Source organism: Sparus aurata, chromosome 14, assembly GCF_900880675.1.
Source record: "Sparus aurata chromosome 14, fSpaAur1.1, whole genome shotgun sequence".
NCBI classification, from domain to species: Eukaryota; Metazoa; Chordata; class Actinopteri; order Spariformes; family Sparidae; genus Sparus; species Sparus aurata.
Genome location: NC_044200.1, coordinates 23,627,870 through 23,688,817, shown reverse-complemented (window position 1 = coordinate 23,688,817; position 60,948 = coordinate 23,627,870). Strand labels below are relative to the sequence as shown.

At 41.9% G+C, this 60,948-nt stretch overlaps 1 protein-coding gene and 1 long non-coding RNA gene across 2 annotated transcripts; one reads left to right on the top strand and one right to left on the bottom strand.

Annotated features, from left to right (window-relative positions):
* Window positions 1-318: 318 nt before the first annotated feature.
* On the top strand, window positions 319-38,583 carry LOC115595771 (NACHT, LRR and PYD domains-containing protein 12-like; the record flags this gene model as incomplete). The annotated part of the gene is made up of 8 exons (XM_030440583.1): window positions 319-349; window positions 407-1,646; window positions 1,719-2,201; window positions 3,280-3,453; window positions 6,848-7,021; window positions 32,729-32,902; window positions 34,766-34,939; window positions 37,808-38,583. Coding segments are annotated over 8 exons (2,475 nt in total), but the record flags the coding sequence as incomplete, so codon positions are not given.
* Window positions 38,584-39,556: 973 nt separating this feature from the next.
* On the bottom strand, window positions 39,557-40,095 carry LOC115595838 (uncharacterized). The gene is made up of 2 exons (XR_003986803.1): window positions 40,022-40,095; window positions 39,557-39,932 (listed from the first exon to the last, which is right to left on the bottom strand). It is a non-coding gene; the product is annotated as an uncharacterized LOC115595838 (long non-coding RNA).
* Between the last annotated feature and the right edge of the window lie 20,853 nt (window positions 40,096-60,948).

The following is a 60,948-nucleotide window of genomic DNA, read 5'->3' as shown; positions in this document are numbered from 1 at the left end:
TGAGGGTGTTGAACCCTCTCACCGGGAAAAGTGTGGGTGTTGAAACACCGACACCTCCCACGGGTGCGAGTCGCACCGTGCAACGCCCCTGGCTACAGGTGAGCAGCAAGCTGAATGTCTTCTGTTCTTCTGTGAGCTTCTTAAACAACTTACTGACGCATTACCGCCCGAAGAGACTCAAACTTTATATATTCTGATACTGATGGATTGTTATTGATCATGAAAATAATCCCAGATTGTCAAATTCTCTCCAACATTTTTCTCTTTTCAGTGAATGTTGGTCTGCAGGAGGTTTTAGATGAACATAAGATCAGTCTGAGGAGGAGATGTGAACGTGTGACTGAAGGAAGTGATGGAACAGGAAGTGATGGAACAGGAAGTGATGGAACAGGAAGTGATGGAACAGGAAGTGATGGAACAGGAAGTGGAACCCTCCTCAGCAGGATCTACACTGAGCTCTACATCACAGAGGGACAGAGTGAAGAGGTTAATACCCAACATGAGGTGAGGCAGCTTGAGACGGCTTCCAAGAAGAAGACCTTCAGTGAAACTCCAATCAGGTGCTGCGACATCTTTAAAGCCTCACCTGACCAACAGAGACGCATCAGAGTCGTTCTGACCAACGGCGTCGCTGGAGTTGGAAAAACCTTCTCGGTGCAGAAGTTCACTCTGGACTGGGCAGAGGGCTCCGAAAACCAAGATGTCATTCTGCTGGTTCTGCTGTCGTTCAGGGAGCTGAACCTGATCAGAGATGAGCAGTACAGTCTTCTCAGGCTGCTCCATGTTTTCCATCCAACATTACAGAAGGTGACAGCAGAGAAGCTCGCTGTCTGTAAACTTCTCTTCATCTTTGACGGCCTGGATGAAAGCAGACTTTCACTGGATTTCAACAACCATGAGGTCGTGTCTGATGTCACACAGAAGTCATCAGTCAGCGTGCTGCTGACAAACCTCATCCAGGGGAAGCTGCTTCCCTCGGCTCTCGTCTGGATCACTTCCCGACCTGCAGCGGCCAATCAGATCCCTCCTTCATGTGTGGACAGGGTAACAGAAGTACGAGGCTTCACTGACGTCCAGAAGGAGGAGTACTTCAGGAGGAGGTTCAGTGATGAAGATCTGTCCAGCAGAATCATCTCACACATCAAGACCTCCAGGAGCCTCCACATCATGTGTCTGATCCCAGTCTTCTGCTGGATCACTGCTACAGTTCTGGACCACATGTTGACTACAGACCAGAGAGGAGAGCTGCCCAAGACCCTGACTGACATGTACTCACACTTCCTGCTGGTTCAGACAAAGAGGAAGAAGCAGAAGTACCATGAGGGACGTGAGACGAGTCCACAGGAGCTGACGGAGGCTGACAGGGAAGTTCTTCTGAAGCTGGGGAGGCTGGCGTTTGAACATCTGGAGACAGGAAACATCATGTTCTACCAAGAAGACCTGGAGCGCTGTGGTCTTAATGTCACAGAGGCCTCGGTGTACTCAGGAGTTTGTACAGAGATCTTCAGAAGAGAGAGTGTGATCTTCCAGAAAACAGTCTACTGCTTTGTTCATCTGAGCGTTCAGGAGTTTCTGGCTGCAGTCTACATGTTCCACTGTCACACCAACAGGAACACAAAGGTGGTGGAGAACTTCACAGGAAAAGAGTCCGAACGAAGGGACTCAAAACAAGAAACAAAGTCTTTTTTTGACAAGATGTCTATGTTTTTTGTTGGAAGCGTTGATCCCCGTTACTCATCCGTGGATGACTTCCTGAGGAGCGCCATGAAGAAATCCCTGAACAGTAAAAATGGCCACCTGGACCTGTTTGTTCGCTTCCTTCATGGCCTCTCTCTGAAGTCCAACCAGAGACTCTTAGCAGGCCTGCTGGGTCAGACAGACAACAGTCCAGAAATCATCCAGAGAGCCATCAACAACCTGAAGGAGATGAACAGTGATGAGATCTCTCCTGACAGAAGCATCAACATCTTCCACTGTCTGACGGAGATGAACGACCACTCAGTCCATCAGGAGATCCAAAAGTTCCTGAAGTCAGAGAACAGATCAGAGAAGAAACTCTCTGAGTTCGACTGCTCAGCTCTGGCCTACATGCTGCAGATGTCAGAGGTGGTTCTGGATGAGTTGGACCTGAAGAAGTACAACACATCAGAACAGGGACGACTGAGACTGATTCCAGCTGTGAGGAACTGTAGAAAGGCTGTGTAAGTCCAGATGTGTTAAACATTATGAAGTGAGGTAAAGCTGAAGCCTTCAGTATTAAAGATCAACACTTTACACACATGAATAATATAAAACCTCAACACTATACACGTTTACCAAAACAAGTATTAAACCTGCTGATTGAATAAATGATCATCACCAAGCTCAGAGTAGAAATGACATGAAGTCGTCTTGTTTCCAAAACATTACACTAAATTATTACCCATAAAATGATAATAACACAATGTTTAGTTGTAATTCTTGTGTTTGTGCAGTGGGAGGCATTAAATGAATGAAATGGGAGATGAAAAGCAGATGGAGCCACAGAATAAAATGCATCAAAGATTGAGAAAATACACACAAACACATAAGTGAGGTAAACACATACGAGTGCAGTTCCAACCTACAGTGACTTCACAGTTCACTGATCATCATGTGAACATGAAGCTGAACCAATATAAATCACAGCAGCCTGTAAACTAACATCTGACAAGTTTACGTCTCACTTATTTCAACACTTTTGTCCTAAACTGTCATTTCTGCTTCATTATTTCCCTCAAGGACACTTCAACATGTATTTCTGTTTATTTATATGGCACTTTAAAAGCTCTCACATCAGTTTGTTGGACACAAATAAAACAGCACAACAATGAAAGAGTCACAAGAAAAGTATTACAGGGACAATTACAAATATAAATATAAAGACAGCAGAATGAAGAAAACAGACAAACACAAATATGTCAAACCAAAATCAAACAAAGATGAAATCATCAGAATCAGCCGTTAAAAGGCGTTTTATACAGGTGTGTTTTGAGGGGGATTTAAAATGGGCCACTGATTCAGCCCAGCTGATCTCCTCAGGCAGGTCAAAGTCTGGAGGCTCATGTGGAGCCGAGGAGCTCAAGTTTCAAACTACAAACCTTGTGATCGCTGACTGAGCAGCTCAGGCCGAACAGCTGACCAGCTGAGCTACAGCTGCTCATGTTCATGTGCTTTGTGATGCAAAATGTATAGAGTCTGTTTTCATAGTAAAGTGTCAGATTTGATCTGATTTAAATGTTTTATTATCTGTATTCACAGACTGACTGACTGTAAACTCTCAGAGACTCACTGTGAAGTCGTCGCCTCAGCTCTGAAGTCCAACCCCTCACATCTGACACATCTGGACCTGAGTCAGAACGACCTGAATGATTCTGCAGTGAAGCGTCTGTGTTCTGGACTGGAGAGTCCAAACTGTCGACTGGAGACTCTGAAGTCAGTTCATGTGTTTTTTCTCTGTTTATTAAATCTAAATCTAGAACAGATGTTTAAGATTTCCTTCCGTTCACACACACACACACACACACACACACACAGCTCAGTCTGATCAGTGATGAAGATGATGGAGGATGAAGCTCTCAGTCAGTCAGCTGTGTGTTGATGGAGATGACAGTGGTGATGAAGATCTGTGCTTTGATTACAGCATGTGTGTGAGACAGAGCTGCTCGTTTGTGTTGAAGGTGAATCGATGGTGGAGAACTTTTCTGTTTGCTGGTTGAAGTCTGTCGTGTGATTAAAATGACGTCCCAGGCTGCTTAAATTCCGTACATCCGACTACAATTCCCACAATTCCTTGGGAACAATCCGATAATTCCTCTGCAGTTTCCTTCAGGTCATTTCCTCAGCCAGTAGGAATGAGATGGATCGGTGCTGGAACTGTGAAATAATTCTTTAGAGTAACTGTGGTCAGTTGTGCACCAGAGGCAGGTTCAGAGTTCACCTGGCTCTTATGCTCACTGTGCCTGCAGCGTACAGAAGCAGGATGTTGGATTCACTTCTGTTTGCAAATCCACTCAACTGGTTTTCTTTAAGAGCTGTTGGCTGGGATATTTGTAGAAAGAAGCTCAGTGGTACGACGTGTTGTCTGAACACATCTGGAGCTTAAAGTGTTCACAGCTGTTCCAAACAGCCAAAGGTGGAGTGAAGAGCTGCTGGAGACACAACAATGGTTTAAATATGGAGAAGACGTGTCACATGTTCAGACAGTCTCTGCTGAAGACGTTCATAGTGTTTCACTCAGCTGTTCATATGAACAGTGACAGAAATAGTTGTGTAACAAATGAACAAAGAGCTGAGAGAGAAGTTCAAACCCCGCCTCCTTTCTCACCTCCACTCAGGTGACCAATCACACAGTGAGGTGTGTGTTACTAGGCGAGTTCAAGATCACGCAGTGCTGCGCAGAGCTGCGCAGCGCTGCATAAATCGTGATGCATGCTAGGTAAAATGTGTCCACGATGACCTGGATGGGAGTGGTTTCTGCTCCGCATCTGATGTCACATGACCTTAAGTTATCGCGGGAGCGAGGCTGCTGCAGAGCATTCGCGCAGTTGCTCTCCACGTACTGCGCGACCCCAGACCCACCTTCATGACGTCAGGACTTTGCCCTAATTGGCTCTCATCTACGCTGATGTATATGACGTGTGTTTCATTGAATTTCCATATCCATTAGGCCTCTGCCTCTTTTCTACTCAAATATCAAATACTTTCAGATCAGTAGCAGCTGTGTGGCCGCACCTTTGGGATAGTCAACATGAATAAACCTATAAAATCCTTCATGTAACGCAACAACCCTGAAAGATGTCGTCAATAAACTGCTCAGTTCTGTCAGCTTAGTGTGATGATGGAGAAGTGGTTAACTGCTGTGTCCAGTGTTATCTGTACTATCCACTCTTATTAATCAACCCTTTCTGTTCCCGTCACATTAACAATACAAAGAATTATCCTGAGCTGTTCTGCGTGTGATGAGATGGCGCAGCGGGACAAGGCATCTGATTCAGTCATTTGTTCTGATTATTGTATTTCATTCATTCAGTGAAATGTATTTCATTCATTGTGAAAAATGTTGCTATGAGAAAATGCATCTTCTTATGTGTCAATAGTTTTGCTTATTTTTTAAATGTAGTCAGCAAATTCCCCTCAGCTGTGATATAATCATGCACCTCAGCACAGTTGTCATCATAATAATGAATAACTGTTGTAATTGTATTGTTATTGTGCAAGACTTAATATAATGTACCAGATAGACAAAGTTCAAATGTATTTAATGGTGACATTACAAGGAAAACAGAACATGATCATTTACAGTAAGACAACATTTAGGCTCTTCATCTACTCTTGATGAGCCACTGTGTGACCGTTTGAAGTGAAGCAGTTACAAAGTATCCAAATTTGAAGTTGTTATTGTGACAAAGCTGTCACATTCTGTTGTCTCTAAATATGAACTGTCAACTGCATGCAACACAGCCCAAATGTTTTGGTTGACTAATATTTTGAACATCTCAGATTGAATAATTTCTGAAGGAGATTAATATGAGAAAAAGGCCAGCAAAGTTCCCATAGCATCAGGTAAGAAAACTGATCGCAGTCGTTGTTGATTGTAATCAAACATTAATGGAATTTAAATTTCCTCCACTTTTTCGCCGACGAAGAAGGCAAACACCGCAACCTCAGCCAGGTCACGTCACGTCTACGGGAAGAGAGAGTGTCCGACTTCATAGCAGCGTTTGTAGCCCCGCCCCTGCTGTCACCAGCAGATCTCGCTAATGTGATCAGGCAGCAGGAGGTCAACTTGAACGCGCCCAATGTTGGATTGTTGGTTTTAAAGTGACAGACACTGTTGGACATAGACCGTCCTAATGTGACATCAGAAAGGTGTGGCCCCACTCACATTTAAATCTGTCAATAGAAAGTGTTGAATCTTTGAAAAAGGAGCTTTGATGATGTTAAAGTCACGCTGGACAAAAGACACATGGATGTAATTTAATGTCATCTCTGATTGAACACACTGCACGTGTTGACTGTCTGAAACTCTGAAGACAAACTTTACAACATTGAAGATATTACACTGCTGATGTCAGTTATAAATGTGACACCATTATTTCACACATGTTGTTTTCACATGTTTAAATCACATTTTAATATGTATTTGAAACCTTTGTTCACACTTTCACAACATTATTCAAACTCTGTGAATCTTAGTGTTCATGTCATCAGGTCTGAAGGGGATCTGACCTCATAGATTTGATGCTGATTGACTCTGAGCGTCTTGTTCTGCTTCATATTTGAAACAGATCTAATATAACATTAAACATTCATCACTGGTTGATTCTCTCTGAACCTCTTAATCATTTGATTCCTTCGTGCTTCTGTGAATAAAATCAGAAACCAGTGTTTTCTTCTCTGTCAGACGATAACAAACATGTTTGTTCAGAACCTTTATGATGACATGTGACGTTTATACTGACTGAAATATTTCAACTCAGGATGATTTTGATCTGAAACAGTAGAATCAAATCTTCAGTCAGTTTCTGTTGGTTTCTGTTTGGCTGCACAACATGAGTTTGTATAGATGGAGCCTCTGGTGGAGCTGCAGAGTTTAAGAGGTGGAGTCACTACGTCTTTATTGAAGCAGCAGCACGTTGTCATTAATATTAATGAGAGCTCTGTTTCACTTTGTGTATCTGACAGTTTTGGACCTGCAGCCTGTTGGGTTCAGGTGTTTGGAGCTTCATATTCTGAACTTGTTCAGCTCTGAATAGAAGTTTAAACACTGAATGATTTCAAGCAGGAACATTGTCTTCTAAACTCACTTCATTTATTCTTTATTCAGATTGGGTTGGTGCAGGTTGTCAAAGATCAGCTGTGATTCTCTGGCCTCAGCTCTGAAGTCCAACTACACCCATCTGAGAGAGCTGGACCTGAACTACAACTACCTGCAGGATTCAGGAGTGAAGCTGCTTTGTGATTTTCTGCAGAGTCCAAACTGTCGACTGGAGACTCTGAGGTGAGTTCACTGACTCTCTGTTACTGTTGGACATCTTAAATGTTTAATTAACAATTGAAGCTAATTTATGTTCAAACATTAATTTGTAAAGTCCTTTTGTTCATATTTTCGTGTTTTTTGATTTCATTTAGGAGTCATCACCTGGAAATCGCAATTTCTCTCGTTAAATCATGCATATTGGTGTTGGACCTCAGTTGAAACTTTTTGAAAGTGGCTCATTTTTTTTCGCTTTGGCTCTTTTTCCGAACAGGAATAGCGCACAATAGTGTGCATTCCTAAAGCACGAGATTTTGACTCTGCTCCTGTGGTGACGTTACCACAGGAGGCTACTTGCATATTAAGCATCAGCTCACAGCCGTCCTCAGCCAGACTTTCTGAGTGAGCACGCCGGATCTGCCTATTTCTCTGTCATTTTCACGCCATACATCGTGACCGCCAGCATTAAAACTCAGGTCTTACATGTAAAAGACGAGTGTGAAAACTAAGAAGGAAAAAAACTCTCTTCTTCTTCACTCTCCTGTTTTCCGTAAGGTTCGTCATTTAGTGTGTGCGCCATGACAGGGGGCTGTTTATGTTTTGGAGTCTGTGTGTGCATGCAGGTTCGCCCCCGATTCCGGCTCTGTCCTTCCTGTGGCCAATCAACGTACACCTCATTACATACTAATACAATGCACATCCGGACCGGTCAAAACCTCGCGCATAATATGCGTGAGAAAGTATGTATGAAAAAGTGTCAGAACAAGCTCTATGTTTGATTTTTTTTAAAAATATGTTCTAATAAGTTTTAAGAATTGATCCAAAGCGGTCCAAGGGGGACTGGATACGTAAAAAACCAGGTGATGACTCCTTTAAAGAAACTGTAGAAAATGTAAATTAATGTTTTACATTATTTGGGAACGGAAGATCCTGTGAACTCATGTTCGATTTAAAATCATCAAGTTCACTTCACTGTCTGATGTGTGTTGAAGAAAGAAAGTCTGAGTTTGTCATAAAACTAATAAAATATAAGACTGTGAAAATATGTGATTATAAAGACGACACAGCCAACAGTCGTTAAGTGACGTCTGGTTTAACGCTGACTGAAACCTTGTAGAGTCGTCCGGAATATCAGCAGCTCACAGAACTGACCAACTCTCCTTTCACATAACTGCAGCTGTCAGTATGACCACACCTTCTTCTGTGTGGAGGCGGCGGCCATGTTGGTGTTGGTGACGTATGCTGAGTGAGACGAAGTAGTTCACTGAGCGGTTTAACACAAAACTACATGAGATTTTACTTTATTTACCACAAACAGACACTTTCTAGACTGAAATCAGGTCCCATGAGGTCCACCTGAAGGGGCGGGGCTTCCCCTCCCTATTGAGAGTGAGGAGTTGTCGTCATGGTACAGAGCCCTCCCTCGATCTCGCGGGATCTTCCCCCTCTCCGCCATGATGGCAGGATGCCGGCGGCAAAACACGATTGTTTACGTGTGTTCTTAACTTGGTAGTAGAGGAGGTTTTTACAATTCCACACTGTTTTACCATGCCTGGTAGTCACTGCTGCGTTAAGAACTGCTCCAGTACCTCACATGATTCATATGGAAAACATAGGAACAATGGGGTACAGTTTTTTAGGTTGCCGAAATGGACACAGCATAAGGAGAGCAAGTCTCTGACCTGACGAGGAGACGCCGGATTGCTTGGTTGGCTGCAATAAGAAGAAAGGTTCTTACTTTCGATCGCACCCCTCAGTCGATGAGAGTGTGTTCTCTGCATTTTCACTCGGGTATGTTCTCTAAAAATGTCTTTTTGTCACTACAACGCTGTTTTCACCACCTGGAGGCTTGTAGATGGTCAAGTCCTGCACCCAGCCGCAGCAGAAAGTCTCGTACCTTTCCAAAGACTTGTGGCTTTTAAACTCCTGCATTGTGTAGTAACTTACACCAAAAACAAGGTAACTGACGATGTCCATGTATGTGCATGGATGTAAATGATCCAGGTCTCTGTGCCATTCCGCTGCAGGGGGCTCGTATGGGTCGATATTTTGGGTGTCCGAGTGCTTCTCTAAATACCGCTGTTTTGCGCTTGGTGTGAGCTTGTTCCTGTACGGTCCCTTTTCTTTCGCCTTATCTTTTTGCATTGCTTTACTGTCTTCATTTTCTTTCTCGTATTCGTAGATCCGTCTCTGTCCCAACGAAATAATAAATGTGCAGAAATTAAAGAGCTCTGGACTGTTTAGTCGCGCCTCTGTGAAGTTCTGCAGGCGTTGCCCCTGACAACCGATAGCGTCTCCTACCATCATGGCCGACCGGCTCAGACCCCGCCCAAATCAGCACGTGACTCCTCAATCTCAATAGAGAGGTGTAGTCTGTAGTCCTAACACCAGAAATCTGTTAGCATGTTAGCATGTTAGCACATCCTGTTCCCTCGTCTCAAAGTCTGTGAGTGTGTTGAATGTGTTTTCAGTTAAATGTGTGAAATAAGGTGTGTGGTTACCACAGGCTGAACATATTTACACGTTTTGTTCTCCAACATAAAATCCATCATTAAATGTCCCACAGTTTAATTCTGAAGCTCTTCATGTGTTAACAACAGTTAGCGGTTGCTAACAAGTGTCTGAATGAGACTACAGAGGTTGTCGGGGACATTAAACGTCCTCACAGCGAACACGGAGACTCATCTACTCACTAGTCCGTCTTTACAGGCCCACTTTAGTTACACACTATTCTAACTGGTGGGAATTAAACAGTTGTGGATTCAAATATCAATGTATGATAGAGAAGATGTCAGGATGTGAGAGGAGGGGAGATTCCCCTTCACCTGAGGTGTGGGGAGGTGTCAGGGATAGAACAGGTGAGGAGTTCATATGAGGATGATAACAGAAGGCAGCTAGGATGACACTTATTGTCCAGTCAAACATCAGAGGGTCACTGCCTTGGGGAAGGCATGGGTAACACCTGTCATAAAGTATGTAACCACTGTTCTGCTGTATACAAGTCAAGACAATGTGGAAGACTGCAGAGAACACTGTGGCTCTTCTCTCCATGCTGCATGTATTAAAGAGAAACTGTCTCCTGTGTTTATCTGATCGGCTCTTCTGATTGGCCCTTTTAGAGACCACCCATCAAACTATTCAGAACCAATATCGTCTGATCACAATTGGAGCACCTTAATTAGGACACAGTGATGTTGAGCTGCACATTTAAACCTGAACACATCTGATTGGATTATACATCAATTTTTATCTTCATCATTTATACTTTATTCAGATTGCAGTGGTGCGGTTTGTCAGAGATCGGCTGTGATTCCCTGGCCTCAGCTCTGAAGTCCAACCCCTTCCATCTGAGAGAGCTGGACCTGAGATACAACTACCTGCAGGATTCAGACGACTGTTGTTGTTGTGTTCATGTCTACAGGAAGTAAAGCTGGATTACAGCTGACAGCATCACAGGATGTGTAGAGACAGTCGTCCTCATTCATCACATGTGATCTCTCTGAAACACTAAAGAACTGATCAGCTGATCTGTGTCACAGCTCTCAGGTCTACGGTGGCCCTGAAGGTCAAAACACAACAACATTTCACAAAACATCAAACTGTGGACAGGGACTCGGGTTCTGTCCAATTACAAACAAGAACGCTGTCCCACCTTTTCTGTAATCTGAGATGTTGATGTGTTTTGACCTTCAGGGCCACCGTACAGATCAGTCTGACTGAAGCCTGCAAATCACTGCTCTGATTTCAGAGAAGCATCATTACATTTAGTTACCATGTGGTGTTTGTACAGAGCAGAAGCTGTGCTGAAGTCCAGTAACCACAGCTGATGTTTGACTGTCAGTCTGTGTATGAACATGTAGGAGCCTTAACATCATATATTCATCTGTCCATCTGTCTTTTGTTTGCTCCACATGTTTTACAACAGACTCCATATTTACATATTTGTAATGTTTCAAAGCAGATGAAATATTCAGGTGTGACTGAGACTCTGGTTTTTAACAGCTGTCAATCATCATTAAAGTGTTTCTGCAGCCATGATGCGTTCAGTGACTCTCTGCAGTTTATTTCACTGTGTACTTGAGTGAAACCTGCAGAGTAAACCTGTGAGCTTCACTCCAACACGTTAACATGAAGCTGAAAGGAAGCTGGCTACGCTACACAGCCGCTCCACTTGTGGTCTGAACAGGACTGAAGTCCTGCTGGTCTTTATATCACTGACTGACAGCTGATGGAGGGAGTCTCTGGAAACACTCATGTATCACTTCTGCTCTCTCTCATTCTCTCATCAGCTGGTAGTGATGAAAGGTGGAGGTGTTGAGAGGATCAGCTGTGTCCTGATGATCCAGAGAGGTTGAAGCAGCACCATCAGCTGGTGGGTGGAGAGGCTCTGACTGGGCCGTGTTACTGGGAGGTGGAGTGGAGAGGAGAGCTTCATCCAGCAGTGACTGACGGACCAATCACAACAAGTGGAGATGACTGTCAGTGCTGCAGTCTGAACTGCTCTGAGATCAGCTCCACTGTCACCAAGTCCACCATCCAGCTCCATGTGTTGGGGCCACTAACTGCCCTCCCTACTGCCCCCTGGATTTAACAACAACACAAACAAATCCATCCAGTCCAAACACACATTTACAACTACAACATGTTTATACTTTAATTATTTTTGTAATCAACTATTTTCACACATTAAGTTACAGCTCAGTATCTGTGTGTCACTTGTGCAGCCTGACGTTGAACTTGAGGGGAACGTTTTAGATGTGACACCAGTTTGATCATCATATTTCCTGCAGCATCAGTGAACTCCAGTTTAACGTGCGACCCTGCTGGTTTACACATCACGTGATCAACACACACATGAAGTCAACCTGTGGAGCTTTTTCCCTCTGAGGTCAGTGTTGAAGCCGTTCTTATCACCAGCGTTCATGTTCTGGAGCTGCTTTCTGCCAGCAGATGTCACCGTTTCCATTGTGTCGCCTCACTGAGGTTTAACTGAACCATGATGTGAAGGATTTCTCTCTGACTGCATTTGCTATCAAATTAAATGGAATCAGAAATGAATTCAACTTGATTTAAAGATGTAATATGTAACATTTCTGCATTAAAATGTGTAAAAACGACTCAACCTTTGTTCTGTATGTTGTTGAGTTGTGTTCTTACATCACAACAATGTTCAAACCAGAGAAATCCACAAGTTTACTGGAGGTGATGGTGTGTTTTTAAGACACGTGAGTGCTTTATAGTTAAACTGTGGGACATTTACTGATGTATTTTATGTGGTAGAGCAGAACGTGTATATATCTTCAGCCTGTGGTAACCACACACCTTATTTCAGGCTTTAAACTGAAAACCAACTCAACAACTCATCAACTTTTAGACGAGGGAAGCAGATGTAGTCCAACATTCATAAACTGCTGAACTTAGTACTTCCTAGACTACTTACATGAAAAATGTTAAGTACTTTTACCGTGTACTTTTCGAGTAATACTTTGTCAAAATCCTCAAATAATGATATTGAAAACTTTGTAATTTACTTTATTTTAGACTAATGAATAATTTATTAATGTTTGTGAGTTTGCTTAATTAAAGAAAAAACCTCCTGCTCGTATTAAAAACACCAAAACTATTGCTGCCAAAATGTTCCATTGTGAGCGACAGGAGATTCTGAATGAACTAATGTGGATCGGGAACGATGGAGGAACGACAGCGAGTTCAGAAAACTGGTTCTGTTTGTTCTCCTGCAGACATTAAGTTTGGAAGTGAACACGGAGCTTCTGATGGTCGGTGGAGCTCTTGTGCCTGAAGTCTATACAGCCGAGAGTGTGAGTCTGTTTGAGCAGCACAACAGTTCCTACTGATCTGATAGAAAACATTTGACAACAACACCAGGCTTGTAGAATCAGTTTGACTCATTTAATGCTTCATCACAGACGGACAGAAACCAAAGCAGTCTATGTTGTTGAGGATGTTCAGGAGTCTCACAGCCTGAGGACAGAAGCTACGTCAGCGGTTCCTTCTGGTTCTGTTAGTCTTTTCAGTATTCTTTGAGCTCTGAGCAGACACCTCACCTCTCCTCTGTCACTGATGCTCTGTGGATGGATGGATCACCTGCTGCAGAGCCTTCCTGTCCTGGGCCAAGCACCAACCAGACAACATGTCAGTCCACAAAACTTGATGACAGGAAATCAGGATTCAGTTCAGGAAACTGTCGTCCAGCTCGTCCTCAGCAGCCTGTTCCTCTGCCCACACTTTCAGCTCCTGGCTGCTCTGGTTCTGGAGAAACCAACAGTGGCCATCAGCACTCTGCAGATACATCAGCCATGTTTGATCCCCCTCGTAAAGTCCAGGTGAAAGATACTCATACTTTCCCTTCAGGCTCCTGTGGCGGCTCGTCTCCATTGTTTGGATCGTCTTATTCACCTTGGTGATTCGTCCTTTCAACCGTCCGTCACCTGCAAGATGATAAAGAAGAGCAGTGGTAGTTTCATGTCTCTTTGTGCAGTTTTTGTGTATTTGTGGAGGTTTTAAACAAATTTGTGGAAGTTTTTTTGTGTATTTGTGGAAGTTTTTAGTGAATTTGTGGAAGATTTTGTGTATTTGTGGAGGTTTTCAGTGAATTTGTGGAAGATTTTTGTGTATTTGTGGAAGTTTTCTGCGTGTTTGCGGACGTTTTTAGTCAATTTGTGGAAGATTATGTGTATTTGTGGAGGTTTTTAGTGAATTTGTGTATTGTATATTTGTTGTAGGGAAGTATATGGGACTCACACGGACGGCACCATAAAATATGTAGGGTGTAATGTATAGGAGATACACTGCTATTTGATTATAAGGGTAATTAATCACTGGCGATTAACAATAAGATGGGGCACCACCTTCGTTGTTTAATTTATTGGAATAGGCCGGAGGGAACTATTCCAAACATCTAACTGTACAAGTTTGACTTGGACAGCTAGAGTATCAATTTCAAATTAGTTTATTCAATCTCATATTCTGAAGCAACTACTTCTTTGCACGTATCCATCGGTTCTCCACATTAACATTAAGTTCCAGACGAAGACAAATGATTATATATGTTTATTGACTAAATAATTTGGGGTAAAATAAAAGAAATGACAATTTTAGAAGAACAACAAGCGACAACCGAAAAGGTAAAGACTGCAATTGGAAAGTAATAAAATTATGTGACCGTCGGCAGATGGTAAAGTCAAACGGTCTGGTTTTTATATATGAAATATTACGGGAGTAAATTTTAATACTAACGAGACCCTAATCTTAATTCTCCTAAATTCATAAGATAGAGGTCAGAACCAGACAGAAGTCAGAACCAGACAGAAGTCAGAACCTAGACAGAAGTCAGAACTTTAGACCCCCACTCATTCTCACGTGTGTGGATCCAGCTGTATGAAGACGTTCAGCCTGTTTTGTTTGGGAGTCAGGAGGTCCTGAAGCACAGCGCGTAGGTCCAATGGCCAGAGGGAAGGTTGGTACTCTGTTGAGGAACTCTGTCCGAAGGCCCAGCGGGTTTTCCCGCCTTGGGAGCACTGGAGGCAGAGTCGAACTCGGCTGGGAGCACACAAAGTCTCTTTTGTTGGAGACTCCTTGCAAGGCTTCTGAAGCAGACAGTGACTGCAATGTTCTTCATCAGATGATCATAGTCTTGAAAAAGAAGCGAATATTCAGTCAAACAGATAGGCTTTGTTTGTTGAGTTAATCTTGTCATGTGGTTGAGAAGTGAGAGGTCAGAGGACGGGGAAAGGAAGCAGACCCTTGTGATGAAGACAAAAGGGCATGTGTTCCTACATATTCCTCCACTTGAATCCAATGACTGCAACAACAGGAACTTGGATCGATGAAGTCACACTGCCCGTTGTCGAGGTATCCCTGGGGCACATTCCATGATCAAAGTTGGTGTCTGTCTCTATCATATGCTAAGGTCTAATCATATAGCAAAGAGAGAATGAGGAGGAAACCATATTGATAACCCTAACTTACTCTGAGGGTTACTAGGAAATACTAGTCTTAGAGTGTTAGTAACTGTCATGACTAGCTGTAAGACTCATCGGAGTCACGACCTTCAGATTATTTTGAATAATACATTTGTACATTTATCACCTTTACACCGTGATACCTAAATAATTTCTATTTCATTCTTGGGTCGGAAGTAGGCTTTATGAGGCCTCTTGTAGGACTCTTGAGGGGACTCTTGTCTTCCCTGTTTGACAGTTAAATCGGTAGTTAGACCTGTCTTTGTGTTTAACTTTTAAATTCATCCATCAGTACTTTGCTGAGGGCTTTATAGCTCTTTTTGACATGGTGAGATTGGCGCTTGATGAATTTGCTGACTTTCTGATGTGATGTTACTCTAATTAGATAGACTTTTTCATCAACTATGACATTTGAGAGTCTTCCTTAGATATGACTCTATATCTTTTAAGTAAGCGCTGGTATCCTGAGTACCACCGGGCTTGGGTTCGAACAGGTTATGCTTCAAACCGTTTCATCTAAGTCCCTGTCAAAAGAACCTTGCGAACAGTAAACAATTGAAAGAGGGAGAGGCTTTTTAGCTCTGCCCACTGATATACCCCCACTTGTTTTAGCAGGATTTGGCTCAGTGGTGGTTTGACCACTGAGGGAGCAACTTCTAAGCTATGGAATTCACAGCAGTTGAGTTTACTTTTCATTCAACAGCAACTTCTGGGCGAAGTTGGCAAGAAGTGATTTCTTCTCACAGACAGTTTTGCAGCGCTTCAGAAAACTTTTAATCTGCACAACCATTTTATTCTTTTACTTCGGATTTCACAATTTAAACTGATTGAGGGATTTCTTCGCCTCTTTTACACAGTTTCAACTTTTTCATTCAACCCGCAGTAAGCATTTTATTCTTTATTTTCAGATTTCACAATCTAAACCGATAGGAGGATTTCTTCGCCCCTTTTTCACAGTCAAACACACTGTCCTTTTACACAGGATTGTTGCCACGGCAACCGATCTTGGTACTTCACTACACGGAGCTGTACCTTAAAGAAACCTCTCACTGTTTAACACAGCTGTCTTCTGTTTAGTTAGCTACTCCAAATCAGAACACACAAGGGTCTGTGTCCACTACACACCCCTGTCAACGCGCAGCAGGTGGCAATGTAATAACAGGAATGGTCCTCAGTGCTGGTGATGCGCAGCCACTGAGTCTCGCCCAACCGGTTCAATTCAAGTGTATGGCGACACTTATGCATGCAAATAGGTCACGGATCTGGTTACATGCAGCATCTGGACAAAAGAATAATGCGTGGTGGCTCGAAGCGGCCTTTCAACTCACAGATCTGGTTACAACACAGAATCTGGGTCCATTACTTTCAACATAAGTGATGCTGGAAAGCTCTCTTATCACTCACAAATCTGGTTGCAATGCAGCATTCGTACACATTAATTTCATCTTAAGCAATGCTTAAAGCTCTTAAAGTTTTATGTTCATGCACAATTCAAGGTGTGTGCAGTCAAGAATATAATATAAAGTTAAGTATCATACTAATCACTCGGTGGACAGTCAGGTGATATTAAAACAGCTTGGGTTTTGATTATTATAACCAATGTTTGTCTGTAGTTAAAGGGATAGTTCCATTTTTTTGAAGTGGGGTCATATAAAGTACATATCTATAGTCGATCTGTTTACTACCATGATCACCGATCAGCGCAGCCTCAGTGTGGAGAAATAGAGAGCCGCTCCAGCCCAGACGCTCAGCTTTGTACTGCAGTGAACGGGGTCCAGCAAAAAAAAAGCTAAATTAACCACCTAAAACAAGGATCATTTAAAATGTTCTATATCAGTTCAAGTGTACGTTGTATAGGTAAAATTTACATCGCTTTACATCGCCGTCAGACCACGCTCTCTTTTGGCACTACATTTTCTCAACCGCAGAACCCCCGTAACCCTATGCATAAGCACTAATGCGGAAGGATATGGAGAATTAAGTTTCATTTTTTTTCGAAAGTAAACCTCTCGTCCAGCAACTGGGCATCGCGCTGTATTCCGCTGCTCGCAGATCAGCTATTGCCCAGTTACTCTAGTGCATAGGGATACAAAGGTTCTGCAGTTGAGAAAATGTAGTGCCAAAAGAAAGCGCTGTCTGACGGCGATGTAAAGCGGTGTGAATTTTACCTATATAACCTACACTTGAACTGATGTAAACATTTTTAGGTGAGCCTTGTTTTAGGTGGTTAATTCCACTTTATTGCTGGACCCCGTTCACTGCAGTACAAAGCTGGGCGTGTGGGCTGGAGCGGCTCTCTACTTCTCCAAATTGAGGCTGGGCTGATTGGTGATTACAGTAGGGAGCAGATTGACTATAGATATGTACTTTGTAAAACCCGCACTATCCCTTTAATTTGATACAGAGAACCTTGGGTTTGGGGTGGCCTCACACAGGGCACCATAAAAGGTGTAGGGACGTATATGGGACTCACACGGACGGCATCATAAAATATGTAGGGTGTAATTTATAGGAGATACACTGCTATTTGATTATAAGCGTAATTAATCACTGGCGATTATTAATGATAAGATGGGGCACCACCTCTGTTGTTTGATTTACTGGAATAGGCCGGAGGGAACTATTCCAAACATCTAACTGTACAAATTTGACTTGGACAGCTAGAGTATCAATTTCAAATCAATTTATGCAATCTCATATTCTTTTAATTATTCAGTTTAATCTAACTAAACTGTTGTTTTAATGTTCCATATCATGTTTAACCTTCCCAAAAACTTCAGCATCTTAAAGTAGAATCTTTGTCTTTGTGAAAAGATGCAACATGATTATAATCACTAATCATTCAAAAATAACTAAAACATGATTAAGGCATAAAACAATAAAGTATACAACACAAACAATAACGTATACAATACACAGTAGGACAGAGGACTTATACATATTCCTTGTAGTTCTATCTTAACAAAACATATCAGACATTTAACTGGTAAATGAGAAGCGAATATTCAGTCAAACAGATAGGCTTTGTTTGTTAAGTTAATCTTGTCATGTGGTTGAGAGGTGAGAGGTCAGAGGATGGGGAAAGGACGCAGACCCTTGTGATGAAGACAAAAGGGCATGTGTTCCTATATTGTGGAAGTTTTTAGCAGATTTGTGGAAGTTTTTTGTGTATTTGTGGAGGTTTTTTGCAAATTTGTGGAAGTTTTTAGTGAATTTGTGGAAATTCTGCATGTATCTTTGAAAGTTTTAAGCAAATTTGTGGAAGTTTTTGGTCCATTTGTGGAGGTTTTTAGTGCATTTGTGTGTCATTGTGGAGGTTTTGCATGTGTCTGTGAAAGCATTTAACATGCGTACCCACTGAGAGCCACAATATTAGAACCAGTGACAGGTGAAATAAATAACATGGATCATTGTGTTCCAATGCCAGGTTCGGTTGTGAAACCGTGAGACCTAGGATTTATGTGGATGTCTCTCACCAGTCACCCAAACACAGCAGCGAGTACACCCCTTCATGGCAGCAGCACTCCTTGATGGCAGTGCCCCCCCAGCAGGACAACACACTTGTAACACTGCAAAAACTGCTCAGGAACGACCCGAGGAACGTGGGAAAATTGTCCTTGCTTGGGCTTTTTCACAATTGCGGTGTCTCAATAACAACCATCAACATAACAGAGAAGAGAACGGTAATTGCAAGCCTTATTGCACATCAGCAAATAGTTCTAATGACAAATAAAAGCGACAGGCCGCATCCATCCATCCATCCATTTTCATCCGCTTATCCGGGGCCGGGTCGCGGGGGCAGCTGCCTGAGCAGGGACACCCAGACTTCCCTCTCCCCGGATACTGCCTCCAGCTCTTCCGTGAGGATCCCAAGGCGTTCCCAGGCCAGCTGAGCGACATAGTCACACCAGCGTGTCCTGGGTCTTCCTCGGGGTCTCCTCCCGGAGGGACATGCCAGGAACACCTCCCGAGGGAGGCGTCCCGGGGGCATCCGAAACAGATGCCCGAGCCACCTCAGCTGGCTCCTCTCGATGTGGAGGAGCAGCGGCTCCACTCTGAGCTCCTCCCGGGTGACAGAGCCTCTCACCCTATCTCTAAGGGAGCGCCCTGCCACCCTGCGGAGGAAACTCATTTCGGCCGCTTGTATACGGGATCTTATTCTTTCGCGACAGGCCGCAGTTATTAGAAATGTTACTCTTTACATCAAATTAAAGGCTGCTTTAATGCACGGGCTTACCTGAAACTTGTGCAAAAAAAAATCACCGAAGAGCATCCCAAAACTCACCAGGTTTTTTAAACCAGCTGCTGCTGAAGATGGACCCGGCACCACGGGAAACTCGCTATCTCACACACCAGAGGGAGCGGAGGAGGTGCAGGCCGCGCAGGTTGATGTAGCTGGAGAGGAGCAGCAGTGGAGGGGAGGAGGAGGGGGGAGCACACGGGCCCCAGAGAGAGGACCAGGCTGCAAAGCAGTCAGATGACCCGTATAACAGTGACCCGGGTCGCTGGGGAAACAATATTGACGCAAAAGTGCGCACTTATTGGGTGAAAATGGGACCGCAGTCCTGTCAAAATAAAGATGCTAACATGTCGGCATCGGAACGCCAATATAAACAGCAGAGAAAATTTTTCTCAAAAATGCATTTCAAACGCAAACTCAGTGTGTGCCCAGACAATGGCTCTGTTATTCACCACCAGCAGCTCGTGTGTTTTGTTTTGTCTTCTCAAAACTGGGCTTGGTGAAAAATAGACTGCGATCAAGCATGCAGCAAGACGGAATCAGTCATTAGATGTTTGTCTGGATTATACTGCAAACCTTCCATAAATGTTGCTCAGTTTCATCTTTTTGGTACCTGGCATTAGGCCATGTTGCTGTCATGGTGCTGAATGGAGTGTGTTTGTGTGTCTGTGCAGGTGCATGTGATTGGTTGACAGGCCCGCTGAGGCCAGAGAAGAGGCTCCTACTTTCATCTGTTGCTGTTCTTTGCTTATGCTGTTTTTAGTTATTATCAGAGTTTGTGCAGACAGCTGATGGTTGCTGATATTTTTCATGATATGGTTTGAAATCATACTTTCACACATGTTGGTTTTATTCTCACCATAAGTTGCTGTGTGTGGTTGTTAAATAAAGTGTATTGTGTTTCTGCTCAGTGGGCTCAGTGATATGTTGATGACAATATTATGGTGTTTTCTGGCTCAAAGAGGGAAAACTCACTGTTGTATGTCTCCAAAGAAACTAATGCATTTTGTGATGTAGATGACCGAGATATGACACTTTTTAGAATGAGACTCTATAAATGGAGGGAATGGGGGGCCTACAAAACCTCTCAGCCCCGGGCCCTTACATTAGGTTAAGGCGGCCCTGCCTGTGATCCATAAACATCAATACAAAAAAAAGTAAATCCAAGTATCCCAAGACTTAAATACTCCTGTTTGCTTGATGGGAGAAGTTCCATTTCCCCTTCGACACGATCTTTTTAACATCGGGCTTGACAGTTTTTATAGAGTTCATTTTTGAGAACACGGCTCTACAGGTGTATGTTGATCCGAACATGGTGAGCACATACATGGCCGATGTCTTCAGTGTGCCTTCTTCTTTGGGACAAGCCCCCCAAAAGGCGCTCAAGCTTTCAGCAGCACGGAGAGCAGCTTCATGTCACCAGCGGCCTGGATGTCAATCAGTTCACTGTGAACAGCCGCCTCGTCCAGTGGCATCACCTTCCTCACGTTAGCGGAGAATTCTCCACCTGGGCTGATAGTGAACGGCTCACGCACGAATCCAATAACAGCTGGCACTCTCCTCTAGCAGCTCCGTCAATATCATTAAATGGATTCATTGTGTGACAGTGGACACACCCAGGGGAGGCTGTTAGAAGACACACATGAAGGAATGTGAACAATGAAAAATAAAATGTTATAATACATTTAAAAGTCCATAAAAATAGTTCAATAATAACAATTAAAAATAAATGTGTCATGTCACATTATGTAAATTAGTTCATGTCTATATTTATTTAAAGTTTCATTATTGTTGCATTTAATGTCACATTAACTTATTATTGATCATTTTATTAATGTACTTTAGATTCTGACAGTTTCAGTCTGATTATTGTTTGATATTCAGCTTTTTTCTGATGATACAAATCTTTTCTTATTAAAATGAGTTTGCTGATAAAATGAAAGAGTTTCTAAATGTTGTACTTTGATGATGATGCAGCATGTAATCTGTAAAGTAACTGCTGATGATGAAATGATGACTCGTGCTCTCTGAACAGGTGGGACAGTTTCTGACCTCGCTGCAGTGATCGCAAATAAAACCATTGTTTTCTTTAGTGGATGATGAACAAATGACTCGTCACACAGAAAGTGCTTCTCTGTTGTATTCAACAGCCGACCAGCTGTAAAAAGGTAATGGCCTTTATTTGGTGAACAGTGGACATTTAGTCATTTCTGCACGGATCAGAACAAACCCGTCTGCAACTGTGGAGACTTTAGTGACGGGTCATAATAACAAAGCTGCTCAGTGTTGTTGTCTTCACCTCTGGGCTCCTGCTCTTTAGTTCCAGTAGTTTTAATGTGTATTATTCAGCCTATCAGGACTTTGTGTCCACAGAAGAATCAAAGTGTTGACTTTATTCTAACATGTGTTTCCTCTACAGTCCACAGAGACTAAAGCTGACTCACACTCTGACAGTAACATCAGAAAAGAGAAGATAACACTTTATTATTCCCTCAACAGGGAAATTCACGTTCCAACAGCTGAAGAGTCGCAGACAGACGAAGAAGAACAGCAGCGACAGAGTTATAGAGAAAAGTGTCAACGCAGAACAAAGCAAGACAAAAATACAAGGATATAAAGTCAGTCATAAATAATAAGACTAGAAACACTATAAACACTATTTACCTTTTACTGACAGATATGACCAAAGGAGGACACACACACACTTACACACACCTGACTTCCTGTCAGTGTAGAGGGCGGAGCTCGTATCATGTAGTCCAGGATCATAAACAGGGAGTGAACCTAAGTGAAGTGTGAAGTCTTCAAGTTCAGACTCCATTTTGATTGGACGGAGAAGGAAGAAGGAAGACTAAAGTGTGAGGCAGGTGAGTGTTAAAACAAGGTGTTTGTGATGTTACTGTGAGAGTGTGAGTCAGTTTAGTCTCTGTGGACTGTAGAGGAAACACATGTTAGAATAAAGTCAACACTTTGATTCTTCTGTGGACACAAAGTCCTGATAGGCTGAATAATACACATTAAAACTACTGGAACTAAAGAGCAGGAGCCCAGACGTTCAAATAAAGAATAACAATAATACAGAGAGAAATCAATCAAACGTATCTAAAAGCTTCTCGTCACATCATATTAGTTCTGACACAACTTGTAAATCAACTATCGGTGCGTCGTCTCCACCGTCTTCAAGAAAGGAGAAGAAAGGACTCCAGATTTCCTCAAACCTCCTAAATTTACCTTTCACAATATCACTTTCTTCTTCCACAGACCAGTTTATTGTGCTTTCTTTCAGCCACTTATTTCTACTTGCTGCCTTTATGTTCTTCCATTGTAAAGCAATAAGACGCTTTGCTTGTAACAGAAACGTGTCTCTGAATGTAGATTTCTTCCTCTTCAGTGTTTAGAGGATAGAAGTGTAATAGAAATGTTTCTGCAGATGATGGCATGTTGATATTCAGGATTTTATCTCTCATACACTTCACATCCTTCCAACATGTCAGGATTAAGATGTCTCCAAATATCCAACACATTTCCATCTTTCATCAAGTGTTGGATCAGTTTTCTTGATGTGGCCTGTGTATCGTCAGAGCCTGTTGAACGTCACTGTAAACTCTCAGTGACTCACTCTGAAGTCGTCGCCTCAGCTCTGAAGTCCAACCCCTCACATCTGACACATCTGGACCTGAGTCACAACAACCTGAATGATTCTGCAGTGAAGCGTCTGTGTTCTGGACTGGAGAGTCCAAACTGTCGACTGGAGACTCTGAAGTCAGTTCATGTGTTTTTTTTCTGTTTATTAAATTTAAATTTACAACAGAAGTTTAAATTTCCTTCAGTTCACACACACACACACACACACACACACACACAGCTCAGTCTGATCAGTGATGAAGATGATGGAGGGAATATTATGTTTGGAGGGACTTGACCTCTCAGTCAGTCAGCTGTGTGTTGATGGAGATGACAGTGGTGATGAAGATCTGTGCTTTGATTACAGCTTTCTATGTGTGTGAGACAGAGCTGCTCGTTTGTGTTGAAGGTGAATCGATGGTGGAGAACTTTTCTCACTGCATGAAAAGTGGGATTTTCGTCCCCACGCCCGGAAATCTCCCTAATTTTCGGCAGTTAACGACAATTTACAGGCTGTGAACGTGGCGTTCGTCTGTGCCGAAAATGAACCATGACGTCAGCGGAGCTCCCGGAGCGAAACCACACCTGGCCAGAGAACATGTGGGCTGGCTTGAATATCCTCACTCAGTATTGGATGAAACCACTAGTTATAAACAAGCAAAATCACTCGTGATTGGTCACCATGGGTCATTATAAATGCAAATCCCAGTGAAAAAAATATATATATATACATACACACACATTTATATTTATGATATCATCACGGACATGAATGAATTCATTGAGGAAAGGAACATTTGCCAGGAAGGTGTTTATTCAAAGAAAAAGCTTTATTAGCACAAACACAATCACACCACAACTATGTACAAAGCATAATCTGCCCACACAACAAACGGGAAGATCACAAGAGGCCCAAAATCCTGCAGCACCGCGAAGTGTCTGTTTCTGCAGACGTCTGTGGTGCTCTGTACTCCGGAATCTCCTCTCATGTGACAGCAGTGTGGCACAGAGCTCGGTGAGCTCCCGGCTGTGAAAGAACGGAGGTCGCACAATCCATCCAGACACCCGCCATCTTGTGCCGTCTTCCTCCTCAGACATCAGGTCCATGGCGGCGCACTTCGAAAGGTCCACCTCATCCTCAGCAGGCACTCTGTCTCGCTTCCAGCAGCTGTAAAAACAATCAATAAAGACGATCAGTACTGCGCGTGCACTGCGTATTGATACAACACATCTATTATTTAATAGAATAATAGTCACATTGACCAAAAACGATCTAATCTAATAAATCTTACCCTCTTTGTCCTCGATCGACTCCGAGCTGAACTCCTCACAGCCTCCGCCTGCGATGCAAGATCTGCTTGTTTGTTGTCCTGCGTTCTGTCTCGTAATGTCTCACAGGCAGCTGGAAAACAATTAAAAAGACTGGTATGAATAAAGAAACGTAAGTCACAGTAAAATTAAAGAGGGAGAAAACAGTAACAGTTACTTACACACAATGGCGTCATTATCGGCATCGTGTAAATCTGGACTTGCAGACGTGGCTCTGAGCTAACAGGAGGCCGCGGCCTTGTTATGAGGCGAGGTTAGTCTGTGAAAACAAAATGCTCGCAGCGATAAACCTCCGTGTCCCTCTGCGGCAGCGAAGCTCCGTCCGTCGGCGACATTCTTCGTGGCGACCCGGCAAAGCTTCTCCCGTCCGTGCAGACGTTCTCTCGACAATGGCCGGGCCGCTAGCCTAGCTCCTGCTAGCTAGCTTAGCCAAACTTGCTTCGTGTCCATTAAAACACAAACACTTCGACTGCGATGGAGAGTCCAACTCACACAGCACGTCGTCCGACAACAGTTCACAGTCTGTTAGTGATAAAACACGACACTGACGACACACACAGTCCACTGTCAGCGGCTCCACGCCATCAACTTTTTTTTTTTATTTATGAATCTTTACAATACAAACAGTAAAAACAAGCAAGTACAGTCATTAATACAGAAAATAGATTGGTCAAGAGCAGAGCCAGGGGAAGTTTCAAATAAATACATTAAAGCCCCTGTACGGAGTTTTCATTTAGTGTTGATTTTGGCGGCCCCACTGGACGAAAGCGGTGGTGTTTTGCCGGAATGAAGACTGCATTTCCCATGAGCCCTAGCGCCCACTGTCGTGAAGACGTTGTCTGGCCGGCGCGCGTAGATTTGTTTTGGAAACGTCGGAAAGAAGACGGGACTTGCTTTGAAAGCTTTTTATTTTTTTTAGCAGCTATCTACAGCGTGCATATGGACGAGGTAGTGTATCTAATTGTATCTCTACTTAATATAATATGCCGCCGGTGAAACAAAGTTATGCTGCTGTTGCGCTGCAATTTCCAGGCTATATATATTACCCACGGTGCTACAGAGCTAGCGTTACAGCAAAGTCACAGTGATTGTGATGGATGTTTTGTTCTAAGTAAGAAACTGAATCATTTATAATGACGGAGGATATTACCGATGCATCGTTGCAGGTCGGCTGGGCTGAGACACACAGCTGAAATGGATGCGTGATCTAAGACGTTTGTTGTCGTTTTTACGAGTGTAGTATCTTGAGCTAATCTAGTGGTAACGTTAGCCAGCTTTGTTGTAACAACATAAATTCACGTATTGCTGTAAACTACGTCCCGCATTACCTTTCATAAATGAAATAAAATGTACATACCTGGCTAGGAGGAATCGGGCAAATTCCGGATCAGACTTGAATCCCTTCAAGCCCCGCAACTCTCTCCATCTCTCAAAAGAATCTCCAATGTTTATACGTGTTTTAGCCCTTGCTCGATCGGATTCCCTCTTGGCCTTGCGTTGGTCTTCGGTGCGAATTCTTTTTCTTTTCTTTTCAGTATCAGCCATGAAAAACGTTTTAGCTCGGTTAGCACACCGTAGCAACAAAACAGATATGCGGAGTGTCGTCAGTTCTGGTCTGACTGCCGTAAATCGTTTCGTCAGTGGTCCGACCCGACCAAGGCCTTTCAGAGATATGGAATTAGACTACTTAGAAAAAGCGTATCTTCACGCTGATGGGCTCATTTGCTGTTGTAGGTAACAGAGACACATCAGCAGAAACCAGAGACTTTTCTATATCCAGTTAAAAACTCCGTACAGGGGCTTTAAATATAGAGCATAACTGAATGGTTTTAGCAGCTTTCTTATTTTTTAAATCATAGATGGTTTTAATGTACTGTTCCATTTCCTTACCAAAAGAAACAAAAGACGGTTTAGAGTTACTGAATTTGGCTTTGTGAATATGATATTTCCCTTAAATGATCAACAAATTAATTAGGTATATTTCTCTTTGCTTCTTACTTTTGTTGTCAAGGAAACCAAACAGTACATTTTTCCAAAACAAGAAAAAATCAGAGACAAGTTTATCAGTAATATATCGGGATAGGTCTTTCCAGAAAGTGGTGGTGTAGGGACATCGCCAGAAAAGGTGCACCATTGTTTCTGGAGATAATCCACAAAAACAACAGTTAACACATATGTCAAGCTTAAACCTAAGGAGATATTGCTTAGCAGGATAATACCTATGTATGATTTTGAAAGAGACTTCTCTTACTTTATTCATAAGGAGGTATTTGTAAGGAAGGTTCCAGATATTTCCCCAATTCAGGTTGTCAGCAAAGTTAGACCGATAGGGAACAACATTAGGGGTACTGGTAACCTCTCTCTGGAATAGAGGGCGAATGTTACGAATATTATTCCTCGTTGTGGTCGTAAACATATATTACCAACTGAGGTCAACTTAGGGTCCAAAGCTGGTAAACAGTCTGGTTTTCCAGTCCCTTTTAAGAGAGTTAGAATACCAGATGGGATGGCATCCATAACAATTGCAAACTCTTTTGGGGTGATTGGAATGCCAAAAGTGTGAAGGAATTCAGAATCAGCAATGTTCCATTATCATTTAGAAGTTGGGATACTAGAATTATATTATTATTGAACCAAGTTCTATAAAATAAAGATTTATTCTTGAAATTAATCAGCTGATTATTCCAGATGTAGCACCTATGTGGGGAGAAATTATGTGTGTAAATTAGCAACCATGCTAAGAGCATTTGTTTGTGGAATTTAGATAAAATTAAGGGATTTTTTTCTATTTTATAATCACACAAAAGTAAGTATTTTAGGCCACCAACCTTAGAGAAAATATAGTTAGGTATAAAGTTCCATGAAGATGTTGGATCTTTTAGAAAGTGCTTTATCCAATTTATTTTAAAAGTATCATTAAGGGTTGTAAAATCAAGAAAGTTTAGACCACCGTGTTCAAAAGTGTTCATAATAACAGATTTGTTCACATAATGCGTCTTGTTTTTCCAGATAAAATTGAAAATTAGTTTATCAATGGAATTACAAAGCTTTTGGTTAACAAACAAGGGGATCGCTGCATATGTAAGACGAGATAAACCTTCTGCCTTTGTCAACAATACACGACCTTTCAAGGATAAATCTCTCTGCAGCCATTGATTAAGCTTTTTCTTTGTCTTATCTTTAATCAAATTAAAGTTTACAGAGCATCTCTCCTCCTCATTTTTCATTATAGTAATCCCTAGATAAGTAATCTTATCTTTGTTTGGTATGTTACAGACCTGGGAGGTGTCGCTTTCCTTGAGGGCAAAAAGTTCACACTTCTTAAGATTTAAACAGAGTCCAGAAGCTGCGAAAATAATTCTATTGTTTTGATAGCAATTGGCACTTGGCTGGCCTTTTTTTAAAAATAATGTAGTATCATCTGCTAGTTGGGTGAGGATAACTTCTCTTTCTGCAATTGAGATTCCTTTTAAAGCACTATTTTTAATATGGGTGGAAAGAGGTTGTGTACATAAAATGAACAGGTAGGGAGACGCAGGGCAGCCCTGCTGGATGCCTCTTTGCAGCTCAAATCTCGGTGATGTCCCATTTTTTAATCTAATAGAGCTAAAAACCTTTAAAGTACATTGTTCTAACAGCTTTACAGAAAAAATCTCCAAAACCAAATTTCTCAGTAGTTTGAAATATAAAGTTATGTTCTACTGTGTCAAAGGCTTTATAGAAGTCCAAGACAAAGATAAAGCTATCACCTGGACATAAAAATGAATAATCAATTATATCTAAGACAAGCCGATTATTGTTTGAGATATGTCTTTTTCTCATGAGTCCTGATTGGACTTCATCAATAATAGGGTCTAAAACATTTTTTAATCGTTTTGCAATTATTGAGGCAAAAATTTTGTAGTCAGTGTTTAGTAATGAAATAGGTCGCCAATTATCAATAAACAGTGGATCCTTATTGGGTTTGGGGATTAACGTAATCAAGCCTTGGGTCAGTGAAGGAGGTAGAGAACCTTTTTCAACACTTTCTAATATTACTTCAAGTAGAAAGGGAGCTAGATCTTGAGTAAAAACCTGATAAAACTCTGCAGAGAGGCCATCAACTCCAGGAGATTTGTTAGTTTTACAATGTTCAACTGCAAATGTGATTTCCTGCAAGGTTATAGGGTCATCGCAGAATTTCCTATCATCTTGAGAGATTGGTGTGACGATAAGAGAGTTCAAGAATGTAGTGGTTGATTGATGGCAATATTTCGATTTGTATAAATTTCTATAGAAGTCCGAACAGAAAACAGCTATGCTCTTCGGATTATCAGTTACAGTATCGTTGATGTTAAATTGCTGGATTAAATTGAACTTCCCGTGATATTTTTCCAAGCCAAAAAAATAGGCAGAGTTCTGTTCCCCTTCTTCAATCCACCTTTTTCTTGACCTTATAAAGGCACCTTTTGCTTTGTTGGAGTAAATCTCATTTAGTTTAAGTTGTTCTGAAATTAAAGTTAGTCTTTCCTCTTCTGATATATCTGTAGGGTCCTTCTGGTACAAAGAAATTATGTTAGAGACCACCCTTTCTTCCTCCAATTTACGATTTTTAGATAGGTTACTACCATACTTCCTCAAATATTGACCAGTTTTAAACTTCAAAAGTTCCTAATTGCTACCAAAAGTATCCTCTGACTTTGCTTTGTTCCAAAATTCCAATATTATTTTTTTTATGTCTGCTTTTACCATCTCGTGTTGTAAAAGCGAACTGTTTAGTTTCCAGTAGGCATTTCTACATTTTGTAGAGGGGGCAGAGTGTAAGGGGATAAGGATGGAGACTGCATTATGATCTGTTAATGGGGTTGTGATGATATTAACTGATATTTTATCAATATTCAAATGAACAGACACTAACCAATAGTCCAATCGTGAACGTCTGGTGGCACTTCTATTACTCCAAGTAAACGCCTTCATATTAGGATTGTTAAACCTCCATACATCAATCAAGTTACATTTTTGCATAAATAATTTGAGGTTTTCATTTACTGCAGTGGAAAGACGTGGAGGCCAACAGTCAATGTTGTGATCTAATATCATGTTGAAATAACCCTGCTGGACGCCATTAACTCTCCGCTCCTTCTTCCTCGTCACTCACGCTCCGGTCTACCCGGAAGTGTAAAAACTCTTACAGGTCATGAACTCTCACACGCAATAAGAATTACTTTTCAACTGTTTGTGAAACATTCAGAACCCATGAAATTATAGAAATACTTTTTTTTTTACAATTCAATATCTTGGTTATCTCAAAATATTTCATGCAAATTTTAACTTATTAACAACTGGTGTTTTATCTTTAACTTGTTCCCAGGAGAGAGTGAGAGAGATTCGCATTCGCAAACCTGAAATTCCACGTCAATCTACAGTGCCGCATACTGACGAAAATCCCACTTTTCATGCAGTGGTAAAGCTGAAGCCTTCAGTATTAAAGATCAACACTTTACACACATGAATAATATAAAACCTCAACACTATACACGTCTACCAAAACAAGTATTAAACCTGCTGATTGAATAAATGATCATCACCAAGCTCAGAGTAGAAATGACATGAAGTCGTCTTGTTTCCAAAACATTCCACTAAATTATTACCCATAAAATGATAATAACACAATGTTTAGTTGTAATTCTTGTGTTTGTGCAGTGGGAGGCATTAAATGAATGAAATGGGAGATGAAAAGCAGATGGAGCCACAGAATAAAATGCATCAAAGATTGAGAAAATACACACAAACACATAAGTGAGGTAAATACATACGAGTGCAGTTCCAACCTACAGTGACTTCACAGTTCACTGATCATCATGTGAACATGAAGCTGAACCAATATAAATCACAGCAGCCTGTAAACTAACATCTGACACGTTTACGTCTCACTTATTTCAACACTTTTGTCCTAAACTGTCATTTCTGCTTCATTATTTCCCTCAAGGACACTTCAACATGTATTTCTGTTTATTTATATGGCACTTTAAAAGCACTCACATCAGTTTGTTGGACACAAATAAAACAGCACAACAATGAAAGAGTCACAAGAAAAGTATTACAGGGACAATTACAAATATAAAGATAAAGACAGCAGAATGAAGAAAACAGACAAACACAAATATGTCAAACCAAAATCAAACAAAGATGAAATCATCAGAATCAGCCGTTAAAAGGCGTTTTATACAGGTGTGTTTTGAGGGGGATTTAAAATGGGCCACTGATTCAGCCCAGCTGATCTCCTCAGGCAGGTCAAAGTCTGGAGGCTCATGTGGAGCTGAGGAGCTCAAGTTTCAAACTACAAACCTTGTGATCGCTGACTGAGCAGCTCAGGCCGAACAGCTGACCAGCTGAGCTACAGCTGCTCATGTTCATGTGCTTTGTGATGCAAAATGTATAGAGTCTCACTGTGAAGTCGTCGCCTCAGCTCTGAAGTCCAACCCCTCACATCTGACACATCTGGACCTGAGTCAGAACGACCTGAATGATTCTGCAGTGAAGCGTCTGTGTTCTGGACTGGAGAGTCCAAACTGTCGACTGGAGACTCTGAAGTCAGTTCATGTGTTTTTTTTTCTGCGTTTGTTACATTTCAATCTAGAACAGAAGTTTTAAATTTCCTTCAGTTCACACACACACACACACACACACACACACACACACACACACACACAGCTCAGTCTGATCAGTGATGAAGATGATGGAGGATGAAGCTCTCAGTCAGTCAGCTGTGTGTTGATGGAGATGACAGTGGTGATGAAGATCTGTGCTTTGATTACAGCTTTCTATGTGTGTGAGACAGAGCTGCTCGTTTGTGTTGAAGGTGAATCGATGGTGGAGAACTTTTCTGTTTGCTGGTTGAAGTCTGTCGTGTGATTAAAATGACGTCCCAGGCTGCTTAGAGTCCGTACATCCAACTACAATTCCCACAATTCCTTGGGAACAATCCCATAATTCCTCTGCAGTTTCCTTCAGGTCATTTCCTCAGCCAGTAGGAATGAGATGGATCGGTGCTGGAACTGTGAAATAATTCTTTAGAGTAACTGTGGTCAGTTGTGCACCAGAGGCAGGTTCAGAGTTCACCTGGCTCTTATGCTCACTGTGCCTGCAGCGTACAGAAGCAGGATGTTGGATTCACGTCTGTTTGCAAATCCACTCAACTGGTTTTCTTTAAGAGCTGTTGGCTGGGATATTTGTAGAAAGAAGCTCAGTGGTACGACGTGTTGTCTGAACACATCTGGAGCTCAAAGTGTTCACAGCTGTTCCAAACAGCCAAAGGTGGAGTGAAGAGCTGCTGGAGACACAACAATGGTTTAAATATGGAGAAGACGTGTCACATGTTCAGACAGTCTCTGCTGAAGACATTCATAGTGTTTCACTCAGCTGTTCATATGAACAGTGACAGAAATAGTTGTGTAACAAATGAACAAAGAGCTGAGAGAGAAGTTCAAACCCCGCCTCCTTTCTCACCTCCACTCAGGTGACCAATCACACAGTGAGGTGTGTGTTAATGTTGGATTGTTGGTTTTAAAGTGACAGACACTGTTGGACACAGACCGTCCTAATGTAACATCAGAAAGGTGTGGCCCCACTCACATTTAAATCTGTCAATAGAAAGTGTTGAATCTTTGAAAAAGGAGCTTTGATGATGTTAAAGTCACGCTGGACAAAAGACACATGGATGTAATTTAATGTCATCTCTGATTGAACACACTGCACGTGTTGACTGTCTGAAACTCTGAAGACAAACTTTACAACATTGAAGATATTACACTGCTGATGTCAGTTATAAATGCGACACCATTATTTCACACATGTTGTTTTCACATGTTTAAATCACATTTTAATATGTATTTGAAACCTTTGTTCACACTTTCACAACATTATTCAAACATTGTGAATCTTAGTGTTCATGTCATCAGGTCTGAAGGGGATCTGACCTCATAGATTTGATGCTGATTGACTCTGAGCATCTTGTTCAGCTTCATATTTAAAACAGATCTAATATAACATTAAACATTCATCACTGGTTGATTCTCTCTGAACCTCTTAATCATTTGATTCCTTCGTGCTTCTGTGAATAAAAACAGAAACCAGTGTTTTCTTCTCTGTCAGACGATAACAAACATGTTTGTTCAGAACCTTTATGATAACATGTGACGTTTATACTGACTGAAATATTTAAACTCAGGATGATTTTGATCTGAAACAGTAGAATCAAATCTTCAGTCAGTTTCTGTTGGTTTCTGTTTGGCTGCACAACATGAGTTTGTATAGATGGAGCCTCTGGTGGAGCTGCAGAGTTTAAGAGGTGGAGTCACTACGTCTTTATTGAAGCAGCAGCACGTTGTCATTAATATTAATGAGAGCTCTGTTTCACTTTGTGTATCTGACAGTTTTGGACCTGCAGCCTGTTGGGTTCAGGTGTTTGGAGCTTCATATTCTGAACTTGTTCAGCTCTGAACAGAAGTTTAAACACTGAATGATTTCAAGCAGGAACATTGTCTTCTAAACTCACTTTATTTATTCTTTATTCAGTTTGTGGCGCTGCAGGTTGTCAGAGATCAGCTGTGATTCTCTGATCTCAGCTCTGAAGTCCAACTACACCCATCTGAGAGAGCTGGACCTGAGCTGGAACAACCTGCAGGATTCAGCAGTGAAGCTGCTTTGTGATTTTCTGCAGAGTCCAAACTGTCGACTGGAGACTCTGAGGTGAGTTCACTGACTCTCTGTTACTGTTGGACATCTTATATGTTTAATTAACAGTTGAAGCTAATTTATGTTCAAACATAACTTTTTAAACGTCCTTTTGTTCATATTTTCATGTTTCTTGATGTAATTTATTGTGCAGTCACTAAAGACTTGTGTTTCTTGAAGAAACTGTAGAAAATGTAAATGAATCTTTAAATTTTTTGTAAATGGTCTCATCTGTAAACAGAAGATCCTCTGAACTCATATTTGATTTAAAATCATCAAGTTCACTTTAAAAGGTATTCATGAATAATGTCTGATCACACACACACACACACACACACAGTATAATTGTAGTTGTTAATGTGTGTTGATGTGAACAGGCCGGTGAATGTTGTGTTGACAGGATGATGTCACCATGATGATGATCCACAATACAGAGGTGAAGCCACGCCCCCTCTGCTCGACCACCTGGGACCTTATTTCAGAAAAAATGAGACAAATAATTTTCTGCTCTGGTTTGAATTGTGTCATGAATCTCACAGATGATGTTTGTCAGTTTAAAAGAAACATTTTCTCAAGAAAGTCTCAGTTTGTCATAAAACTAATAAAATCTAAGACTGTGAAAATATGTGATTATAAAGACGACACAGCCAACAGTCGTTAAGTGACGTCTGGTTTAACGCTGACTGAAACCTTGTAGTGTCGTCCTGAATATCAGCAGCTCACAGAACTGACCAACTCTCCTTTCACATAACTGCAGCTGTCAGTATGACCACACCTTCTTCTGTGTGGAGGCGGCGGCCATGTTGGTGTTGGTGACGTATGTTGAGTGAGACGAAGTAGTTCACTGAGCGGTTTAACACAAAACTACATGAGATTTTACTTTATTTACCACAAACAGACACTTTCTTGACTGAAATCAGGTCCCATGAGGTCCACCTGAAGGGGCGGGGCTTCCCCTCCCTATAGAGAGGTGTAGTCTGTAGTCCTAACACCAGAAATCTGTTAGCATGTTAGCATGTTAGCACATCCTGTTCCCTCGTCTCAAAGTCTGTGAGTGTGTTGAATGTGTTTTCAGTTAAATGTGTGAAATAAGGTGTGTGGTTACCACAGGCTGAACATATTTACACGTTTTGTTCTCCAACATAAAATCCATCATTAAATGTCCCACAGTTTAATTCTGAAGCTCTGCATGTGTTAAAAACAGTTAGCGGTTGCTAACAAGTGTCTGAATGAGACTACAGAGGTTGTCGGGGACATTAAACGTCCTCACAGCGAACACGGAGACTCATCTACTCACTAGTCCGTCTTTACAGGCCCACTTTAGTTACACACTATTCTAACTGGTGGGAATTAAACAGTTGTGGATTCAAATATCAATGTATGGTAGAGAAGATGTCAGGATGTGAGAGGAGGGGAGATTCCCCTTCACCTGAGGTGTGGGGAGGTGTCAGGGATAGAACAGGTGAGGAGTTCATATGAGGATGATAACAGAAGGCAGCTAGGATGACACTTATTGTCCAGTCAAACATCAGAGGGTCACTGCCTTGGGGAAGGCATGGGTAACACCTGTCATAAAGTATGTAACCACTGTTCTGCTGTATACAAGTCAAGACAATGTGGAAGACTGCAGAGAACACTGTGGCTCTTCTCTCCATGCTGCATGTATTAAAGAGAAACTGTCTCCTGTGTTTATCTGATCGGCTCTTCTGATTGGCCCTTTTAGAGACCACCCATCAAACTATTCAGAACCAATATCGTCTGATAACAATCAGAGCACCTTAATTAGGACACAGTGATGTTGAGCTGCACATTTAAACCTGAACACATCTGATTGGATTATACATTGATTTTTATCTTCATCATTTATTCTTTATTCAGATTGATGAGCTGCAGTTTGTCAAAGATCAGTTGTGATTCTCTGGCCTCAGCTCTGAAGTCCAACCCCTCCCATCTGAGAGAGCTGGACCTGAGAGAAAACAACCTGCAGGATTCAGACGTGAAGCTGCTGTCTGATCTGAAGGACAATCAACACTGTAGACTGGAGACTCTGAGGTCAGTAGAGGGTTGGAGTCAGTCCACGCTGGTTTCAGCAGTATTGTTCTGAACACAGTCAGTATCAAAGTGAAGATCCAGTATTTCCTGTTTCCCTCAGTGAAGCTGTGAGAGGAGAACGGTGACAGGCTTCATGATTGGACAGAAAGACAGAGAGAGAACAGTCAGCCAATCAGACGAGCCAGAAGCTTGTTGTGATCTGAGGCCTGTACTGCGAAGGGGGCTCAACATAGCCAGGCTTTGTGCTCATGATGCAGCTCAACAAAGCCCCAAGTCCCCAAACAGAGTTAAACGGTACTGCGACGGTGGTTATCAACTTACTTTGTCAAGTCCGGTTCTCTGCTTTGTGCTCTGCGCGCGTACATGTAAAAGGGGGCGTTTGACGTCATATTATTCTACTTCCGTGCGAAAATGGATCGATCCCGGGCCACATATTTTACTCAAGATGAGCAGATTCTTATTATGCAGGACTATGAAGAATTCAAGGACACAATCACGGCAAAAAGTAACACTGTCGCCGCCAGTAGAGCGAGGGAGGGCTGCTGGCAGAAAATAGCTGACCGTGTAAATGCGTAAGTTAACAATGATTAATATTAAGATAAATATTATATTAAGCCCTTAGTGTTTTAATTTCTGAAAGCTCAACATTGTGCAACTTTTACATATTAACCCTCATCCATTTAAAAAATAAATACACTGAGGTGACAACTATCTTTTTTCATTTTTGAATGATGTCTATATTGTTTTCACATTTTACTGATCTCAGTTATAGAATGCGCGTGTGTGTTTTATTGAAAGCGAGGCTGAGTGTGCGTAGGCTCGGTGTTTTTTTTTTTTTTTATTACTGTGTCGGGATGAACAAGCAAATGTAGCGACTGTCCCTGTACAATGACAATAAAGAGCTTCCTGACAGTGAAAATCGCTCAAGCCTGTAAGATTTGTGTTTGGGTGTACACTGCCCTACAACGGGTGAAACATTGATCAGTTCATCAGTTTATTCAAGCCACATCAAAGAAATAATTAACTTTGCTCATTATCTGTGACAAATAAATACTAGGTTGGCCTAATTAATATTTCATATTGCATTTTATTAAGATGTGGAAGCAGCAGTCGGACATGGCAGCAAGTTAGAGCCAAATACAAACACATCATTCAAAGTGGTATGTAGCCAAGCTGCCCCATCATTTTGTCAGTGTGGATAACATACTGTTTCCCATTTTATTTTAATATATCACTATCTTAAGCCAACAGGAAGAAGAATGAAAAGGGGAAGATTTCATTATGCAAGCAAGTAATACTGATGATGTAGAGGGGTATGAAAGTAGCTTACATTACCAGATATTTTATAGAATCCTTCCTTAACAAGCATTGTGCTCAAATGACTTGGGAACACTACAAACACGCAACACGCAGTGTTCTTGCTCAGATTTGCTGCATCACCAACTGAATGTAAAAAGGTTCCCGTGGCAAAAAAAAATGAAGGGCTACACAAACAGTTTGCCTTACAGTGAGCGCACAGCTTCTTCGAGTGGCATTCCTGACACTCGGCTCAATAAGTGAGCAAATGTTCCGTATTCCCTCGGCTGAAAATCTATATCGCTCATAGAGAATTTCATCAGGAAATGCCAGCGGATCAGCGCGATCTCGAAGAAGCCGCTCACATCGTAGTGCTGCCAGAATTATTCTTGCTCCCAGGTCCACCGGGTTCTCAATGAATGGTGACGCCATCTCCGAATGATTTACACAGTGAAACAGCGGCGCTTTTATAGCCGATTTTAAGCTGAAACTCTGAACATAACCTGGTCGGGACCAGGTTATGAGCTAAGCATAAGTTACCATGGTGATCTAGCCGGGTTAAAAGAGAGCCACCTTTGTAGTACAGGGAAGCCTGGCTTTAGACTCAACATACCTCGCTAACCCACTAAACTGGCTTCGCAGTACAGGCCTCTGGTGTTGAGTTGATGTGAAGACGACTGTTGTTGTTGTGTTCATGTCTACAGGAAGTAAAGCTGGATTACAGCTGACAGCATCACAGGATGTGTAGAGACAGTCGTCCTCATCTATCACATGTGATCTCTCTAAAACACTAAAGAACTGATCAGCTGATCTGTGTCACAGCTCTCAGGTCTACGGTGGCCCTGAAGGTCAAAACACAACAACATTTCACACAACATCAAACTGTGGACAGGGACTCGGGTTCTGTCCAATTACAAACAAGAACGCTGTCCCACCTTTTCTGTAATCTGAGATGTTGATGTGTTTTGACCTTCAGGGCCACCGTACAGATCAGTCTGACTGAAGCCTGCAAATCACTGCTCTGATTTCAGAGAAGCATCATTACATTTAGTAACCATGTGGTGTTTGTACAGAGCAGAAGCTGTGCTGAAGTCCAGTAACCACAGCTGATGTTTGACTGTCAGTCTGTGTATGAACATGTAGGAGCTTTAACATCATATATTCATCTGTCCATCTGTCTTTTGTTTGCTCCACATGTTTTACAACAGACTCCATATTTACATATTTGTAATGTTTCAAAGCAGATGAAATATTCAGGTGTGACTGAGACTCTGGTTTTTAACAGCTGTCAATCATCATTAAAATGTTTCTGCAGCGATGATGCGTTCAGGGACTCTCTGCAGTTTGTTTCACTGTGTACTTGAGTGAAACCTGCAGAGTAAACCTGTGAGCTTCACTCCAACACGTTAACATGAAGCTGAAAGGAAGCTGGCTACGCTACACAGCCGCTCCACTTGTGGTCTGAACAGGACTGAAGTCCTGCTGGTCTTTATATCACTGACTGACAGCTGATGGAGGGAGTCTCTGGAAACACTCATGTATCACTTCTGCTCTCTCTCATTCTCTCATCAGGTGGGGGTCGTCAGTGTTTGAGTGATGAAAGGTGGAGGTGTTGAGAGGATCAGCTGTGTCCTGATGATCCAGAGAGGTTGAAGCAGCACCATCAGCTGGTGGGTGGAGAGGCTCTGACTGGGCCGTGTTACTGGGAGGTGGAGTGGAGAGGAGAGCTTCATCCAGCAGTGACTGACGGACCAATCACAACAAGTGGAGATGACTGTCAGTGCTGCAGTCTGAACTGCTCTGAGATCAGCTCCACTGTCACCAAGTCCACCATCCAGCTCCATGTGTTGGGGCCACTAACTGCCCTCCCTACTGCCCCCTGGATTTAACACCAACACAAACAAATCCATCCAGTCCAAACACACATTTACAACTACAACATGTTTATACTTTAAATATATTTGTAATCAACTATTTTCACACATTAAGTTACAGCTCAGTATCTGTGTGTCACTTGTGCAGCCTGACGTTGAACTTGAGGGGAACGTTTTAGACGTGACACCAGTTTGATCATCATATTTCCTGCAGCATCAGTGAACTCCAGTTTAACGTGCGACCCTGCTGGTTTACACATCACGTGATCAACACACACATGAAGTCAACCTGTGGAGCTTTTTCCCTCTGAGGTCAGTGTTGAAGCCGTTCTTATCACCAGCGTTCATGTTCTGGAGCTGCTTTCTGCCAGCAGATGTCACCGTTTCCATTGTGTCGCCTCACTGAGGTTTAACTGAACCATGATGTGAAGGATTTCTCTCTGACTGCATTTGCTATCAAATTAAATGGAATCAGAAATGAGTTCAACTTGATTTAAAGATGTAATATGTAACATTCCTGCATTAAAATGTGTAAAAACGACTCGACCTTTGTTCTGTATGTTGTTGAGTTGTGTTCTTACATCACAACAATGTTCAAACCAGAGAAATCCACAAGTTTACTGGAGGTGATGGTGTGTTTTTAAGACACGTGAGCGCTTTATAGTTAAACTGTGGGACATTTACTGATGTATTTTATGTGGTAGAGCAGAACGTGTAGATATCTTCAGCCTGTGGTAACCACACACCTTATTTCAGGCTTTAAACTGAAAACCAACTCAACAACTCATCAACTTTGAGACGAGGGAAGCAGATGTAGTCCAACATTCATAAAATGCTGAACTTAGTACTTCTTAGAATACTTACATGAATAATATGAAGTATTTTTGATGTGTACTTTTTGAGTAATACCTTGTCAATTCCTAAAATAAAAATGTTGAAAACTTTGTAGTTTAGTCCATTTTAGACAAATAAATAATTTATTGATGCTGATATTTATTGAACAATTAATTAAATGCTTGATTACTATTTTCCGTGACACTTGTGGTCTGTTTGAGAGAGAGAGAGGGACAAAATGGCCGACAGCCTTGGACATCAGACTGACCCTCAGTCGTACTTATTAACTACAAAATACTTATTAAAAACAAAGAGGGGAACATTAATATTGGAATACCAAAACTCTTGTTGCCAAAATGTTCCATTGTGAGCGACAGGAGATTCTGAATGAACTGATGTGGATCGGGAACGATGGAGGAACGACAGCGAGTTCAGAAAACTGGTTCTGTTTGTTCTCCTGCAGACATTAAGTTTGGAAGTGAACACGGAGCTTCTGATGGTCGGTGGAGCTCTTGTGTCTGAAGTCTATACAGCCGAGAGTGTGAGTCTGTTTGAGCAGCACAACATTTCCTACTGATCTGATAGAAAACATTTGACAACACCAGGCTTGTAGAATCAGTTTGACTCATTTAATGCTTCATCACAGACGGACAGAAACCAAAGCAGTCTATGTTGTTGAGGATGTTCAGGAGTCTCACAGCCTGAGGACAGAAGCTACGTCAGCGGTTCCTTCTGGTTCTGTTAGTCTGTTCAGTATTCTTTGAGCTCTGAGCAGACACCTCACCTCTCCTCTGTCACTGATGCTCTGTGGATGGATGGATCACCCGCTGCAGAGCCTTCCTGTCCTGGGCCGAGCACCAACCAGACAACATGTCAGTCCACAAAACTTGATGACAGGAAATCAGGATTCAGTTCAGGAAACCGTCGTCCAGCTCGTCCTCAGCAGCCTGTTCCTCTGCCCACACTTTCAGCTCCTGGCTGTTCTGGTTCTGGAGAAACCAACAGTGACCATCAGCACTCTGCAGATATATCAGCCATGTTTGATCCCCCTCGTAAAGTCCAGGTGAAAGATACTCACACTTTCCCTTCAGGCTCCTGTGGAGGCTCGTCTCCATTGTTTGGATCGTCTTGTTCGTCTCGGTGATTCGTCCTTTCAACCGTCCATCACCTGCAAGATGAGAAAGAAGAGCAGTGGTAGTTTCACGTCTCTTTGTGCAGGTTTTGTGTATTTGTGGAGGTTTTGAGTGAATTTGTGGAAGTTTTTAATGAATTTGTGGAAGATTTTGTGTATTTGTGGAAGTTTTAAGCGAATTTGTGGAAGATTTTGTGTATTTGTGGAAGTTTTTTGTGTATTTGTGGAAGTTTTTTGTGAATTTGTGGAAGGTTTTGTGTATTTGTGGAGGTTTTAAGTGAATTTGTGGAGATTTTTTGTGAATTTGTGGAAGTTTTTAGTGAATTTGTGGAAGATTTTGTGTATTTGTGGAAGTTTTTTGTGAATTTGTGTGTCATTGTGGAGGCCTTGAGTCTATCTGTGAAAGTATTTAACGTGTAAACACTGAGAGCCACAACATTAGAACCAGTGACAGGTGAAATAAATAACATGGATCATTGTGTTCCAATGCCATGTTCTGCTGTGAAACCATGAGTCCTAGCATTCATGTGGATGTCTCTTTGAAAAACAGCAGTCACCCAAACACAGCTGCAGACCGAGTACACCCCCTCATGGCAGCAGCACTCCTTGATGGCAGTGCCCCCCCAGCAGGACAACACACCTGCAACACTGCAGAAACTGCTCAGGAACGACCCGAGGAACGTGGGAAAATTGTCCTTGCTTGGGCCTTTATCACAATTGTGGTGTCTCAATGTGGTGGTGCCGCTGGGGAAACAATATTGACGCAAAAGTGCTGCTTATTGGGCGAAAATGGGACCGCAGTCCTGTCAAAGTAAAGATGCTAACATGTCGACATCGGAACGCCAATATAAACAGCAGAGAAGATTTTTCTCAAAAATGCATTTCAAACACAAACTCAGTGTGTGTCCAGAGAATGGCTCTGTTATTCACCATCAGCAGCTCCTGTGTTTTGTTTGGTCTTCTCCAAACTGAGCTTGGTGAAAAATAGACTGAGATCAAGCAGCAAGACCGAGTCAGTCATCTCACACTGATGTCTACTGGGCACGACATCCTTCATCATTTGGATTTTAAGGACATAATTAGGGCGTTTTCTTCAAAGAAGACCAGACGAAAGCACTTCTAAAAAGGTAAGAAAGTGCTGTATTTATAGCTTGTGCAGGTTTGAAATTGTTGTGGTTGTGCATTGTTTTAACAGAAATGCACATTTGCTCAGATGTTTGTCTGGATTATACTGCAAACCTTCTATAAATGTTGCTCAGTTTCATCTTTTTGGTACCTGGCATTAGGCCATGTTGCTGTCATGGTGCTGAATGGAGTGTGTTTGTGTGTCTGTGCAGGTGCATGTGATTGGTTGACAGGCCCGCTGAGGCCAGAGAAGAGGCTCCTATTTTGATCTGTTGCTGTTCTTTGCTTATGCTGTTATTAGTTATTATCAGTGTTTGTGCAGACAGCTGATGGTTGCTGATGTTTTTCATGATATCGTTTGAAATCATACTTTCACACATGTTGGTTTTATTCTCACCATAAGTTGCTGTGTGGTTGTTAAATAAAGTGTATTGTGTTTCTGCTCAGTGGGCTCAGTGATATGTTAATAACAATATTATGGTGTTTTCTGGCTCAAAGAGGGAAAACTCACTGTTGTATGTCTCCAAAGAAACTAATGCATGTTGTGATGTAGATGACCGAGATATGACACTTTTTTAAAATGAGACTCTATAAATGGAGGGTGGGGGGCCTACAAACCCTCTCAGCCCCGGGGCCTAACACTAGGTTAAGGCGGCCCTGCCTGTGATCCATAAACATCAATACAAATAAAGTCAATCCAAGAAAATCCCAAGACTTAAATACTCCTGTTTGCCTAATGGGAGAAGTTCCATTTCCCCTTCGACACAATCTTTTTAACATCGGGCTTGACAGCTGTCAGGCTTCTGCAAGCAGTCCTCCAAAGACTGGTTTGACAGTCGGTTCCTCTCATGCGTTTTTATAGAGTTCATTTTTGAGAACGCAGCTTCACAGGTGTATGTTGATCCGAACATGGTGAGCACATACATGGCCAATGTCTTCAGTGTGTCATCCTCTTGGGGACAAGCCCCCCAAAAGGCGCTCAAGCTTTCAGCAGCACAGAGAGCAGCTTCATGTCACCAGCGGCCTGGATGTCAATCAGTTCACTGTGAACAGCCGCCTCGTCCAGCGGCATCACCTTCCTCACGTTAACGGAGAATTCTCCACCTGGGCTGATAGTGAACGGCTCACGCACGAATCCAATGACATCCCTGGAAATGGCAAAGACATCAAATCTGTCAGAGAAATGTTCCCTCAGCTGTGTGATAAATGTCTTCATGTTCTCTGTGGCCCTGCTGTGAGCCGCTGTCTTAAGTGTGCTAAAGTGTAGCAGCCTCCCCGACAACAAGTCTTTGTGGAAAACATCAAGTTTGTTTCCAAAGGCATCAAGTGTTTCCACCATATTCACCACAGGCTTTTCTTTCCCCTGTAGTTGTAGATTTGGTGCGTTCAAATGCGAAAATCTGTCCGTTAAAAATGCAACGTTGCACATGTATTCTGCGTCTTGCATGATGCGCAGGTGGTCAGCTGCCGCTTTTGATGGACTTTGCTTTAAAAAATCCACAACTTGATCCCTGAGTTGAAGGAAACGCTGCAGAGCTCTGCCCTTAATGAGCATGCGCACGTCGTTGTGGAGTAAGAGGTCATCGTGAGAGGCTTCAGATTCCTGCACAAGTTTTGGGACTAAACTGTGCTGTGTGCTGGAATTCCCCCTGATGAAGTGAATTATTTTCATGTTTTGTCCAGAACCTCTTTAAGATCGCCACTTCACTTTGCACACAGCACGCTCTGGTGAATGAGACAGTGAAGTGTGTTAATGCTGGGAGCGACAGCCTTCATTCTGTTCACTAGTCCTCTGTTTCTGCCAATCATGGCAGGAGCATCATCTGTGACAACCAGGCTGACTTCTTCAAATGACAGTCCATGCTTCTGAAATAGTTCCTCCAGCTTACCAAAGATAACAGCTCCAGTGGTCAGGCCCTCCAGTGGAATCAAGGCCAGCAGCTCCTCTTTGAAATCTTTGCCATCAAAATATCTGAGGAAAACGCACATTTGGGAAATGTCAGTATTGTCCGTGGACTCGTCAATAACCAGCGAGAGGAATCTGTCTTCTTTGATCTCATCAATTACAAGTCGCTGGACATCCTCTGCCAAAACATGGACACGGCCAACAGCAGTTTTAGCAGACAGAGGTATCTGCTTAACAGACGCAATGATCCTGTCCATAGATTTGTCAGTGGCAAGTTCCTGCAGAACAGCCACCATGCACTCCTTAAAAAGCTCAGCATGGGTGAATGGCTTGTTCTGCTTGGAGAGTACCCAGGCAGCCCGCAGAGACGCATTTGTTGCCCTCTCTTGTTCACTTGAGGTTGGGTTAATAATTCCGCTGGCATCATGGGAGTACTGAGATTTCAAAGCAGCAGTTTTTCTCTGACGGTCTCTGTCAGGATATGACAGTGGTGACGCCTCAGATTGGATTCTTTAGCGACAGCGACAGTTTGGTTGCACATGAGGCACACAGGTACAGCATTTCTAACAGCTGGCACTCTCCTCTAGCAGCTCCGTCACTGACTGTGGGCAGCACATGCACACACACACACACACACACACACACACACACACACACACACACACACACACACACACACACAGCATATTGTTCCGCGGTGTCGCTGGCTGCAAGCAGCACACACACACCCGACACACGGCTCTCTGACCCGTTTACATCCCATAATTATTCATCCCCTTAACTGTTTAGCAGCGTGATCAAGGGTGTAAAACACACTGATGTTTAACAGTCTGTAGATGTTTCCTCTGTCCATTAATATCATTAAATGGATTCATTGTGTGACAGTGGACACACCCAGGGGAGGCTGTTAGAAGCCACACATGAAGGAATGTGAACAATGAAAAAATAAAATGTTCAAATACATTTAAAAGTCCATAAAAATAGTTAAATGATAACAATTAAAAATAAATATAGTTTCATGTCACATTATGTAAATTAGTTGATGTCTATATTTATTTAAAGTTTCATTATTGTTGCATTTAATGTCACATTAACTTATTATTGATCATTTTATTAATGTACTTTAGATTCTGACAGTTTCAGTCTGATGATTGTTTGATATTCAGCTTTTTTCTGATGATACAAATCTTTTCTTATAAAAATGAGTTTGCTGATAAAATGAAAGAGTTTCTAAATGTTGTACTTTGATGATGATGCAGCATGTAATCTGTAAAGTAACTGCTGATGATGAAATGATGACTCGTGCTCTCTGAACAGGTGGGACAGTTTCTGACCTCGCTGCAGTGATCGCAAATAAAACCATTGTTTTCTTTAGTGGATGATGAACAAATGACTCGTCACACAGAAAGTACTTCTCTGTTGTATTCAACAGCCGACCAGCTGTAAGAAGTTAATGGCCTTTATTTGGTGAACAGTGGACATTTAGTCATTTCTGCACGGATCAGAACAAACCCGTCTGCAACCGTGGAGACTTTAGTGACGGGTCATAATAACAAAGCTGCTCAGTGTTGTTGTCTTCACCTCTGGGCTCCTGCTCTTTAGTTCCAGTAGTTTGAATGTGTATTATTCAGCCTATCAGGACTTTGTGTCCACAGAAGAATCAAAGTGTTGACTTTATTCTAACATGTGTTTCCTCTACAGTCCACAGAGACTAAACTGACACACACTCTCACAGTAACATCAGAAAAGAGAAGATAACACTTTATTATTCCCTCAACAGGGAAACTCACGTTCCAACAGCTGAAGAGTCGCAGACAGACGAAGAAGAACAGCAGCGACAGAGTTATAGAGAAAAGTGTCAACGCAGAACAAAGCAAGACAAAAACACAAGAATATAAAGTCAATCATAAATAATAAGACTATAAACACTATAAACACTATTTACCTTTTACTGACAGATATGACCAAAGGAGGACACACACACACACATACACACACACACACACACACACACGCACACACACACACACACCTGACTTCCTGTCAGTGTAGAGGGCGGAGCTCGTATCATGTGGTCCAGGATCATAAACAGGGAGGGAACCTAAGTGAAGTGTGAAGTCTTCAAGTTCAGACTCCATTTTGATTGGACGGAGAAGGAAGAAGGAAGACTAAAGTGTGAGGCAGGTGAGTGTTAAAACAAGGTGTTTGTGATGTTACTGTGAGAGTGTGAGTCAGTTTAGTCTCTGTGGACTGTAGAGGAAACACATGTTAGAATAAAGTCAACACTTTGATTCTTCTGTGGACACAAAGTCCTGATAGGCTGAATAATACACATTCAAACTACTGGAACTAAAGAGCAGGAGCCCAGACGTTCAAATAAAGAATAACAATAATACAGAGAGAAATCAATCAAACGTATCTAAAAGCTTCTCGTCACATCATATTAGTTCTGACACAACTTGTAAATCAACTATCGGTGCGTCGTCTCCACCGTGTTCAAGAAAGGAGAAGAAAGGACTCCAGATTTCCTCAAACCTCCTAAATTTACCTTTCACAATATCACTTTCTTCTTCCACAGACCAGTTTATTGTGCTTTCTTTCAGCCACTTATTTCTACTTGCTGCCTTTATGTTCTTCCATTGTAAAGCAATAAGACGCTTTGCTTGTAACAGAAACGTGTCTATGAACGTAGATTTCTTCCTCTTCAGTGTTTAGAGGATAGAAGTGTAATAGAAATGTTTCTGCAGATGATGGCATGTTGATATTCAGGATTTTATCTCTCATACACTTCACATCCTTCCAACATGTCAGGATTAAGATGTCTCCAAATATCCAACACATTTCCATCTTTCATCAAGTGTTGGATCAGTTTTCTTGATGTGGCCTGTGTATCGTCAGAGCCTGTTGAACGTCTTTCACTGGGTCCAAAGTGTGATTGGAGTTTCATATCAGCTGCTATAAAGTGTTGCCCTGACAGCTTACAGATTAACACTAAGAAAGCATTGTAGAAATCTGATTCTTATCGTTAGGACCGTAAACGTTAATGTAATCATTTACAGATCCTTGAACAATGATTAATCTACAAAGCTGTGACAGACAGCAGGTACGGCATGAGACTCACTGTGAAGACGACTGCTGCTCAAGCTAACAGGAAACAGAAAAAGGCTGATCTGTTGCCTTGTGTTACATTTTGTAAATCCTGACTCTTGAGCTTCATTATGAGAAAACAGTCAATCCTAATACCTGGACTGTGTTTGGCAGAGACGAAGGTGAGCCAGGTTTTCCACCTGTGGCTCCACCTTTCCTCTTTATTCAGTCCTTCCTGCTGTCAGACAGTGTGGATTTCTCCCTGTGTGAGAAGAAGCTGTGAAGGAAAGATGATTCTCTGTCTGCTGATCCTCATCATGTAGCTGCTGTCACTCTTCATCATAGAATAGAATAGAATAGAATAGAATGCTTTAATTGTCATTGCATTTAAGTAGAATGAAATTGGAGAGCTGCTCCAGTAAGGTGCCTCATTAATCATAAAAACTCATTCCACACTTCGTTCAATGCAAAACATTCACACACACACACACACACCAACACCTACACAGAGATGTATCTGCTAAAACATAAAAATAGTAGATAATGTAAAGTGCGGAGTGTCAGTCAGTGCAAACTGCATCATTAAAAAATAAGTTTAGCCTCATTTAAAACTGTTATTGTGTTAGAAAGAAGCTGTTCCTGAATCTACTCGTCCTTGTTTTTAGACATCGTAGCGTTTCCTGAGGGCGAGAGTTCAAACAGTGAGTGACAGAGTGAGAACAGTCCTTTATGATCTTGGTGGCTTTTGAGAGCAGTCTTGTTTCTGTGATTTCCTCTAAAGAGGGAAGAGGACAGCCAACGATCTTCTGTGCTGTGTTGATGACTCTCTGTACTGAGCTTTTGTCTGCTGCCGAGCATCCAGCGTAGCACACAGTCACACAGTACATCAAGATGCTCTCTATAGTGGAGCGGTAGAAGAGCACCAGCAGCTTCTCACACAGGTTGGTTTTTTTAAGAAGTCTGAGAAAGTGCAGGCGCTGTCGTGCTTTCTTCACCACCACCGTGATGTTGTCAGTCCATGTGAGCCGGTCCCAGATGAGGGTTCCCAAGAATCTGAAGTTGTGAACCCTCTCAACAGAGTCCTCATTGATGTGCAGAGGGAGGGGGTCGGCCCCACGCTTCCTGAAGTCTATGATGAGCTCTTTAGTTTTTGCTGTGTTTGGAGTAAGATTGTGTTCTTTGCACCATGTGACCAGTCCGTGGACCTCTGCTCTGTAGGCCGACTCATCTCCTCCTGAGATAAATCCAACTAGTGTGGTGTTGGTGGTGAACTTTATGATTGTGTTGCTGGGGGGGGAGGGGATGCAGTCATGGCTCAATATCACTTTCTTCTTCCACAGACCAGTTTATTGTACTTTCTTTCAGCCACTTATTTCTACTTGCTGCCTTTATGTTCTTCCATTGTAAAGCAATAAGACGCTTTGCTTGTAACAGAAACCTGTCTCTGAATGTAGATTTCTTCCTCTTCAGTGTTTAGAGGATAGAAGTGTAAGAGAAATGTTTCTGCAGATGATGGCATGTTGATATTCAGGATTTTATCTCTCATACACTTCACATCCTTCCAACATGTCAGGATTAAGATGTCTCCAAATATCCAACACATTTCCATCTTTCATCAAGTGTTGGATCAGTTTTCTTGATGTGGCCTGTGTATCTTCAGAGCCTGTTGAACGTCTTTCACTGGGTCCAAAGTGTGATTGGAGTTTCATATCAGCTGCTATAAAGTGTTGCCCTGACAGCTTACAGATTAACACTAAGAAAGCATTGTAGAAATCTGATTCTTATCGTTAGGACCGTAAACGTTAATGTAATCATTTACAGATCAATGAACAGTAATGAATCTACAAAGCTGTGACAGGCAGCAGGTATGGAAGCGAATTTGTACCATAATTCAAATTAAAATGCATTTACAGAAATGCTTTTTCATTTTCAGAATGTAGCTGCATTTTTTGACTCATAAATAAAGTTAGTAATAAATCATCCAAATTGCATTTTCATTTTCTTCTTCAAGACTGCTCATTTTGTAACTTAATTCAAATGATAAAGAAAAGGACATTTAAGATTTAATATTCAAAAGATGACCCAGCAAATAGGTACCAAAATTCAATTTGAAATGTCAAATTTGAAAATTAAAATGCATCAGCAGAAATGCTTTTTCATTTCAGTCAAAGCTGCATTTTTGACTCATAAATAAAATTAGTAATAAATCATCCAGCTTGCATTTTCATTTTCTTCTTCAAGACTGCTCAATTTGTTACACAAAGACAAAGAAAACTGCTTTTTCGTTTTGAAGCCCTCCCCCCGCAAAAAAAGGTCCAAAAATCAATTTCAAATCGCAATCCCAAGCAGCGCAGGAGAGTGACCGTCAGCGGCCTCTCTTCTTCTGCAGCCCCCAGTCTGACCGACCGTGCTACGCATCTACGTTAGGCGGGGGCGGTGTGCTTATTTGATACTGGAGCAAGAGAAGGGACAAGAGGAGAGTGTGAAGGCTGTGTTGGTAGCATAGACTCTGGTACATGTTTTCAGAAACAGTGGGGAAATCACCACCATGTCCAGTTCTGTACTGCGGTCAAGCCAGCCAATTCCCAAGCGGCGCAGGAGAGTGACGTCAGCGCCCTCTCTTCTTCAGTGTTGCCAACATGGCGACTGTCTCACTGGCTTAGCAACTATTCAGACCCTCTAAGCCACATTATTTCGAAAAAGCGACTAACGACAAATTTAGCGACTTATTCAGATCGTCGGGGGAAAGGCGAGAAATAGATTATATTGTAATTCACATGCTGCTCAGAGTTATCGCAGTCCACGGCTCCTCTGCAGCGCCGGGGTCTCTCCTGTCCACCCTCTTTATTCAGTCCTTCCCGCTGTCAGACAGTGTGGATTTCTCCCTGTGTGAGAAGAAGCTGTGAAGGAAAGATGATTCTCTGTCTGCTGATCCTCATCATGTAGCCGCTGTCACTCTTCATCATACCTTCTCTGTTTCTTGTGAATGTCTGCAGACACATCTGAGTCAAACGACTCTGTCTTTATAAAAAACTTCAGCTTCACTTACATTTCATTTCTTTATTCACATCAGTTAAAACCATGTACAACATACTCTTTTCAATCTGTAATAATCTTATGTGAAACGGGACACCCTAGAGGGGTGAGGGGCCCAGGCGCAAAGTAAATACAGGTACGATTAAACATAACATAACCGCATTTAGCCCAAGACATAGCTTGAATAATTTCCTTCTGCAGAATTGTCAAATTCCCTAAGTGGCTGGGGAATGTATTGCTCCTATTGCAGTAATTAAGATGAGGCTGAAATAATGACCGATATAATGTTACAAGTGCTTCACCAGGTAAAAAATGCCTCAATTCAAAAAATAATCTGACATATTTTGATAGTTTTTTGGTTAATACATCAATATGCCCCCTGAATCAACTGTATCAACCTTGATCAATTCATCATTTAGATTCTTTTGCAGATCGTGTATGTTCTTGTGTGATAAGAATAAATTAGTATCATCTGCAAACAGAACTTTGTGTAGAATGTTAAAACAGTGTATAAAGTCATTTATATATGAAATAAAGAGGAGCAAGCGAGGATAGATCCTTGGGGGACACTGTACACTACTGTTCTACATACAGATTTGTGATTGAATATAGAGACATATTGTTTCCTCCCAAACATGTAGCTAAGAAACCAACTGAGAGCAGTATATTATTAATATTGGAGCTTATTCAAAAGAATGTCAAAATCAATCGTGTCAAAAGCCTTTGACAAATCAAGGAAAACTCCAAAACCACAATCATACAGTTTTTCCAAAAGATCCAACATCACCATAGAGGTGGAGCTCCCTTTCCTAAAGCCATACTGTTGTGGAGATAGGATTTAAAATTTTTCGAAAAAATCACTGGGTCTATAATAATGTAAGTAATTTTTATCCCCTGACTTAAACACTCTTGCAGTTTTTTAACATATCAGACACAACTGATGTTTCTGGGCTTCCCTCTTCAAAGGTGTCGGCGTGTAGTTCGATAATAAAGGATACTGCGGAGGCAAGGCCGGGTGGAAATAGAGCAATCTTTATTAAAACAAAATCTAATGCCTTGAGTCCGCATCAGAAGCGGCCGCGTTCTGACATTATCAAATCTCTGGACAAAACAATGCCAAAATGCTTGTCCTCTGTTCCATCAAAACATCAGCCTTTGCTCTTACGAGGTTTTTCCAAATGCCACTCCCTGTTCCTTCTGTCAGGGCCTTTTCTAAGAGTCTCGTCTCAAGGACACCCACTTCTTCTGATTGGTTCCCTTGCCAAATTACTTAACAGACAAAAAGGAGTTTGACCTGTGTTTAGGCATCTCTCATTATTTGGCATGCAGGTCAAGCTTAGCTAAGCACTTTATCGTCTGTTACCTTTGGCCCCTTACAGTTGGAAGCTACCTCATGGACTTTTATTCACACAATGAAAATCAATTGGTCATGATTGAATTCAAACTAAGTAGGTCAGTCATGATTGAATCTAACTTAAGTAAGTCAGAATGTGTTGTCCTCCAGACACCTCACTCTGCAGAATAAGGAGCGATTAATAGAGTAGACCAGCGGCTCCAGAATTTCACTTATAATAGCTTTAAGAATTTTACTGCAAATGTTATCTGCACCAGCTGTGTATGAGCTCTTCATTTTCATAACAATTTTTAACACTTCGTCTCTATCAGTAGGCCTAAGGAAAAGAGAGTTCAGATAATTGCCTTTAAGATATTGTCTAAATGTGGCATTGTGTGGTTGATTCATCTTTTGAGAGAGGTTTTTTCCAATAGCAACAAAGTGATTGTGTACATTTATGCATTGTTGGTGTCATTTCCATTGGTATTTTCAGCATTTTTGGAGTTTTCCATGATTTTGATGTTAGAGGGAGTAGTATTTTTATGTTTACGACAGAGGATTTCATTTAGAACCTGCCAGGATTTCTTTTGATCACCCCGATAAACTGTAATGCAATCAGTGTAGTACCTTCGCTTTCTCATGCCAGTTACTTGTGTGAGCTTATTTCTATACTTTATGTATGTTTCTTTATTTGCACCAAAAGGGTTTTTAACAATTTGTTTGTATAATTTATTCTTTTTATTGATAGATTTTAGAATGCCCTTTGTGAGCCATGATTTCTGTCTAATAGCACTTTGCTGACGAGTCTTTCAGGTATAGACCAACCCATAGAGTCGGTGATTTCATTAATTAGTATCCTTGCAGTTGTAGATCCTTGAAATTATGGACAGAATCCCAGGTTTTAGTTTGCAGGTTGGCAAATAGTTTTTGAATAGATTTTTCATTTAAGACCTTCACTTTTTCGCCTTGAAAATACTGTCCCGAACATAATATTTGATGAACTTGACAATAATGCCCCTCGATTTGGCCTTCGGGTAATCAGGCTTTGGACCAAGGCGGTGACTCCTGTCGATCTCCGTAGGCTGCACCTCTATTTTGAGATTGTTCTTAAAAATGTCACAAACGACTTTGGTTATCCTCATCTCTCTTTTCAGGTACACCAAAGACAATAAGGCAGTTCCGTCGAGAGTACTGTTCTTGTTCATCAATATTGTCAATTAAATCATCATACTTGTGTTGTAGTTTACATAGTTTATCAGCGGTGTCTTTTAGTTCGTACTGTTTGGTTTCCTTTACCGTCTCCATGATAGACTCTGCGATGGCCTTCTTGATAGGTTCGATGAGGAAATCCATCAATATTTTGCTGATTTTGTTGACAAAATTGGTGTCCAGAAATTGGATGTCCATCTGCTTGCTTATTACACAATACAGCTGCTAGTTCTGTCTGTAGTTCAGACTCTTGATAATAAGAGTTTTTGGTGGAGGTGTTTATCTGTTATCTGGTCCACCTGTATATAAATGGATTCATGAGTTAGAATCATCTCCTGCATTTGAAGTGCAGCAACTAGAGAACACCTGAGCTGCCGTCTCCTCTGTGTCCTCACTGGATCTGCTGCCATCAGATGGGTTTCCTCTAATTAAACTACTGTCGCCTGCAGCTGTTTGATTCTGTCCATTACCTGTTTAACTTTAAGACGATTCCATGTAAGAGATTTCACCTGTCCGGTCTCAGACATCCGACTTTACAGGTGGCAGGTTGTGACAGAACACTTCTCCTGCAGCACGTTCATGAAGCATCGAGAAGCAGGAACAAAACATGAAGATCAGAAAGAAACCACAGAAAGAGACGTCACTCATACAGTTAACATGGATCAGAATCCCATGAAATCCTCCCTGTACCTGTAGTGGATTGGCCCCTCCCCCCCAGCTGTTCACTGCTTGTATGAAGTGGGTCGGTCCACACACCTGTGAGGAACTAGCAGGTGCTGGAAGGCCGACCATCTCTCTCCTGTCAACTTAGTTCAGAGTCTGTCAAAGTAACAATGGCTGCCAGCTTTGTCCAGTCTATAGATTGATGATGGCTCGTCCCAATCTGCTAACAGTCAGTAACAAACACAAAGCTGTGACAGGCAGCAGGTACAGCATGAGACTCACTGTGAAGACGACTGCTGCTCAAGCTAACAGGAAACAGAAAAAGGCTGATCTGTTGCCTTGTGTTACATTTTGTAAATCCTGACTCTTGAGCTTCATTATGAGAAAACAGTCAATCCTAATACCTGGACTGTCTTTGGCAGAGACGAAGGTGAGCCAGGTTTTCCACCTGTGGCTCCACCTTTCCTCTTTATTCAGTCCTTCCTGCTGACAGACAGTGTGGATTTCTCCCTGTGTGAGAAGAAGCTGTGAAGGAAAGATTATTCTCTGTCTGCTGATCCTCATCATGTAGCTGCTGTCGCTCTTCATCATAGAATAGAATAGAATGCTTTAATTGTCATCGCATTTAAGTAGAATGAAATTGGAGAGCTGCTCCAGTAAGGTGCCTCATTAATCATAAAAACTCATTCCACACTTCATTCAATGCAAAACATTCACACACACACACACACACACACCAACACCTACACAGAGATGTATCTGCTAAAACATGAAAAAATAGTAGATGATGTAAAGTGCTGAGTGTCAGTCAGTGCAAACTGCATCATTAAAAAATAAGTTTAGCTTCATTTAAAACTGTTATTGTGTTAGAAAGAAGCTGTTCCTGAATCTACTCGTCCTTGTTTTTAGACATCGTAGCGTTTCCTGAGGGCGAGAGTTCAAACAGTGAGTGGCAGAGTGAGAACAGTCCTTTATGATCTTGGTGGCTTTTGAGAGCAGTCTCGTTTTCGTGATTTCCTCTAAAGAGGGAAGAGGACAGCCAACGATCTTCTGTGCTGTGTTGATGACTCTCTGTACTGACCTTTTGTCTGCTGCCGAGCATCCAGCGTAGCACACAGTCACACAGTACATCAAGATGCTCTCTATAGTGGAGCGGTAGAAGAGCACCAGCAGCTTCTCAGACAGGTTGGTTTTTTTAAGAAGTCTGAGAAAGTGCAGGCGCTGTCGTGCTTTCTTCACCACCACCGTGATGTTGTCAGTCCATGTGAGCCGGTCCCAGATGAGGGTTCCCAAGAATTTGAAGTTGTGAACAGAGTCCTCATTGATGTGCAGAGGGAGGGGGTCGGCCCCACGCTTCCTGAAGTCTATGATGAGCTCTTTAGTTTTTGCTGTGTTTGGAGTAAGATTATGTTCTTTGCACCATGTCACCAGTCCGTGGACTTCTGCTCTGTAGGCCGACTCATCTCCTCCTGAGATAAATCCAACTAGTGTGGTGTCGGTGGTGAACTTTATGATTGTGTTGCTGGGGGGGAGGGGATGCAGTCATGGCTGTAATCGATGAAGAGCATCCTCACATATGTCCCACTGTGCTCCAGATGGTTTAGGGCTGTGTGAAAGGCTATGGTGATGACATCATCCATCGAACTGTTTGCATTGTAGATGAACTGATGTGAGTCTTGGTCCAATGGGAGACTGGTTTTGATGTGTTTTAATACCAGCCTCTCAAAGCACTTCATAACTATAGAGGTAAGTGCCACAGGTCTCTGGTCATTCAGACTGCAGGGGGAGGGCTTCCTGGGATCGGCATGATGGTGGATGTTCTCAGGCAGGAAGGAATGGCAGCTTGAAGAGACAGGTTGAAGATATTGGTGAACACCGTGACAAGCTGGTCAGCACATTCTCTGAGTACTTTTCCAGGTACTGGGTCTGGACCGGTAGCCTTTCTTGGGTTCACTGATCTGAGAACCCGCCTCATGTCATGATCCTGCACTGTGATGTATGTTTACATCATACGTCCTCTGTTTCTGGTGAATGTCTGCAGACACATCTGAGTCAAACGAGTCGGTCTTTATAATAAACTTCAGCTGCTGGTTCTGTCTGTAGTTCAGACTCTTGTTAATGAGAGTTCTTGGTGGAGGTGTTCAAGGGTCAACAGTTTCTCAGGCTGCACACGCTGGAAAAGTAGCAGAGCTAACGTTGAAAATATCCCCATAAGAATGAATGGGAAAACGCCTCCCAAACTCCTGCACTTTTGGAGAAAACTGTAACAGTTGTCGCCAAAATATTTATATATTATAAGGTTGGAATGGTGTTTCTAGCTCAAAGTATGAAGGACAAGAAAGATGTGTCTTCGTTCTCCTTTCACCGTTGTGGGGGACAAATTCTGTGTGCACGCTTCAAAGCCAGACGAGCACGAGCCTCCATTTCTATAAAAACCTCACATGCATCTCGCCTTCCTCATTCTCTGACAAACCCACTATCCTCAGATTATTCCTCCGACTTCAGTTCTCCATGTCGTCGGCTTTCTCTGTCAGCAGCTTCACTTGAGTTTCCAAAGTGTTTGTACGAGCCTGAAGTTGAACGATGTCGTCTTCTGTCCTGATATACGTTCCTCTGCTTCCTTCACTCTGTCTGTAACTTCTTTAATTAATGATAATATGTCGTCTATTTTATGTGAGACTTGTTTTTCCGTCCCCTTGATTGCGTTCATGACATCTGCATCACAAAGGTTAAAGTCAACGTCTTTGTCAGACTCACAATCTCCATCATCATGTTTCATCAGCGTGCTCAGATTCCAGCTGAATCTCTGAATCTTCAGTGTTTGTTTTCTCCTGACACGTTTTATTCTTCTCTGCAGGATTCTTCAAACTTTAGATAAATGTTTCACTGCAAATTTCATTTTGTGAGTCATTTTTAAGGATTCAAATGACAATTGCAGGATTTTATCAGAACCAGTAGAATAAAAACAGATTTCCAGCAGCACCGACGAAATCCTGACAGAACCAAACACTTTTCTTAAAGGATCCCTTGAAGATTTCTAGAGATTTTTGGGAATCTAAACAGATTCTGTCAGAAAAGTTTATAGTCCTGTTGGACTTGTTGATGAAGATCCGGTCCTCTCTGTGTCACTGATTCTTGTGTTCTGAGCTCACAGTTCATGTTTTACCTCTCAGACCTGAAGATGAGTGCTTGTGTGGAGGAAGAGTTGGACCGAGCAGAACCTCCAGGATCCATCTGTCCGTCTATGAAGAGTGACGATTCCAAAGAAGAGCCTCTAGCCATCAGTACTGAACCTGGATCATCAGACACAAAGTAAGACGACTGATACTAACTCATTTCTATGACTCATGTTTCAGTGATGATGATGTTTGTTTAGTTGATTTTGTGTTCATGTATTCAGATTTCCACTAAAAAGTCTTTTGTGTCCATAGTTGAGACTTTTCCCGCCTCATGTTCCTCTGTGTGTCTGCTATAAATCTGTAATCTGATCTAAGAGGACAAACAGAAACTTTTAAACCTCCTTTTTATGGACAGCAGCAGCAGTTTGTGTATGTAGAGCTTCTTAAATCACTTTATTGATGAAGGATTCATGTGATGTGAATAAAAACATGTTGGTGTTTGCAGAGTTCAGTCCAGAAGACGGAGAGCAGAACCTCCAGGATCCATCTGTCCGTCTATGAAGAGTGACCGGTCCAAACATGATCCTCCAGACTTCAGTAGTGAACCTGGACCATCAGACACAAAGTAAGAGCACTGAGACGACTCATTGAGTGTGTAACGTCTCATTGAAACGTCCGAGATGAGGAATAACGCTGAAGGAGATGCTTTATTTAGCCTCAGGAACACGAAATATACGATCATGTTTTCAGCTCTCAGCCACACTCAACTCCCTGTAAAAAACTCTTTCTCTTAGATTCTCAGACTGACATGATTTGTAGCCCCAGATAAATGGTATGATTATTGAGTCTAGTGTAGTTTGGGTAGGAAGGTCCGCAGGCTCTGAAACAAGGACAGAAACCTATGCAAGGTCACCATTCTTATGGCATCAATTCGGCCAATCATTGACAAGGGGAGCGTTCGCCAGTTGTCAATATCCTTCTTGAGTTTATCAATCATAACTTTATAGTTCAATTTATGAAGCTGATCTGATTGTTTGGGGATGGTGGTTCCCACATCTTTCATTTGGTCAGTAACTTTAACTGGGAGACTGCAGTGGAACTTAAAGTCTAGACCCTCACCAAGATGCATGAATTCACATTTCCACCAATTTATGGTATACCCTGGTAACTTCCCCAACTTTTTAATAAGGTCCAGTAGTGGTGGAACAGACTCATCTGCCTGTGAGAGAAACAAAATCACATCATCAGCATAAAGAGCAATGTGATAGGTGATAAGTGTATAGGGATTTCCAGGTCATTTCTGATGCTGATAGCCAGGCGTTCTATACATATGGCCGACAGCAAGGGGCTTAGAGGGCAGCCCTGCCGACAACCTTGGAACAGCCTGAAGGGGGGAGATCTCTCAGACTTAGTAAGAACTGAAGCAGTTGGCATGGCATAGAGCATCTCCACCCACGCTCTAAAATTTCTCCAAGGTTAACAGCATGTACCTCCATATATCCACCTGATCAAATGCTTTCTGTGCACCCTCTGTTGTCTTGCTTACTGTATACAATATCCAGTAGTCTACGAATATAAAAAAAAAAATCTCCTGGGAATAAAACCAACCTGATCAGGATCTATTATGGTAGACACATGCTATTCAGTCTATTAGATTTTATTGAGCACTTTCAGGTCGCAGCCAAGAAGAGCTATGGGTTGGTATGATGAAAGGTCAGTCTCCTCCTTTTCTTTATTTAGGATTAAAGAAATGTTCGCTGCAAATAATGACTCTAGTAATATTTTGTTACTTGTTGACTCTTTAAACATTCTTAGAAGTAAAGGGGCAACTTTGTCTGTGAAAGCCTTGTAAAACTCTATACAAAAGCCGTCAGGGCCAGCTGCTTTGTGAGGACCTTCCATAGTGTTGTTTAGGCATTAAGCTCATTTTGCTCATTCAAGTCAAGTTTAGGGAGAGGAAGAGAACACTTCTTGTGCAGGACTTTGGGAGGAATATAATTCTTCCTAGTATTTCCTGAAGCAGTCATTTATTTTAGCAGGATCAGTAGTTACAGAGGTTTGATTCCATGTATAGCCCTGCTTGCTTGCACACCCCTCAGCTGACGTGCAAGAAGAGCGCCAGGTTTCTCACCTAGTCTAAACTGCTTATGCCTCACTTTCAGGAGTAGAGTACTAACTTGCTTAGAAAGAATGCTATTATATTCATGCTTTAGTTTTACAATCTCCTTAAGTGTAGGTGAAAGTTCTTCTCTCTCTAAAATAACCATAGTAAGTAGATTGTGGTCAGTATAAAATAACCACAGTTAGTAAATAGTGACTAATAATAGTAAATAGTAACTGATAATAACTGTTAAAATTATAAAAGCCATATAACCAAATATTTAAAACTTTCATCATGTTAAAAAATGCAGTGCCAAGAGTGATCAGATAGAAAGGGATATATCAAGGAGGGGAGTCAGTTATCAAAAACCTGAAGGCTTCAAGGCCAGAGTTTCTAAGAGCCGGTGATAGCGGCACAGGGAAAGCCCCCATGTAAAAAAAACCAAAGGGAGGCGAGGTGCAACAATCTTCGCGCAAGCACAGAAGGTAATACTGGGTTTTTCCACTAGAGGTACAGGGATTTTCCATAAGAAATATGGTGTTTTTCCATAGAGAAATAGCAGTGTCAGCAGAAATTAAGAAGAATAGTGATTGGTTGAGGCCATGTTGTCCGAATGGACACCCCTACTTTTCTGTGTTTAAAAGAGGATGTTCAGGGCTTTGAGCCTCGGGTCAGTTTGGTTTTTTCACAGATTTTGTCTGTGTCTGATTCTGTTCTTTTTTGCCGGCAAATAAAGTCCTACTGCACTCAGCCTTGAAGACTCCTGGTGACTTTTTTGATCTTTGAAATCTTTTGGACCAACCGAGAAAAGAGAAGTTGATTACTACAAAGTCGGGTCTGTCACGTCCCCTGTGTCATTAAAATCCACTTAATCCTCAATAAATGCTGACAGTTTTTCAGAGAATGCTACATCGTTAAGCAAGTTTGCATTGAATCGCCAGTTGTAATGGGGCCTCTTCCAATCCAACATCGATGCCTACGGTGACCAGGCTGTGGTCTGAGATCAGGATATTGTTGTATTTTGATGAGGGGTTCGCAGGTGTTAGTTTAGAGTCAGTTAGAAAGTAATCAATCCTCGTAAAGTGCTGTGAACATGTGGAAAAAAAGAATACTCTGTCATGACTCTTGATTCTTGTTCTTTGTGTTTTGTTCTTGTGTCTGGTTTTGTCTTGTGGTTTCTTGTATTTGATTTCCATGTCTTTGTATTGTGTCTTGTGTCTTATGTTTTGATTTTCCATGCCCCACTGTGTCCTCTAAGTGTCTCTTATGTTCTTCCCTCTGTCTCACGCTGTCTGTCAGTCTTGTTCCTGCCTGGTTTTCTCCTCTGTGATCCTCCCCCTCGTTACCTCACCTGGCCCCCTCCCTCCTCTGTCTCTCTCACCTGTTCCTCGTCTTGTCATTAGTGTCTGTGTATTTAGTCTGTGTCCTCCCTGCACTCCTTGTCTGTTCATTGCTTATGTTGAGTCTGCTCATGCCCCTATCTACATCTGCTCATGTTCCTGTCTGATGTTCTCCCTGTGCCTCATCTCCTGTTTGGTATGTTTTGGATTTTTGCATTTTGCATTTTTATTTGAACTTCGCCTTTTTGTTGGACTTTGTTTTAGCCTTAGCTGCTACCTTGTTTTTGCTCTTGTCATTTTTTGGTTTTCTCATTCATCTGGTTTTTGTATTTTTCAGCTTTGAGAATAAAGCTCGCTTTTTGTTTCCCCATATCCTTGCCTCCCGTGAGTAACTGCGTTTAAGTCCACCTCCTATATCCCTTCTTAGTTTTCCCCTTAAACTCCGGCGTGACATACTCTTTCTATGTGGGATGTTGAATTCTTCAGATATCAAAAGGTCCAGTGATTTCATCAGATTATTTAGCACAGATGTAGAGTCTAGAGGGCTGACCAGGCGTGAGGAAGACCTATCCATAAATGTGTCTAAAATGCAGTTGAAGTCACCTCCAGCAATCCGACTGGTTGTTGATAAATCGGAAAAGAGACTGAAAATACCACGGAAGAAGCCTAGGTCGTCAAAAATTGATGCATAGATATTCACTAAAGTGACAGGAAGAGTCAGAATAGTGCCGGTCACAATTATAAAACGACCATTTGGATCGGTTCTAGTGGACATATGTTCTCTTAACTAATATGGCCACGCCATGTGCACTAGCTGAGAGAGTTGACTGACAGACTTGTCCTATTCAACTGCATCTCAGTTTCCAGGCATCTGTGTGTCTAATGCAGTACTTCTGAAATAGTGGGGCGCGGTGAAGTGTCAGGGGTAGGGCGGGACTCGAAGGTCTATTTACACTGGATAGTGTCTGCTGCGTTACGTCTCCGCCACGCCAGTGAATCTCAGGTCCGCTACGCTGTGTGTCTGCTCCGTCTGGAGCCCTCCGGAACAGATACGCAGGACTTCTATATCTGGCAGATGCCGGAGTACGATGCAGCAATTCAGACGAATTTTGCACCGAGCAGACAGGAAGTCAAGTACCAAAATAACAATATAACATCCGGTTACTTTTCAAAATAAAACACTCCATGTTGACACCAGCACACAAATTCCAAAAAAAGAGACAAACACAAGTCCTTCTGCTAATCCCTCGGTCAGGAACTATGGAGCAGGAAATATGATGATGCCTCCATAGCTCTTGGGTTTACCGTGAACACGGTTGGAAATGACGAGAGACCTGTTTGTGTTTTATGCCTAAAAACTCTGGCAGCAGACAGCATGAAACCATTTTGATAATCAGGCTATTGTATGCAGAATGCTGCAACTCATACAGGGGTTTATACAGATAAATTAATATCAGGTTCTCAATAGTATTTCAATTCAGGGGGGCCTGAAAACATTTCTGTACTCTGGGGGGGCATGACAAAAAATAATTGAGAACCACTGGTCTAATGTGTGTCTCTTGCAGGAACATAATATCGGAGTTTAGATTTCCCAGATGGGAGAGAACTTTAGCTCTTTTGGCTGGGTTGTTCAAACCTCTTACATTCCAAGAAGTTAGATTGATAATGTTATCTCCATCAGGACTATTGTTACAACCACTCATGACACCTCAACAACATAAGGATGCAGGACACGATTATAGACAAACAGTAAATGGGTACTACGCACAAAACCAAAAGAAAATGAACGATTCCCCACCCTCCCTGTTTAAAAGGGGATTAGTAAACCCCCCCCCATCGCTGCTTGGCACTGGGTCCATACATAGGGTCCATATCTTTAAAACTCATGTGTTATCCAAAACCCACAGTTCTGCAGCTGTGGGTTTCGAATAACACGTGAGTTTTAAAGATACAT